The sequence below is a fragment of the Bos indicus x Bos taurus genome, chromosome 29 (assembly GCF_003369695.1).
Source record: "Bos indicus x Bos taurus breed Angus x Brahman F1 hybrid chromosome 29, Bos_hybrid_MaternalHap_v2.0, whole genome shotgun sequence".
Lineage (NCBI taxonomy): Eukaryota > Metazoa > Chordata > Mammalia > Artiodactyla > Bovidae > Bos > Bos indicus x Bos taurus.
In genome coordinates, this window is record NC_040104.1 from 6,586,030 (window position 1) to 6,639,212 (window position 53,183).

Sequence of the window (53,183 nt, forward strand, 5' to 3'; positions counted from 1 at the left end):
TCAGAGGATTCAGTTCTATTCTCTCTGGAATTATCATTTATCAGATGCTGGGTTTCATCAGGATTCCAGAGAGAACAGAGAAAATGGGAAGAAATCACTCAAGAAACAATTTTCTGGAATTGAAGGACGCAAGCCTCCACCCCGCAGCGTTAACAACTAAAGACACACGGTAACGTGTCAGATGTTTCAGAACCTCAGAGCAAAGTCGAAGCAAAAGTGCCATGGAACCTCTCAATGGCATTACCAAAAATCAGAATACAAGGGCGCACTACCTTAAAAATTACTTCCTTACATAAAAATGACTTTCACCTTCAAATTTTCGACCCAAACTATCACATACATGTATGAACTAAATAAAATCTTCAGACGAATGGTGTCTTAAAATTTTTAACTCTAGTGAGTTTTTTAAAAAAGATTCTTTTAAAAGAAATTATTTTTTGGCTGTGCTGGGTCTCTATTGCTGCGTGGCATTTCCCTAGTTGGAGCGAGCGGGGCTACTCTCGAGTTGCAGCGTGCAGGCTTCTCTCTGCGGTGGCTTCTCTTGTGGAACACAGGCTCTGGGGCATGCGGGATTCAGCACTTGCGGTTCAGGCTCTAGAGCACAGGCTCAGTAGTTGTGGTGCGTGGGCTTAGTTGCTCTGTGGCATGTGGGATTCTCCCGGATCAGCGGTCAGACCCAGGTCTCCTGCATTTGCAGGCTGATTCTTTATCACTGAGCCACCAGGAAAGCCCAACTTTAGTGACTTTTTAGAGAAGGTACCCCTGGATGTGCTTCACCAGGTGAGGGGTAAAAGAACTACGAAAAAGGACAAAAGAACTACGAAAAAGGACACAGGGTCCAGGAATTAAGGAATCTGGCCCAGAACTTGGCAAACAGAATTCCCAGAAGTGCTTGCTGCAGTTCTAGTGAACAAATGGCACTCCCTTAAGCAGGGGATGAAGGGACGCACCCAGAGGACCTGTCAGACCCGGTCGGAGAAGAACCAGCAGTTGGTACACATAGAAAACTAAGCAAAGGAGAAAAAAACAGGGCAACTATTAACTCCATGAATAATAATACACTAAAAGGTAATTTAATTACAGCCCCATTCTTGGCTCTGCGGACAGTCACGTAGTAATCTAAATAGTGAATATGGATTTACCTAACTGGGGAGAAAAGGAGAGGGCAGGGTGCTGCCACAAGAGAGCTAAAGCCCCATCTATTATGACAGGGAGCCAACAAAGATTGTATAAGCATATTTACAGAATAGCTAACAGAGCGGGAAATGATTGTAGCAGGGGCACAGTACTGAGGAATGGGAAGAGGCTGTTTCCTTGTTATAAATTGCCTGATTCCATAGTACCCAGTGGGGCTTCTCTGATTGCTCAGACAGTAAAGAATCTGCCCACAGTGTGTGAGACCCAGGTTCGATCCCTGCATCGGGAAGGTTCTCTGGAGAAGGAAATGGCAACCCACTCCAGTATTCTTGCCTGGAGAATTCCATGGACAGAGGAACCTGGCAGACGACAGTCATGGGGTTGCGAAGAGTCAGATGTGACTGAGCGACTCAGTACAAATAGAGTACTAAGTAGGTACATGTTTTTTGACATTAAAAAAAGGCACCACTCTCCTCATCCTTAATGTCGTTTCTCAGAGCTCTAGCGAGGGCACGGGGATCATGCACTCTTCCTACTGCTTTATTTACACTGTCCACATCACGTGGTTCATGTGTTTTTAAGTAATAGGTCCGTCTAGTCAAAGCTATGGTTTTTCCAGTAGTCATGTATGGATGTGAGAGCTGGACCATAAAGAAGGCTGAGCGGCAAAGAATTGATGCTTTTGAACTGTGGTGCTGGAGAAGACTCTTGAGAGTCCCTTGGACAGCAAAGAGATCAAACCAGTCAATCCTAAAGGAAATCAGTCGTGACTATTCACTGGAAGGACTGATGCTGAAGCTGAAGCTCCAATACCTTGACCACCTGGTGTGAAGAACTGACTCATTGGAAAAGACCCTGATGCCAGGAAAGACTGAAGGCAGGAGGAGAAGGGGATGACAGAGGACGAGATGGTTGGATGGCATCACGACTCAATGGACCTGAGTTTGAGCAAGCTCTGGGAGATGGTGAAGGACAGGGAAGCCTGACGTGTTGCAGTCCATGGGGTTGCAGAGTCGGACACAACTGAGTGACTGAACAACGACACAGTATCACATCATGTAAATTCATATTAGCGGTTGGGCCTCGGGATCGTTTCTCCACTTGCATCATCCTGGATAACTATGAGGAGACCCTGGTTGAGACTTCTTCGTTCCGAGTTCACACAGTTCATCACTTCACAGGGGTGAAAGGGACTGTAAGGTCATCTGGCCTCACCACAGTGACACAGCTCCAGTGACAAGGGGCTTGATACCTTCTGGGGAAGGGCCTTCCATCTCCGATGAGCTCTCTTGGAAAACCCTTCAGGTTTGGTTGAAATCTGACTGACAGTGACGATCCCTCTACCTGTCTTTCCATTTCCATACTGAACTTCCTCCTCATTCCCCTGAGCCTCAGTCAGCTTGATTGAGGAACCCCAGGCCACCCCGACCTAACTGGTCTATGTTTGCGAGTGGCTGGACCATGCAGACAGGAGGGGGATGGGCTCTTGCTTTGGTCCAGACCCCTTAATTCTCTTAACCTCGCCCCAAATGCATTCCCTGCGGAGAGCGTGGCTATGGGCTGTCCCTCACCATTTCCAGCACAGAGGCTGTTGTCCAGCAGAATCCATCAACGTGGGGCCCTTGGTCTCAAGAGCAAAAGTTCTGTGCTTATTCCTGCCAAGTATCCCCTTTCTGGAGCTGACTCCTGGTTTCTTTACAGGGGCTGCCAAACGCTAGGATATTAGAGCAGAATCTAGTCAAACCGCCTCCTTTTACACTTGGGGAAATGGAAACACCAGAAACTTGGTTACTTCCCACAAGCCTGAGCTGTCTGCCACGTGCTAGGCTGTACCTGGTCAGAAGGCAAAGGCCCTTCCTCAGCGAACAGGACTCCTGGCTTACAAATGGCTCAGGGCGGCCGTGGGTAGCACTGACCCGAAAGACAGCTGGCAGGTCAGCCAGGCAGACTAGCTAGGGGACTCCAGGAGGCACCAAGGGCCCAGACTGTGCGTCTCTGACCCCTAAGATCTTAACATGCACTTTCATTCAATCCCTGATTCAACACCTAAGGGCTATGGTTTTCCAGCAAATCTCACACATAATGGCCACTGCCCAGTGAACTTGCCACTCACCTGACTGATCTGGGCTCCAGGGCAAAGAGGAGCATTTTGTTTGGCAGTTCTAGGCTTCTGCCTCCCAAGTCCCATCCCCAGGACCCCAGAGATGCCCCTCCTGTGTGCCCTGACCCCATCTCTGCTCTGTCAAGCTGAGCCTTCCTCTCCTCGGGCCCCTAGCTCCCTGCCCAGGCACTCTCTGCCCTCCTGTGCCAGCCTCTTCCTTGACAATCTTCATGGAGCATCACAGGCCTGAGACCTTGGCTGAGCCCAACACTTCAGAAAGGCCCTCTGTGGGAAGGCAGCTATTCCCGGGGCCCCTGAATAGAAAGAGAGGGAGATCAGAGCATGTGCTTTGCCTGCAAGCTGAGCTGGCAGCAGCCAAGCCTCTGGCACCTCAGGGAGCAACAGGGGGCTCAGTGTCACCGAGAAAAGCCTCTGACTGTCTGGGGCCAGGCCCCTGCCAACTCTGCAGCAGCAGCAAAGAGACATGCCCAAGGACAGTGGCAGAGGAGAAGGCGGGGCCTATGCCCTCATCTCAGCGTAACTGCTGCAGAACTCTTCCTTGGGACCTGGGGGTTCTTTCTGGAGGAAAGTGGGGACAAGACTAGAGTGGCAGGAGCCCACAGGGCCAGCGCCTGGGTTTTCCTGAGGAGGAAGGAGCTCACTGACCTGTGCCGCGGGTCACCCGGTGGTCGGGGTAGTGAGGGAGGGGCGCTAGGAGAGGAGAGGGAGGTGGCGGCCCAGCATGGTGCCACACAGGAGCGAACCTGGGACTATGGACTCTGCCCAGCGCAGTGGAGGCGGCTGGATCCTCCTGGTTCTGGTTCCACTGGGGCTTTAACCCCAGCGTGGGGTCAGTCAGCTGCCAGCCCCTCACTCATGGGCATGTTGATGTGGGCACTCAGCAGGGGTGTGCTCTGGCCTTCTCGAAGCACCAGCACCTACGGAGAAGGTGGCCATGGCAGTAGGGGGCATTCTGCCTCCCCCCCTACTCCCCGAGGCCAGCACAGCCTGGTCTGTACCAGCCCCAGTGCAGGGCTCGGTCCAAGGAGAGGGGAGCCTCTGCTGTGCAGATACCCAGCCCTTCTTGGCAGCCACCTGGGGCCTTGTCCACACTCACTCACACTCTCCCCTGCACTAGTACCAACTGGCAACCTACCTTGATGATGTCTGAGATGCCCTTGTCACTAAGACTCTTCACAAAGGTCTCCAGGGGGTAGTTGAGCCCTGGCACCAGCAATGGGACCTAAGTTTGGGGACAAAGAGGTGAGGAAGTCAGCCCTCACGCCCAGCCAGTGTTGGGTAGATTTCAAAGCTCTGTCACCCTGCTGTCCCAGCTGAACGTCACTGCCTGGCAGGGCGGGCAGGGGTGACAGGCCCGTTCGAGGGGCACACGGCTCAGCGGGGGAGTGAACGCCCCAAGGCTGCATGCGTGTCCATAATTAAAGGTAAACTTTTTTTCTTTTTAGCTGTGAGGCACAGCATGCTGGATTTTAGTTCCCTGGCCAGGGATCAAACCCTGCAGGGGAAGTGTGGAGTCTCAATCACTGGACTGCCAGGCAAGTCCCTAAACCTCTTGACCTCCAACCAAGTCTAGGGCTATTTCTTCCACATACCGAAGTCCTTCTCGGTTTCTGGTCCTTCCAACTAAGGCTCAAATGCGGACCTGGGAAACACCAGGCGCCTCACTCTGGAAGGTTCTCCTTGGGGTCCCCATTCTTGTTGTGGGAGGGCTGGGCAGCAGGGCGGCTCTGGGACCCCCAGCACCAACAGGCTTCTGAGAGAGGCACAGGTGGGGCCTGGATTCTCACTGTTGTCCCAGCACCTTCCGAGTGCTGCCCTCAGACCCGTGCAGGCGGGGAGAAAAGCAGCTGGGGCAGGCAAACTTGGGGGCTCTCCTCAGGGCCCCTGCTGCGCCCTAGTCTGCCCTGTAGCTGCAGCCACTTGCCAGCCCCCTCACCTCTGACCTGTGGGCATCTGATCAGGCCCCACCCCATCCTTTGTCACGCCAGTACCTTGAAGAAGGCCCGGGGAAGAGCATAGAGCACCTCGTTGTACAGGAAGCAGACCACTAGCCCCAGGATGGGGCGGGCTGTTGATGTGTTCTGCAGGTGAAGGGTGAGCTTGAAGGTGGGGCCCAGGCCCTGGACCTGTGGAGAGGGTGGGGAGGGGAGAAAGCACTTAGGACCTTGTGGGCTTGGGTCCTGAGAAGGTCGACCCTGGACCTGCCTGCCTGCTTCCTCATCCGCATCAAGTCACCCTCCTCCAACTGCTTTAAAGCATTGTCCATCAGAAGGCCCAGAGCTCAGAAGCTTGGCTCCGTGGGTACAGAGTTGAGTGGCAGCCTCAGGAGGAGAAGGCGAGCGGGAGGCAGAGCTGGCCTGGGCAAACAGGCCTGGCCCCTGCCTGTGCCGCCCTGCGGCCCTGCCCGCCTCGACCGCACGTCCTCTGGGGGCTGCGGTGATTTCACTTTCTCCCTCTTCCCCCCTGTGCTCTGTAGCCTCTTCCTCTCTGGAGCTCTCCACTGTCTTCAGACAAAGAGAGACTAGAACCCCAACTGGATCAGACCGCACACCTCAGGGAGCCACTCAGAGCTGGCTGGAGGCCTGAGGACCTTGAGGTCAGCGTGTCTAAGGGCTCCTCGTCCTCCTCGTGCCTGTGGAAGTCCCAGGGCGCCCCATCCCTGCACCAGGCAGTCCGACCTCCTCGGGCTGCCGGCAGTTACTGAAGTGAACAGACTCCTGAAGAGTCCCTCCAGGCTCCTGGGAAGAAACGTCCCAATGTGACCACCTGGGGGCCAGGTCCCACATCTGGGGGCTTGTCTGAGGTCCCACGTGGAATGAGGGGGCTGGAGAGTGTGCCTGCTCTGCGGCCAGCTGAGTGGAAGAGGCGGCACAGGTGAGAGAAGGCGAGAGTGCCCACAGAGGAGGTCTTGGTCCCTGAGTCTGTGGGCAGGTGACAAGGGGCATGGGGCCTAGTTGCCTTGGAACCGGCTCTGGCCTGAGGGGTTCCCGCCCACCCCTGACTTCTGCCCCTCTGGCCCTGAGGTGGCCCACCACCCCCAACCCGAAAGCTCACCACAGCGTGCAGCTTGAGCGGCTCCCGGGCCGTCAGAGACACGGGGCTCAGGCTGGACTCAAGGGCCTGCACGTAGGCACGGGCCGCCCGGAGGCGCAGCAGGTAGAGGTCCGCCTGGAAGGTCCGGTGCATGGCTGAGGGGAGGGACACAAGGGGCTGACGGTGAGGCGGGAGGGGGGCAGCGCGGGGAGGAGGCTCCCGCTCGGGCTGCCGTGGGGACAGGGTGAGAGGAAGGCACGGTGAGCAGAGGCTGGGAGCGTGCAACAGGAGGCCGAGGTCCCACAGCCAGCCTCTGGATGCTGCGGACCGCTCCCTGCCCCTCTGCCCGGCTTCTCCCACCACCCGGCCGCCCGCGCAGTCTTGGCCTCCTTTGTTGGCTCCTGGTTGAACCCAGGCAGGGCCCTGTGCCTTTACCCAGGCCTCTGCCAAAATCGCCCTTCCCTGTCCCTGTCTGGCTGGTGGACTTGTAATCATCTTTTAGAGTCAAATCCAATGTCATCTCTCTCTAAAGCCTTTGCTAGGCTCCCAGGCAAACACATTCTCTTGTGCGCCTCAAAAGCACTCCGCAGAGACTTCCGCACCTGTCATGCTATGTGAAGTTAGCAAGGTCTACTGAGCTCTTTAGGTAGGGACTGGCCTAATCCAAGGCACCTGGCACAAGGCCTGGCATAATCATAGGTACTGAACGAACAAAAGAGCATGAAAGATCAAACAGGAAAAGGAAGAACCTTGATCAAATTCTACTGCTCTTACGAGAATTTCTGCACCTAGAAGCGGCTGCTCCCTCCTCTGAACTCGAAGGGCAGCCGCAGCACCCTCTACCTTGAGCTCTAGTTCTTTGTTGGCAGGGTGTACCTCCTAGGCTGTCTCTGGGACGCTATAGGCATGAGACCTGCCTGGTTCGCCCAGGTCTCCTCCTGCTGCTCAGGGCACCCGGGTGGCATTCAGCCAGTTGCTGCCACTTTGGACCAATTGAGGAGGAGGAGGGGAGGGACTCGGCCTGAGCCTCACCGGTACCGGCTTCCCGCTCTCGCAGTGTCTGGTCCACGTACAGCCGGGTCTTCCGGGGCACGTTGAGTTTTATGGCCTGGCTTGGTGGGGGGCCGGCCTCACCGCCCCCCTCGGCAAACACCGCTGTGCGCTTGAGGATCTTGATGATCAGGCCACCACCTAGGCAAGAGGGCAGACGGCATATGTGTCCTCCCCAGGCCCACCCGACAGTCCCGTTCTTTCTCCCCAGTCTGCCTCGTGTTGATCCTCTTCTGTCTTCTCGTTGAGACTGTGGGTCTCTGAAAGGAATGAAGTGTGTCCTGCCAGTAATGCATTCATTCATTTAGCAGTTATTTAGTTGCTTGGGAAAGCCACTTGGCTTGCGGGATCTTAGTTCCCTGACCAGGGATCAAACCTGGGTCGCCCGCAGTGGAAGCATGGAGTTCTAACCACTGGACCGCCAGGAGAGTTCCTAGCAGTTATTTACTGACTATTTTGATGTTCCTGGCATTGTGGCAGATACTGGGGTGAACTGGAGACACAGCCAGGGCCTGGCCCCAGGTAGTGACATCAAACTGCTAATGAGCTGTCCCCAGTGAAGGCCCAGCCCCAGACGGGATGGTGTCTGTAGGCAGGCCTTGCTTCCCAAACCCAGGCCCGCCCGTGTTCACGTGCACCTCTTCCTTCCCAGGGTCTGGCCTGTCCCGCAGACTCCCACCTCTAAAACCCTCACCAGGCCTGACCCCCTTACCTAGTGTAGTCATGATAAGGGTGTTATCCTCCCGCCCATAGCGGCCAAAGCAAAGGCTGGTCACTGCCTCCTATGGTGGAAACACCAGAGTTCAGTTGGGAAAAGATCTCAGTGAAGAGAACAGGACTGGGAGGAGGGGGGACAAAGGTGGGAGACCCCACATATGATGTACGAGGTGAAATGTGAGGTGAGGCCGGGGGCTATGCTGCCTCTGAAATATTTCCTGTATTTCTAATCTCCCACCCTGCCCCCTGCTCAGTCATGGCCATAGTTCCAGACTGAACATCACTGGCCTCTGAGTTCAGCTTTCTAACACATCTCCCAGCCATCTTTCTCCCCAGTCTGTCCTTCAAACAGCTGCTTCCGTTGCCTTTCAAAATACAAATATGACCATGTCTATTCTTGGCTGAAAAACCTCCAATGGTTTTTGCCCTCCTCGTTTACATTCAAGGCCTTCCATATTTGACTCCAACCTGCCTTTTCTCTTTGTCCTTTCCCCAACCTGTACACCACACCGCCTGCGCTCCCGAGAGCCTGTGGTCCAAACCAGCTGCTTTCAAATTTTATATTGCGACATATGACACTTTACACATACACAAAAGTTTCACATGTGATACACTCTGAACTTTTTTCTGGTTCTGATACTGGTTCATTAAATCGATCTGATGACTCAAAACTCTGTTTGAAAAACTCTGGTCCAAATTCATCAAACTACCTGGATTCCTTTATCAAGAACACTCATGCCTCTCAGCCGCTGTTCATGTTATTTCCAGTCTGGAATATTGCACCTTCATTTATCCACTCCATTTCTCAAAGCAAACTGCTTCAAGGACCAGCTGAATTGTCATTTGCTCTGTGAAATGGCTCCTGAGTTCCATCCCTATGTATCTCTCACCACCCCACCCCGCCATCCCCCGTCCCCAGTCACTATAGTCTGTCTCTGTGCCTTTTCTGGGCTTTGGTCTGCTTTAGTCTGTCTTGTATTTGAATCAGCTGTGTTTCTGGCTGGCTCGCACCTTAGACTACAAGTCCCTCGACAATAAGGATTCGGTCATTGTTTTATCCTTTCAATATAGTGAGTTGTGCATAAACGTTTTCAAAATACATCAAAATTTAAGGGTGGCAGGGGAGTGGGATCAGAGAGGCAGTGAGTGAGCCCCAAAGGTGGGAGCGGGGCAGGGAGGAGTCAGCAGCTCACCGGCGTGCGGATGACGTTGAGTAGGACCTTGTCATGGTAAATGCGGACCTCTTCGTTGGCCAGCGCAGCCATGACGGCCTGCAGGCCCCGGGAGTGCTGCTCCAGGAGGTTCATGGCCAGGATGGCTGCAGGCATCTGCACTGTCCACAGCCTCTTACCCTGGGAGGGAACAGCTAAGTGTCTGCTGGGGGCTCAGCGCTGAGAAGGGGAAAGAAGGGGTGGCTGGAGTTGCTGGGAAGGGAATGCCAGAAGGGCTCGCCTGCTGAGGGGGACTGAGGAGACGCAGGTGGAAGGCTTTGGGGGTGCTTGCCGTGCGATCACACCTTGTAGGTGAAGCCGTGCAGGCTGTCTTGGTTGCTGCCCACCACCAGGACTTTGTGTACACCGACAAGCCCCACAGGCTGGGCGCCCAGCTCGATGCAGTACTTGGGACGCTTGGAGTCTCTGTGGAATGAAGACACACACTCCCAGCCCCAGGGCTTCCCTGGTGGCTCATACGGTAAAAAACCTGCTTGCAATGCAGGAGACTCAGGTTCTATCCCTGGGTTGGGAAGATCCCCAGGAGGAGGGCATTGCAACCCACTCCAGTACTCTTGCCTGGAGAATCCCCATGGACAGAGGAGCCTGGAGGGCTACAGTCCATGGGATCGCAGAGTAACTGAGTGACTAACGCTCACTCACTCACTCACTCTCAGCCCAGAAACCTTCTCTCCTGCCCTGGCTGACCCTCCTCTTTCCAGGCCCCACAGATGATCCTGGGAGCAGCCTTGGCCCACAAGCAGAGGACCCAGGAACGAGTTCCACCTCTAGGACTTAGTAGCTGCATGACCTTGGATAACAGAATGTGTATTTTCCCTCCTGGTCTTCCTCCCAACTTCACTATGGTGATCTGTGTGATAACTTGGCATTAACCAGTTTACAGCGAGTGTACCTCAGGTGAGACGAAGTAATGGACTGAGATTCCATTTAATATAATAGTTTAGTAATTTATCAGAAAAGCAGGAGGAGTTTGCTCTGTGTGAATGCAGAGTTTTCAGTTTCCTGGCATCTGAATCTTATTTCTCTTATCCAGAAAGACTCTGGCCCACCTTTCTTAAGTCTAAGCCAGAGACATCGCCCATCTGAAGACTCATCTGAAGAGGTTTCCATTGGTCTCTGGGCCTAATCCCAATCTACCCTCCGAAATGGACGTGGATCATGTCATTCATCGCATCTCCTGAGTCAAACCCCATAATGGTTTTCCATTCCCCTGCAGATGAAACCCAGAATCTTCACCATGTCCTACTAGGTCCTGCGTGAGTCGACCTGATCGCTATGTCATCTCTTGCCACCAAGCTCAAGTGGCACATGCCAATGCCTTTCCCACCGAGTTCGCTTACGTGCTCTCTGCCTGTAACTCTTGCTCCACTTTTTTGAACTGGATCCTTCTTAACCTTCAAGTAATCTCTTCAGACAGGCATTTGCTGATCACCCTGACCCCCTTTTATCCCTCACTGAGCCAGTACTTTTCCTCCATAGCACGTATCCAGTTTGTAATATAATCTTGGTCTTAACATGTCTTCCCACAAGGGTAGGGACTACGTATTTTGTTCATCAATATATCCCCAATACCTCATGCAATGCTTAATTCATAGCAGGTACTCAAAAACATTTCTTGAATTAAAAGAATGACTGTTAAGAAACATCAAACTAATGCATAAGGAAATTTCCCGTAACTATAAAAGCAAGAGAACAAATAGGAAAGACCATTTTTATCTAATATCTGACTGCACTGCTGGTGTCACAGCCACCCAGCCTAGTCTCTCACTTTGCCAGGCCCCACGGGACAAGCCTCCAGACATCCCTTACGCTCAAGGGCTCTGCCTCCTATGAAGTTCTGGGCTCTTTCCAGTCCCACATTCTCACTCCAAAGCCCTGCTCATCTTGCCAGCCCTCGAAACCACTAGGTTTCTGAGATGTTCCTTCTGACCCTAGAGAGCTCGGATGTGGCTACCTTCTCAGTATATAGATGCTCCCGTTGCGGCAGGCAGCGGCAAGACGGAACTCCACATCAAACTGGCCAGAAGCCTCCAGGAAGGCAGGGACGCTGGGGAGGCTCATCTGCAGAGAGACTCAAACACCCCGGTTTCTCTGGAGCCCCGGCCCCCCTCCCTGACCTGACACCACTCCTCTAAGTGCCCCTCTCCTCACTCACACCCTCCTGGGCACAGTTTAAAACAAACAGTTTCTCTGGAGGGGAACAGGTAGCAAACCTTTAAGTCTACTTTAGGAATGCATGTAAGGAGGTATTTAGATAAGCACACAAAGATGTTTGGCAAGGAAGCCTGCTGTGGTGGTGGTTAATGATAGCAAGAAACTGAAAATAACTTAAACATACAATTGGCAACAGGGTAAAGAAATTGCAGAATATTTATATAATCGATGTTAAGCGGCCTCTGCAAAGGCTGACGTGGTTTAATATGGACATGGAAAGATACTGATGAGCTACTGCTGCTTGAAAATAGCAGGTTTCAGGATCCTACAGCATGGGCTGTTTTTGTAAAAAAAAGAAAAAAATATTGAAAGTTATATACCTGTGTCTAAATATGAAAATGTCTACAAGGACTTGTGCCAAAACTTTCACAGAAGACATGCGTGAGTCGTAGGATTTGGGGTTGTCTGTCTTCTTTATGCCCGTCTACATTTTACAACTGTCTACAATGAACAGGTATCACCAAGAACTAACTAACTGGGGCAAGAGATTTGGGGGAGGGGAGGGAATGGAGCCTGGGCCTTGGGTGTGCACAGGGCCAGAACCCCCACACTGACCTTGGCCAGGATGGTGAAGGCCTCCGGGTCTAGCACCAGGAGCTCCTTGTTCTCAGTGCCCAGCACCAGGCAGGACACAGCGTCCTCGTCAGCCAGGTTCTTCTTTAAGGTGGTCATGGTGGTGATGACTGTCTGCAGAAGGACTCCAGGGTCACCCAGGAGATCCCCTCACACCATCTCCCACCCCAGCTCCTCCCAGGACGCCCCAGAAAGAAAGAGGGCAAAGGAGGAAGAAGAGTCTTAGAGCTGTGACAGAAGATTTATCTACAAAAGTGTTGATTGCAGCAAACCTAATTTCCTAACAAAACAGGATTCTCTAAGTCAATTATAAACTGTATGATCAAAAACCACACAGTCATTTACCAAAATCAGATTTTAAAAAAAGATTCAATGACAGAGAGAATGTTTCTAATGTATTAAGAGAAAATACAGATTAAAAGTTACATTAGTATTATCACAGTTTAAAAAACATATGAATAAAAAGAACCGTGGAAAGCTAAACCTTTAAATACAAACACTGGTTATCTCTGGACAATGACATCACAGGCAGGGTTTAATTTCTTCATTGGGCTTTTCTGCAGTTTCTACAGTGGGCATATGTTCTTCTAATTGTGATTGGAGAGAAAACAAGAGAGGAGATGATCCCCTTTTTAGGAATTTCTCCCATGGAAATAATTTAGCAGGACTAAGATGTTTCTCTGGATAAAGCTGTTCACTGAATGACTACCTTTAAGATAAAAAAAAGAAGAATCCTCAAAGCCTAGTGGAAGGAGAAAAGTTACAGAAATGTGGATGCTAGTGGCTCCCAACCAGGTAGCCACGATGCATACCTGGGAAGATGGCCTCCCCCACACTGCATCTTTTAAGCAATACTTAACTCACTTCCTCATTTTAAAAGTACTCAGAGATAGTGACAATTGTGGATCTGAGCTGCTGATCAGCAGGAGAGAACAATGTTTCTCAGGGAATGATCTACAGCTAGCCAAACATGGAGGCATGCGTTGGTCAACGTGTTCAGCTCAAATGTCCTCTATAGCAAGTGGGTGGTTCCTATGTGGCTCTGAAATGCAGGGACAGCTCTGAAAGCCCATCCCTGGACAAGGCTCAGCCCCCAAGGTCAGGAACCACTGGAGCTCATCAATGAGTAGGTCTATCAATAAAGTCATTAAAATCCTAACTAAGAAAAATATGAAGTGAATAAAAAGGAAACACTTCTGACCAATGATCTGTACCGAATAGTTAAATTATGAATGAATAATGAATCATCAATGAAATGATCAAGGGGCCACTAAAAATGGAGTTCTTCAAGACTAATGCTCAAGATACAATGTTATGTGCTCAAGGGAAGCAGGATATAAAGGCCTACTTATGAACGAAATGTATCAAAATGGTAAGAGTACTCTGAGTAGTAAGAGTATAGTCACTTGTATTTCTCCTTTGTATTTCTATTTTCAAAATTTTCCCTAATGAAAATATTTTACCTTTACTACCAAGATGATAAAAGTTATGTAAGTTACATAACTGTATCTATCAACTCAAAGCTGTCACTGCTAACTGAAATGGAGAAGCCCTGCAGACTACATAGGCAGCTCAGGCTGGAAGGAAAACTGCAAAGTAAAACTCGTCAGGTTTGGCTTTATATGGTCTGTTTATAAAACTGTATTTTTTACAGGGAAATGAGAGGGGGCAGTACCTGCCGCCTGATGGACTTGGATTTGTGCTGGTTCACAAACGCCTCCATTTCACTCAGCTCCAGCGGCAGAAACCTGGACACACAGAGTAGGGGCATCTGTGCGCCCGGGGCCTGCCTGCCCTCCAAGGCCACTCCACAGCCTCTCCCCCTGCCCTCCCAGGGAGCTTCTGGAGCCCTGGCCGTCCAGAGGGCCCTTACCTGAGTGACTGTACAGACAAAGGTACCTCTGCCTTCTCCCTGTAAGGAGAGGGACCATCCCAGCAGGTTGAGTTGAGAAACAGGCCCAGTGTTGGGGGAGGGGGGTGTCAGACAGTGGGCTCTGGGATGAAGGAGTAGGAACTGGGGGGTGAGGGAGGCACATAAAGGGGACAGTGGGCTCTCACCTGATGCCCTCCAGCATCTCCTTCAGGGTCAAGGGGTCAATCTGGTCCTGTGCCACCATGGGAAGAAGGTAGAGCCTGTGAGCTCCAGAGCCAGGCAGGGAATGAGGCCCACCTGCAGCAGCCACCTCTGCCTTCTTGCTCTCATCCCCCATGCCACTTACCTCTTTGGCCTGATTCCAAAGGTCTTGTTCCAGGGGGTTTGTAGGCAGCGAGGGCAGGCTGAACTTGAAGTAGGGCTTGAGATTCTTATACACATACACACAAGGGCCTGATGCGATTGCCAGTGCTGGAGTCCGGGGCTCGTGTGACGCCATGAGGAAGGTGACAGCAGCGGCTGGCAGGTCGGGTAGCGGTTTCTGGCTCACCAGTGTGTGTCCTTTAAGCACCTTCAGGCGGGGCTGCCGCCCATCTGGGCCAAGGTCTCCCATGGCCAGCTGCAGAGAGAGGCTGGCTGATTCCAGGCTTAGCGGCTAAAGACACCCCTACTGCCCCTCTTCTTGGGCTTAGCTTTTTGCTGGTGCACATCCATATATACTCAGAGTGTACCACAGGTGGGTGGGAGGAGGGCAAAGGCTTTGCAAGCTGTGTGACCTTGGGAAAAATGACTTCCTGAGCCAGTTTTCCCACCTGCAAAATGGGAATACCTACCACATGACAGGGCTTCCCAAGTCGTGCTAGTGGTTAAAAAATAAATAAATAAACCTGCCCGCTAATGCAGGAGACCAAAAAGACTCAGGCTCAATCCCTGCTGGGTCAGGAAGATCCCCTAGAGGAGGGCATGGCAACCCACTCCAGTATTCATGCCTGGAGAATTCCATGGACAGAGGACCCTGACAGGCTAGTCCATGGGGTCGCACAGAGTTGGACACAACTACAGCAACTTAACACGCACCCGTGCACACTGCAGGACACTTGTAGTGCAAGTCAAAGGAGACAGCGAACCACAGAGCCTAGTGAGGAACAGGGGGCAGCTGATACTTTCAGTATTTGTTCAGTAAGTGTTTCTTCAGGGCTTGCTCCATGCCAGACACTGTTCTACACACTGGGACAATGACTGAGGTCACTGGGGGGCCTGAAACTCACATGTGGGCTCTGAGGCCTGGCTTTCAAACGGCAAAGGAGCAGAACCAAGTGCACAGAGTGGGACGTGCAACCCACAAAGGAGAACCGAGCTCTTGTATATCTACCCGCCAAGCCGCTGCAGCTGCCATGCAAGCCCATTCTCCTGAGTGAAGCCTGCAAGGCCCCTCTGATCTGGATCCCAACAGGTTTTCTATCACTTCCCCATCCATGCTATGCTCCAGCCAGAATGCAGGCTGCCACAGAATGCCTGGATTCTGAGCATGCTCAGTGTGCCAGAAGCCACACCAGTAACTTCATGTACTCTTTTATTTAATCTGTCAACAACCTGTGAGGTAGATAAAATTATTAGCCCCAATTCACAAATGAGGAAACTATAAGGCTTAGAGATGTTAGGTCAAAGTCACACAGCTAGTAGGTGGTACAGTTAGGTCTTGAACCTAGGTCTGTCTGAATCCAAAGCCAGTGGTCTTGGGACTTCCCTGGAAGTCCAGTGTTTAAGACTCTGCCTTCCAATGCAAGGGGCATGAGTTTGATTCCTGGTTGGGGAACTAGGGTCCCACATGCTGCAGGGTACAGCCAAAAATTAAAAAAAACAAAGCCAGTGGTTTTAACTACTATTTTATATTGGCCTCAACTTTCTAATGTTCAATTTGAGTTCAGTTCAGTCGCTCAGTCGTGTCCGACTCTTTGTGACCCCATGAACCGCAGCACGCCAGGCCTCCCTGTCCATCACCAACTCCTGGAGTACACCCAAACCCATGTCCATTGAGTTGGTGATGCCATCTAACCATCTCATCCTCTGCCGTCCCCTTCTCTTCCTGCCCTCAATCTTTCCCAGCATCAGAGTCTTTTCCAATGAGTCAGCTCCTTCGCATGAGGTGGCCAAAGTACTGGAGTCTCAGCTTCAACATCAGTCCTTCTAATGAACACCCAGGACTGATCTCCTTAGGGTGGACTGGTTGGATCTCCTCGCAGTCCAAGGGACTCTCAAGAGTCTTCTCCAACACCACAGTTCGAAAGCAATTTCCTCTCTACAAATACGCTGTGAGTTTGCAAGCGTCTCTGCCTCTGTCTGTGCAGTTCCCTCTGCCTGATGCCCTCCCCTCTTCCGTGCCTTCTTGACACACTTCATTCATCCTTCAGCACAGTTCACGTAGCACTGCCTCCTCCTGCCTCCAGTTTAGGGCAGAGGAGCCTGGCAGGCTGCAGCCCATGGGGCTGCAAAGAGTAGGACACAACTGAGCAACTAAGCACATGCGGTCTGTGATTTCTCTACCCGTCACTGCCGTCAACCCAGCACCAAGGATACACCAGGTGTTCAGTCAACACTGTGGATGAATCAAGGACAGTATCCGTATTTCCTTCTGACTGTGGACTGATTCATTTCTCAGTTTAGTGTCTGCACAACAACTTACACACAGGAGAGGTTCACTGTGTGTGTTAGTAGCTCAGTTGTGTCCGACTCTTTGCAACCCCATGGACTGTACCCCGTCAGGCTTCTCTGTCCATGGGATTCTCCAGGCAAGAATACTGGAGTGGACTGCCATTCCCTTAACCAAGGGGTTCACTGTATGCTTGCTAATTGTTGAATGCTCTATGGACAGAGATTTGGGGGCCAAAGCCACGAATCTTACTGCACTGTCCAAGCAGGATATGACTCCTTTCTAGCTGCCATCATAACATATCCATTGTAGGTTCATTGCCCTTGGTGAGGGCTGAGCTGTAATGGAACATGTGATGGGGAATTTGACAGGCCCAGGTCTGCCACCTTTTACAAACTCGGTAAACTCAGCCTTTTGGAATCTATTTTCCCACTAACAAAATGGAGATAAACAGTATCTATGTATGTGAAAATGCCTCAAAGAGGGTCTAGTCCAGAAATGATTACTCAATATATGTTAACTTCCTTTCTTTTAGATCAATAATTTCTCAACCTTTAAAAAAATCTGTGCCTTTAAAATTTTTTATTTCTTTACTTATCTTTATATTTTTATCTTAATTTTAATCTTTTTATTATGAAAAATTTCAGTCATATACAAAACTAGAGACTCATATAACAAACCCCCAAATAGCCATCATCCAGCTTCAAGATGATCAGCTCACGGCTAACCTTAAAATGCATACCCTTTTGATAAACATAAAACTCTCAGTCTCCTCCCTGTCTAAATTCCCTCCAGATTCTAACGCCCCGCCCCCAACCATGGGATGCACCCTTCCAGCCAAGAATTAACGTCAACAAAATGAAAAGGCTTTGTCTTAGTATAATCTCCAGCAGCATTTTGTTTAGCTGTACTTTCTGCAGTCTGTCATATGAAATCAACAGGTTCTCTCCACTTCCACGTTAAAAATAAAGTGTAACACTAAACGTGCTTTTTCAAAGTGCACATGAATTCCAGATTACGTTGAGCTTCTTTGGAACTATCAGGAAACCTCACTTCTGGGGTGACAGGCTTACCTTGTACTCCCCGTCCCCGTGAAAATCGGCCAGCGCTGGAAAACATAAAAAGGGCCATAAACCAGGGTCTCAGCATCCTAGAAGCTTAACTCTAGGACCATCTGACACCCCGGTCTCCCCAGAACCAGGGTTCCTGGTCCCAGAGACTCACCCAGGCAGGCGGAAAAGGTGTGGATGTTCGCCATGGAATCGCTGAGCGAGTCCAGCCATTTCGAATTGGCCTCACTGCTGGGAGAAGAGGGACAGAGTTGGGGGACAGGGGCGAGGGCGGGGCAGATGATGAATTCCAAGGGAAGGAAGAACATTTTGCGGGAACTTGTTTCTGGGAATGAGGTATGTAGGGAGCTCTGAACTAGGGGTATAGAGTCTGGGTCCAAGTTCCGGCTCCCCCATCGCAGCTCTCGAGTCACCCACACACACCCATTCACTCCCTGGGTGTCAGTTTCCCTATGTGATCTTTAAAGGACTGCCAGCGCTGCTGAGACTCGCAGGAGCCCAGATCCCAGGGACCGGGGCACCTTCTTTACATATGTAGGAAAAGGGGTCTCAAGGATCGCAGCCTTCACCTCTCGCCTTTGCCGCCGTCTGAATCCGACGAAGACGTAGCAGCCATCTTTCCAGGGGTCACCCTGGCAACCGGCTGTGGCCAGCCGCCGCGCAGTGCCCAAAAGCTTCCGGGTTGGGGGGAAGCTCGCGTATCAAGGTTCCGGGCGCTCAACTTTCCGGCCCGGGACAGAGAGGCTCCTGAGCAAGTTGCGCTGGTCCTTGCCGGGGTTTCCACCAGCTGAGATGCAATCCCTCGTTCCGACTTATATAATTTATCTCTGATTCTTCCCATCAGGAGCTTCTAGGCCCTGCACCTCTGGCTCAGCCACGGGCCCCTTGAGCTTTGAGGCCTGGAGAGGTGCCCTTCTCCGGTTTATCAACAGCAAAACTAACTCGTCCGCTCATCCTCACGGTTACCTGGGTGGAAAAGGGGCCGCGTCCTTTCTTCCCTGCTTACTCTCGAGGTCTAGGATAGAGAAACAAAACCCAAAGTTTAAGGGATTAACTCCTGGGCTTCCCTGGTGGCTCAGTGGTAAAGAAGCCATCTGTCTGCCAATGAAGGAAACACCTGTTCCATTTAGAAAAAGATCTGGTCTGGGAAGATCCCACATGCCACAGAGCAACTGTGTCGGCCACAACTTCTGACTCTGCCCCTCTGTGGCAAGTATTGAAGCCCCAGTCCTAGAGCCTGTACTCCAGCAGCCAAAAATAAATTAAAAGGAAAAAAGATTAAATTCTAGGATTGAGGTGTTCCAATTTTTTTTGTTGTTGCTGTTCAGTCACTCAGTTCTGTCCAACTCTTTGCGACCCCACAGACTACAGTAAGCCAGGCTTCCCTGTCCTTCACTATCTGCTGGAGTTTGCTCAAACTCATGTCCATTGAATCAGTGATGCCATCCAACTATCTCATCCTCTGTTGCCCCCTCTTCCTCCTGCTTTCAATCTTTCCCAGCATCAGAGTCTTTTCTAATGAGTTGGCATTTCACATCAGGTGGCCAAAGTAATGGAGCTTCAGCTTCAGCACCAGTCCTTTCAATGAATATTCGGGATTGATTTCCTTACGGAATGACTGGTTTGATCTCCTTGCTGTCCAAGGAATTCTCAAGAGTCTTCTCCAACACCACTATCAGAAAGCATTGGTTTTTCAGCTCTTAGCCTTCTTTATGGTCCAACTCTCACATCCATACATGACTACTGGAAAAACCATAAGTGAAGTCACTTCAGTCATGTCCGACTCTGTGCGACCCCATAGACAGCAGCCCAACAGGCTCCCCCGTCCCTGGGATTCTCCAGGCAAGAACACTGGAGTGGGTTGCCATTTCCTTCTCCAATGCGTGAAAGTGAAAAGTGAAAGTGAAGTTGCTCAACCGTGTCCGACTCTCCGAGACCCCATGGACTTCAGCCTTCCAGGCTCCTCCATCCATGGGATTTTCCAGGCAAGAGTACTGGAGTGGGGTGCCATTGCCTTCTCCAGAAAAACCATAGCTTTGACTATACAGACTTTTGTTGGCAAAGTGATGTCTCTGCTTTTTAATATGCTATCTAAGGTTTGTCATATCTTTTCTTTCAAGGAGCAAACATCTTTTAATTTCATGGCTACAGTCATGATCTTAGTTCCAGTTTTTAGGTTCTTCTTTAAAACAGAAGAAAAGCCATGAGGGAGGATGGCAAAAATCATATTATGTTCACCCATGTGACTCTCTGCATATCCAGATTTAGAGGTGATGGCAAAATCCTGTTGCAGATGGGAGCCTAAAAATGACCCTCCTTCCCCCTCCCTAGGACTTGATCCCACCACCCTGCTGGGAGCAAATGAGACGTGAGGCCAAGGCCAGAAAGAACCACACAAATTGCGAAGATGGTGGTGGTTTCCAATATTTATTTTTCTGGTTATAAAAGTAATACATGAAGAGCACTGGATTGGGAGAGGTTTTGAATCCTGCAGGATTTAGACAGGTCACTTTCTCACAACTTGTATTTCCTCATCTGGGAATCCGGACAAGGAGCCTTGCCCACCCCGCAGAAGGCAGTGTAGATCAAATGAGATAACACAAGGGAACCACTGATAAGCTGGAAAGTGCTGACAAATGGAAGGGCTTAGTGTCACCACCCCTGGCTGAGGTAGCACCAAGGTCCAGGCTCCTGCCCCTCTCCTGGGCCCACAAAAAGGGGGCCACTTACAGCCTTGGTTTGATCGAGTCGGGGAAGGGCCTCACAGGTGCCTTAAGCCTGGCCAGATGGGGCTTCACTGGGGCCCCTTCCAGCACTGGGCATCAGCTGTGGCCAGCTGGGTGAGGATCTTCTCCAACTCGGGCCCATCCTCTAGGAAGCGCTCAGAGAAGGATCGGATGAGGCCTGCAGCCGAGGCCTCATACTCAAGAAGTTGTACTTCTGAGCCTGGGGAGGAGATGGAGAAAAAACAGCAGCAGGAAAAGGTTTTAATAGGGAAACAGAATCATAGTCGTAATCATAGAAGCAGCTAGTTGTCTTCCTGAGTTTTTACCATGTGCCAAAAATTGTGCTCAATATTTCATTATCTAACTGACTCCATAATCCTATGAGATAGGAAACATTAAAGGGGGAGTATTCAATGAATTGCTGCATTCATTCATTCACTTAATAGAGATTTACAACAGTGCCATGTTAGGTGAAACAGACACAGTCCTTGGCTTCCAGGAGGAACTGCTTCATCTCCATCTACTGTGGGGCCCTGGTCAAGTTTCTTAACCTAAGCCCTAGTTTCCTCATCTGGAAAGTGGGGGCAAGCACAGTACATCTCTCAAGAAGCTGCGATGATTAAATATAATATAATGGGTGGAAGGCACACTCACCAAGTGCCAGCTATCATAAGCATCGCGATCTCTGAACCTACTTCCTCATCTGTCAACTGGGGCTGTTCCAAGGGCACCCATCTAACCTATGTGGTGTCCCTGAATACTCATGGGAAGCACTTCCTTCTAACATCCCTCCACTTCTCTACCTGCTCACAGTGCCTCATTGTACTCTGTGGCCTTATGGGATGTATGCAGCTAAGGGCACAGGCTCTGAGCTCGGATGGCCCGAGTTCAAATCCTGATCCTGCCAGCCACTCCCTGTGTGACTTCAAATATACAGCCCCTCTGTGTCTCAGTTTCCAGCTGAAATAGGGGAAACTTCCTCATTTGAGTTGTTGGGAGTTGATCCGTGGAGAGTTTTTACCCAGACTCTGGCCCATGGAAGTCCTCAAAAGTGAGCTATTAATACAATCACCACCACCATCACCACCACCTTTGAAAATTCAACCTGTTCTTTGGGCCTCAAAGTTTACCCCCTACTTCCTCCCCAGACCCACCTTTCCCCAATTCTCTCAAAGGTAGATATGATCTTCCCTTCTCTAAGTGTTCAGACCACTGTTTGTGTCTTTTGGGCACCCATGAACACTTCCCTTGTAAGACCATTTCTCTCTCTGTCTTATTTCTAATGGGCTGAGAACAACTTGAGGTGAGGAGTCCATCCCCAGTGCCTGCCCAGAGCTGGACAGTCAAAGCAATGATGATCTTGTCCATGTAATGAGCACTTGCTGGGAGCCTGGTATAATCCACTCACTCACTCACTGACAGGCACTGAGTGGCTCCCGGCCCTGCGCTAGGTGCTGGGGACATGCTGTTCCTGTTGCCATGGAGAGAAGCAGACAGGAAAACGGCAGAGTGACAGCCGCCATGAAGAAGAGGAAGCTGGGTGATAGCTCAGAGGGTGTGCCTGCAGGGTGGTGAGCCAGGGGAGAGGGCTGGCAAACCATGACACCTCTGGAGCACAGAGTGGAGTTTATATTGTTTTTTAACTAAAGTGTTTTTTATTTTAATTATTCTTATTTTTTTGGCTGCACCATGCAGCCTGCATGGGGGATTGAAACCAAGCCTCGGCAGTGGAAGCGCTAAGTCCCAACCACTGGGCCACCAGGGAATTCCCTAGAATTTGGAATAAACATTTTACATGCTTTTTCCTCACCAGGAGGAGGTAATTATTTCATTTAACCCTCACAGCTTCCCATGACTAGCGTAGTGGAGCAAATGCTCTTGATCTGACTCTTGGTTCCTCCAGTAAAAAGCTGTAAGCCTTGAGTAATTGACTCTCTGTGCCTCAGTTTCCTTACCTGTAATAATACCTATGCCTTACTGGGTATTATTGAGTATTTAAAGGGTTAATCCCTGGAATACACTTAGAACTTGAAGGAAGTACTCAGGTTCACTAGAGTCAGCGCACAATCCACACGGGCTTTATGAATGAAGACACCCAAGCTCAGAAAGGTTAAGTGAATAGGCCAAGGATGCAGCGCAGTTCTGAAGCTCATGTTTTAACCACAGCCTGGCACCACCTCGTCTCAACTGCCTCACATGCCAGTGTTGGGAAACGTGAGGCAAGGGATGAGAAGAGAGTGAATGCAGCAGGGTGCTGGCACCCCCAGGATTGAACACAGGCCCCGGGAATGAAAGGGCTGTCTTAACCGCTGGGATGCCAGGGAATTCCCCAGAGTAGAGTTTAGACTAAACCTCTGAAATGCTCTCTCCTCACTAGGAGGAGGTAATTATTGCATTTAACTCTCACTCTTACCCATGGAGGCGCAAACGCTCTTAGTACAAAAGGTACAAGTGCGTGGCTTTTGGAAACGGCAGCATCACTTGAGGAGGGGAGAGGGACCGTGGGGCTGCTGACCTCTGCTCTGACTTGACTGCTCTCAGCCTGCTGGGTGCCTCCTCTCTGCCTCACCTGACCTCACTCCTGGGCCCCACCAGGCCTGACTCTCCAGCATGATGCCCGGCCTCCTCCGAGGCCCGGGGTGTGTCTGTTTCACTAGCCCCTGCTCTGCTGGCCGCCCTCAACCTTCTGTTGCCATCTCACAAGCATCCTGACCCTGTGTGTATGTGTGTGTGTGTGTGTGTGTTGGGGTTGGCCTGTGGTGGTGGTGGATGCGAAGGTGTGGGCCTGAGGTTTGGCATGGGGAGGACTGGGCCGGGAGGGAGCGGGGAGACAGGAGCCACCTCGAGTAACCTTTCCCGAGCTCCGGGGTCAGTTCCAGGCCTCCTCTGTGCTCCCCGAGGGCCCTCTATCACAGGGGGCCCAGGAGTCCATTACCTTCGAGGCGAGTGTTGGGCTGAACAATGAGCTTCCGGGCTTCCTTGCGGAGCAGCACCGTATCCCTGAGGGAGAGGAAGCACTCAGGGGGCGCATCGGTGACCGCTGCATACCCCTCATACAGGGCCCGGCCTCCGGCCACGTCCCCCGTGGACTTCAGCACCTGTGGGAATGCAGGAGTTAGTGCCTTTGGATGGACGCCCTCCGTGCATTCACGGGGCTTTGCCAAGAGCCATGGCCAGCAGCACCCTGCCCCGGACCACGTCTGCTGTCTCGCGGGCATGCAGATCACGTGTTAGCACTGAGTAGGGTCCATATTAAAGTGAAGCTAATGGTTCCCTTTGATTATCTCACTTGAACTGTACACAAGGAGGATAGTAACATTATCTTCTTTTTAAAAACATTTTTTTTTTAATTTTTACCATGACAAATGTTCAGACAATATATTCTTGAGTGAAATTCGCTCAGTTGTGTCCAACTCTTTGCAACTCTGTGGACTATGGCCCACCAGACTCCTTTGTCCATGGAATTTTCCAGGTAAGAATACTGGAGTGGGTAGCCAGTCCTTTCTCCAGGGGATCTTCCCGACCCAGGGATCGAACCCAGGTCTCCTGCGCTGCCAGCAGATTCTTTACCACCTGAGCCACCAGGGAAGCCCAATATATTCTTAGTGTTCAATAAATACTTTTTCTTGGTTGCATGGTATGTGGGATTTTATTTCCCCGACCAGAAATTGAACTCTCACTCCGTGCAGTAGGAGCTCAGAGTCAACCACGAAGTCCCCACCCTCTTTTTAAAATAAAACATTTCATATAAAAAACATTTCATTTCAAATAAAAAACGTACAGTACCTACCTTATAAAGAATGACACCCACACCACCACCACCCAGCTTAACAGTTATTCACATCATCCCTCCCTGACTGCACCTCGTAGCCTCCCCCGCCTGAGGAATCAGCACTTGACTTTGTGCTTATTAGCCTCTTGTTTTCCCTGAGTTTTACTCTCAATTCATGTTACATTTTTGCCCACATCCTGTGATTTGCTTTTTCTGCTCGAACTACGTCTGAGATCCACGTGTTTGTGAGTGCAGTATATAGTCCCGTGGCTATACTTACAAACTTACACTTACAAACATGCCACAGTCCTGTCTCTTCCACTGTTGCTGTATAACCTGTGATTTTTGCCCTCCGAGGCTGTTCTGGACATACTGTACGTCTCCTGGTGATCAGGGGCAGGTTTTCCCAGGAGAATCGAGGTCTGGATAATAATCCTTAAAGGATGATGCCCCCATTGTTTTCCAGATTCGCTGCACCTGTTTTCACTCCCAGAGGCAGGGGGGTGGCGGTCCATCAGGCTCGGCTCACCAGGGTGATATTGACAGTTTTTCACGTTGCCGAGCTGGTGGGTGGAAATCTCATGTGGGTTGTGTTTTCCTGATGACTAATGAGATGGAACAACATCCCACAAGTTGGTGGGTTATTTATTTTCTTCCTCGGTTCATGAGTTTTGCCTATTTTTCTGTTAGGCTGTTTTTTCTTCACTTTTTTTGGAAAGTTCTTTATATATTTAGCTGCTAACCTTTTGTTAACTCATATGTGATAAATACCCTATCCCAGTTTAAGATGCATCTTCTTACCTTCTTTATGGTAAGTTTTGATGAAGTTATCATTATCAGTATTACTTATCCACATGGTGCAGCTTGTGAAATCTTAGTTCCCTGACCAGGGATTGAAACCGTGCCCCTGAGGTGGAAGTGCAGAGTCCTATCCACTGGGCCACCAGGGAATTTCTATTCTATGATATTTCTAGACACATGTTTTGCTTGTCATTCTTGGAATTTCTTGAGCTTCTTTGGATTTCTGAGTTGGGTCTTTCATCAGTTCTATGAAGTGCTCAGTCATTATCTCTTCTAAAATTCCTTCTTTTCTCTCTCCTTTCTTCTTGGAACTTCAGTTCATGTACAGTAGATCTTTTCACACTGTCCTCCGTGTCTTTTTTTTTTTTTAATGTTTATTTATTTCATGCACTGGGTCTTAGTTGTGATCTTTTATCTTTCTTGTGGCATTTGGGATCTTTATTTGTGGCATGTGAGATCTAGTTCCCCAACCAGGGATTAAACCCAGGCCCCCAGTATTAGGAGTGCAGAGTCTTAGCCACTGGACCACCAGGGAAGTCTCCCTCCTCCGTGTCTCTTAATTTCTTCTAAATTTTCTATCTTTGTGTCTCTGTACTACATACTCTGGGCATCCCTGGTGGCTCAGATGGTAAAGAATCCACCTGCAATGCAGGAGACCTACGTTCAATTCCTGGGTCGGGAAGATCCCCTGGAGAAGGGCATGTCTACCTACTCCAGTATTCTTGCCTGGAGAATCCCATGGACAGAGGAGCCTGGCGGGCTCCAGTCCATGGGGTCGCACAGAGCTGGACACGACTGAAGTGCCTTAGCACACACGATGCACTCTCTGTAACTTCTCTTATCTTCAGCTGGATCTAAAATCTGTTTAAGCTGCCTATTTTTAGTTTCAGTGATTATAAAGATTAGGACTAAGAGATCTAGTTGGCTCTCTTCCAAATAACTGACATCTGTGGCTCTGATCCTTATTTATTCTGCCAATTTGCCACTGGCAAAGTAGGACTCCGACTAGGGCACCCTCTGGGTAAGCCTCTTCCTCTTAGGCCCAGAGGTAGAATGATTTTCCCTAGCTCTGCAGGAATTAAAACTGACTGGGAACTCCTGGGGGAAGGTTAGAGAGATTGTCTCACCTTTCTCTCTTTTGCATAATGCTTAACACCCAGCATGGGAACATAGATTCATGAAGTGGACATGTTAGCTACCAGGAGCTTCAACCAGAGAGCTGGCGACAGGGGTATCCACGGGAGCCAGGTGGTATCATGAGTGAGTGACTAAGGCAGGTACAGGAAACAGGAAGTGGACCTGGCGGACTGGAGAGTGGAGCACGTGTAGATAGCCAAACGCAGTGGCCACGGCTCGGTTCCAGGGAATTAAGTCTATTGATGGCAGGCCCTCCAAGAAGCCAGAAATACAGATTTATATCTCACCTCATCAGTTTTTACAATATGGGTGAGCCAAAGCTATGACTGTTTGTAATCCCGTGGCTGAAGGCTTTCCCTGTGGAAAAGACTCCATCTTCCCTGCTGGCTAGGTCTTTGCTGTGCTCTTGGGTTTTCCTAGGGGGATAATGAAAGAAACAGCCGCACCAAAAAATGCCTCCATGTTCTGTATCTCCTGTTCCATGTTCCATATGTTCTGTAAAGCCACCACTGTGGCACTGTCCATTCTGCTGAATGAATGATCCTGGACAAAGATCCACCTGCTTCAGTCTCTAAGACGGAACGCCCTGTATTCAGTCACCACTAAGTCACAGTTCAATACTGGCCAAGGGTTTGGTGGATTTGATTCCTTTATCTAGTGACTTATTATTATTATTAATTAACTGTTTTGGAATAATTTTAGATTTACAGAAAAGCCACAAAGATAGCCCAGAGAGTTCCCATGGGCTCCTGGCCCAGTTTCATCTGTTGTCAACATTGGGCAAAATGTGTACGTTACTCTTAACCAAACTCTAGACTTTATTGAGAGTTCACTCATTTTCCCATGAATGTCTGTTTTCTATTCCAGAATCTAATCTGGGACATGGCACTGCCTTGGGCATCTAATATTTTTTCATTTCTAATTTTATTTTACTTTCATGGTCAAACACATATCTTTTAAGGAAAAATGCCTTAAATCCCTTCTGGAAATAGGTGGGAGTATAATAGTAGAGAGATATTTGCTGAATTGAAGGCTGGGCCTTTTTCAGGTTGGCAAAGCCAGCAGGACCCTGTTCTGATGGAAGGCACTACCCAGTAAGGAGTGGGTCACCATCAGGGGTTCTCCAGCCTTGCTGAGTGTCAGGATCACCTGGAAGGTTAGTAAGCATGCAGGTTTTGGGGCCTCGCGCTCAGAGTTTCTGAATCAGGGGGTCTGGGGTGGGGCCTGAGAATCTGCATGTTCTGGGTGCTGCTGCTGCTGCTAGTCCCTGGACCACACTTGGTGTCACACTGGGTTGGATAACATGATTTTTATTGCTTTGCTGGTGCTGCTGCTAAGTCGCTTCAGTCGTGTCCAACTCTGTGTGACCCCATAGACGGCAGCACACCAGGCTCCCCCGTCCCTGGGATTCTCCAGGCAAGAACAATGGAGTGGGTTGCCATTTCCTTCTCCAATTCATGAAAATGAAAAGTGAAAGTGAAGTTGCTCAGTCGTGTCAGACTCTTAGTGACCCCATGGACTGCAGCCTACCAGGCTCCTCCATCCATGGGATTTTCCAGGCAAGAGTACTGGAGTGGGGTGCCATCGCCTTCTCCATTTTATTGCTCAGTTCCGTATATATGTTGCTTCATTGAATTCCTGCCAGTGAGGCAGGTGATGTATTTAACAGATGAGAAAAGTGGAGGCCAGCAAGGCAATTACACAGCTGGTTAGTCCTAGCACCAGAATCCCAAAAGGTCTCCTGACTCTAAACATCCCAACATGGGAGAGAAACCAGGACTGCAGTGAACACCGTCCTTCCCTCCTTCACTCACCAAGCTCCAGGCTTCCTCCTTCTTGTCCCTCAACCCACTAAGCTCCTTCCAGTCCCAAGACCAGCCTTTATGCTCTGTTTCTTCTGCACTCAGATCTTTTCACAGTTGCTTCCTCCTTGGCACTCCCATTTCTGGCTTAAACACAACCTACTCCAAGAAGCCTTCCCTGTTACAGAGTGTGCAGACAGGCTGAGTTGGAGGGGGCCTCCAAGGCAAGAGGCCCCTGCTTACCTGGAGTCTCCGCAGGAACCTCTCCAGCGCGGGTTTGCCCACTGTCCGGATCTTGTCTCGGTCAAGGCGGACCCGGGCATCGGGGCGCCCATCGGAGCCTGTGGTAGGAGTGACGGTAACCAGTCCCTCGCCAGCCTCCAGCAAGACCCTCAGGATCACAAACCGGGCCTGCATGTGGGCCTGCCAGGGCCGAAGAGAAAGGAATCATTTGTAGGCCCAAGGTAAGAAGTATTGAGTTGGCCAAAAAGCTTGTTGAGGTTTCTCCTTAAGATGTTACAGGAATGATCTTTTTAGCCAACCCAGTATCAAGAGTTCATTCCAAGGCCTGATGTATCATATGTGCTTGCTAACTGTCAATTTTTATTGTTGTTTTATTCTCCCTCACCCTGTGGGTCCTTTGGTGTTTAATTCCTCCCCCCTCAAATGCTTCCCTTCTCCTCTCACAAGGAAGGGCAGGCTGCCCTGGGGCACGAGGAGGCCATTTCCAGGCAGGACCCAGAGCCTTGCGCCCCCTCGTCACCCACCCTGCCCTCTTCTGCTCCACACCCCGCCCTGATGACAGCAGTTACCCCAGAGGGTCCCTTGCCACCCTGAGCCACTTTCTCCTCCACAATCCTGTTTGCACTCAGTTCTGTGGGATCAAGAGGGCATCATAATCCCCAGTTTACAGATGACAAGACAGAGGCCCAGAGAGGTGAAGTGCTCAGGGTCACACAGCTGGTAAGAGAGAACAAGGACTAACCCAAGTTTCCTGATTCTAAAACGTGTGTTCTTTCGATGACCCAATATCACCTCCTCAAAACAGACTTAGGTGACTTTTTAAAAGATTTCTATTGCTTACCCTGTTTCTTTTTTTTTTTTTAATTTTTGCTTTGAATTTCTTTTTAAAAAAAATTAATTAATCAATTACTTTGGCTGCACCAGGTCTTCATTGCGGCATGCAGAATCTTTAGTCGTGGCATGTGGGATCTAGTGCCCCAACCAGGTATTGAACCCAGGCCCTCTGAAGTGGAAGTGCAGAGTCTTAGCCACTGGAACACCAGGGAAGTCCCTGCCTACCCTGTTTCCAAAGTACATCTCATAGCCAAACAGCGTAGCCTAATGGCTCTGGAGCCAGTTTGCTTGGATTCAAATTCTGACTCTGTTACTTGCCAGCAAGTTACTTAATCTCTTTGTGCCTCCATTTCCTCATCTCTAAAACGAAGGTGATAACATACCTACCACCTAGGTTGACACTGGGGACAAAGGGGTCAGTTCATATAAACTGGTTAGAACCAAGCGGCACAGACGGAGTCCTGTGTATCACCTGTTAGTGGTCACAGTAACATCATCTCATCTGATTCTCCCTTAAAGGTGGGCAAAAAGACGATTACTCCCATTCTACAGGCAGGAACACTGAGGCTTACAACAGTGATGTGACTTGCCCTCACATGTGGTAGAGTTTGGGATCAACCCGGTTCATGTGCCTCGTAGGTACAGTTGTCCCATCCCTACACCCAGAATCCTGGTCTTGGTCCCCAGGAGAGACCCTTCCCTCTGAGGGGTCCCCCAGCCCCTACCTGTCTCCAGCTGGAGGCCTCAGGGGTGTAGAACTCCAGAGCAAGCAGCCCAGCCCGAACCATGTTGAGCCAGTTTACGTAGACGACATCTTCCGCATCAGCCCCCTCAAAGCCAAAGATCCTGCGGGAGGGAGGGAAGAGGTGGGGGAGCAGGGTCAGAGGCTGCCTGGGCCCTGCCCTCCCTGCCAGCACCCCCCCATCCACAGAGGAGCACCCCCCACCCCCCACCCCAGGTCTGCGGCTCGTACTCCAGCACTCGGGGGTGGAGGCAGAGATAGAGGCCCACGCTCTCCGCTCGGCACTCTTCGTAGCTGGAGGCGATGGTGCTGAACTTGCTGTCCCAGGTCTCCCCGCTCCGGTACCAGCTCTGGATCTGGGAGGGGGAGCCCAGGAAGCAGGCTTTAGGGGAGGCTGCCACTTTACCTAGGCCCCCCTCCCTGTACCCTGGAGCTCCACCCAGGCCACCCTCACCTGCTCCCCCGTCTCCGGGTTGATCACGGTCTCCTGGTCGAAATTGAATGCTCCTTTCTCGTCCTGCAGGAGAAGGGTCACGAACATGGGGCAGGTGAGGGTGGGGTACCCGGGGCCCAGGTTAGGCCTTCAGCCCGGGATCCAAGGGGCTCAGAAAGGCAGCCAGGGAGCAGCGAGCAGATGGCAGGGGCAGCAGGTGCCTGACACGTGGTGGCTTCACACCTGCTTTGTGACACCTCTCAGAGCCCCCAGAGGTGGAAGAACCTGAGACACCTACCCCGCTGCACAGAGAGCGACACTGTGGGCCAGGGATCAGGGAGAGGGACGTGCAGAAAGTCACGTGAAGACCCAGACCCAGTATCTCCAGACCCAGCTGGAGATGTCCCAGTGTGTGGGCCATGAGGCCTGGTGGCTCCTCACCTTTGTGGCCCCTCTGCTGCAGAGAAGCCACAGCACGTGATTCTCACCCTCACCATCCTCTCCAGGTGCCAGCCTTTTAACCCTTTAAGTCATCTTCCTAGGAAGGTTCTATTATTATCCCGCTTCACAAAGGAGGAACCTAAGGCTTGGAGACTAAGAACCCCAGAGCAGAATTAGAGCACACAATATCTGTGCACAATGTCTCTTAACAACAATACCAATTTCCAGAGGGCCTTATGGATGCCAGGAAAATCCCAGGGCTTCACCTTTATTTCTCACAAGAGCCATACGGTAGGGGTCAGGAAACCCATTTACAGATGGGCCAACTGAGGCTCAGGGAGGGGACCTGACTGAAGAAGACCACAGAGGGGCTATGTTTGTTGCTGCTTCCCTGGGACTTCAAAGTTAAGACAAAGCCTGATGCTCCCCCCATCAGCTGCCCTCTGGATCTTTCTGACTTCCAAGCCCAACTGATCCCCATTCAGGGAGGCAGCCATGGCCCCAAGAGGAGCAGACCCCACCCCACCTGCCTCCAGTCCTCTCATCTGCACAGTCCACAGTGGGCTCCGCCTGGCCTGCTAACATGTTTCTCATATTCCCTGAGTAGGTGTTGAGGGGGCTCCAGCCACTTTGGCTGGCCCACAGGAAGGGGTAGCTCCCTACAATACCTAGAAAAGTACAGGGTCCAGGGAACAGCAATGCAAAGACAGTGCTGCAGCCTCAGGACTGGGGTCGTCCAGACACCGCCCCTGCCCCGCTTTTCTGCCCCTGGAGCTGCCTGGGTCATACCCTCAGGGCAGGCTTCCTGGGCCTGAGCCAAGCAAGTCCTTCTGTGTGGGAGACTCTGTGTGGGGGCCTCCGCTGGCCTGTCCTACGGATCTCACTCAATCCTGGGACATCTTAGGGGAGGGTGAGACACTGAGAGCCAAGACTGGACCAGCTTCCCCGCCCCGGGGGGCTGATTATGGGGAAGGGGAGCCATAGGCCTAGAACTGAGGAGGGTCCCACTGGTATCAGCACTAGCCCTTTATTCTTTTTTTTTTAATTTATTTATTTGGCTGTGCTGGGTCTTAGTTTTGGCATGCAGGATCTTTTAGTCGTGGGATCCTTAGCAGTAAGAAGGATCTTTAGTTGTGGCATGTAAACTCAGTTTTGGCACGTGGATCTAGTTCCCTGACCAGAGATTGAACCCAGGCCCCTGCACTGGGAGCGTGGAGTCTTAGCCACTGGACCGCTGGGGAAGCCCCTGGTCTCGAGTTCTTACCTGCATGAACAGCTTGCCACTGCCATGGCCCAGCAGCTCGTGCAGCCCCACCTGCACGTCAAAGGAGGGTCCCTTCCAGCGGATGTACAGGTCCTGCCAAGACAAGCAGAGACCCACGCTGCCCACTGCCCCACCACGGTCACACAGCCTGCCCACAGCCCCCGTGCCAGCCCGAGGGCCCATTGTGAGGCACACATCTGCTAAAGGTCTACCACCTGCCAGTCCTACTCTGGGCACTGCAGAGCCCATCTCATCCTGGCAACAACCCACGAGGAAGGGGCTTCCTCCACCACCGGCTGGGGAAACAGGCTCCAAGGACCCGAGGTCACACCGCGGGGAAGCAGCAGAGCCGGGCCTGAAGCCCCGTCCTTTTCCCTGTTCTGGCCTGTTCTGCCCTCCTGCGTCAGCTGAGGTCAGGCCAGGCCCCACGCCAGTGCGCACCTTGTCCTCCTCCTCCAGGAAGGTGAGTTTCTCCCGCTGCGTGGCGTAGGCCACGGCCAGCACATTCCCCAGGGACACGTTCTTAAAGCCTTCTGTCTGCCTCAGGTCATCATCTGGAGAAGGTGGGAAGGAGACCAGGGAGAAAAGGGCAAGGGCAAAGGTCAAGGGTCACAGGCAAGGAGTCTAACCAGAGGGACAGGCTGGGAATGTAAGTGGAGCAGGGTGCTATGTGGCCAGGGCGAGTGTGTGGAGGGGGAGGGGGTGACTCTCAGTGGCGTCTCCTAGGGGGTTTGGGGAGCCCCTGTCTTGTTCAGGTGGGGATAGGGGGCGGGCAGGACCCTCCGGGGAAGCTCACAGTTGGGGATGTTGATGCCGGCGGGAATGCCGGAGCCAGCGAAGGTGAGAACATCCAGGGAGGTGAAGTCGGGGGTGAGGAACTTGTCCTTCTCGAAGGCTGGGGGCCAGGGCAGCTCCTTCAGCAGCTGCTCCGCACTTGCCACCAGCCACTCAAACTTGGCACTCATGGCCTTGTTCACCATGGCCACGAAGCCTGTGGGGGAAAGAGTGGGCTGTGAGTGGGCAGGGTTGGGGGATCCCACACCCTCCTCCTCTCCTGTAATAGCCCTCCAGCCATTATGCAGGCATTGACTGCCTGCTGGGCGCAGTGAGCCTGTGCTGGCCACTCGGGAGAACCTGGGCCTGTGCTTTGCCTTCATGGAGGCCCCTGTTTTGGGGAGAGTAGGGTACAGAGAAAAGGCTTCACTGAGTAACACCTGAGATGGATCTTTTTAAACTTCTTAAAAATTTTTTTGGCAATGCCAGGTGGCTTGTAGGATCTTAGTTCCCTGATCAGGGGCCACAGCAGGGAAAGCATGGAGTCCTAACCCACTGGATTGCCAGGGAGTGCCCTGAGATGGATCTTAAAGGTGTATATTGGGAGTACCTAGTGGGTGATGGGGAACGGATCAAGGATCAGATGCCCAGTGGAAGGGACTATGTGAGCGAAAAAAGATGCTCTTCTTTTTGGGGGAACTGTGAGCTGTCCTGCATGGCTAGAGCACCTGGCTTACATGGTGGTGAGTGAGGCTGCTGCACTGGAGGGCTGGGGCTGATCCTTTCAGATTTAATACAGTTAAGAGTTCCTGGCTCAAAGCAGTATTTTCAAAATTGCACTCTACAGAACACATTTTCTATGAGAGCCTTCAAAAAGAAAGACCTCCCTGGTCAAAGAAGTTTGGGCAACACTATATACTCTATCTCCAACTTCTTAAAGGCTCTCAATGCACATTCGCATATTAAAGGTACTGAGGAGTCCTGCAAGCAGACTCTCTGCTGCTCCATGCTGAATCTTTCTTCTTTTTTGGCTGTAGCATGCAGGATCTTAGTTCCCTGACTAGGGATCAAACCCATGTCCCCTGCAGTGGAAGCATAGAGTCTGAACTACCGGACCACCAGGGAAGTCCCTGAATAATTCCTCCTAACTCTGCATAGACTACACCCTGGAAAAGCCTGACCTAGACTAAGGAAGGGGACAACCTTGGCTAAGGGATGGGCTTGGCAAAGGCTCCCTATCTGGATTCACTCTGTCTGATGAAACCACCACACCAGGGCAAGAAGAAAGGATGATTAAAATAGCAAAGCACAAAAAGCAACCTAAATGCCCAACAACTGGGGATTATTAAAAAATCAGGGGACAGCTATGTGATGGCACACCCTGCAGTTGGCAGACATGGAGTACAATATCAAATGTTATGGGAAATTATTTATGATATATTATGAACACTGTACACCTATTTAAAAGAATGTGGTAGGTCTATATATACTGAAAGGAAAAGATATCCGAGATACATGACTAAGTGAAAAAAGCAAGTGACAGAATATACAGAATATAATCTCATTTACCTAGATGACTTAAAAGGAACATGTATGTGTATGTGTGTGTGTGTGTGAATGCTTAGATAAAGGTCTAGAAGGACCTGTACTCAACTGTGAACTCTGGTCACCTCTGGAGGGGAGCGATATAGGAGAGGTAGTGAAAGAAGGATTTCACATTTTACCCTACACACGACTGTACTTTTCCAATTACTTACAAGTGTGGATTTTTAAATTATACACATACATTTCTAAGCATTGCTCTCTATAAAAACAAAAGACAAAAAGTACATTCCAAACTTTAATCTTGGGGTGGGTGCAGTCACAATTGATTGTTTTTGGTGTGTGTTTTCATAATTTTTGACCATGAACATGGCTTACTTTTCTAATAATCATGATGAGTTATGTACAAAGGGGGAACCTCTGAGACTGAGGCTGCTGCGACTTGGGCTTGGGCACAGGGGCCGAGGCAGCCTGCAACCTGCCCTGGGATGACAGCAGCCAAGTTCACAGTCACAGCGTTAATTCTGCTCTCATAGACCCAGCACCACTGACATGCCTGGCACTGTGCTGAGCTGTCTGCATGTAATACCTCACTTTCCATGACACCTGAAAAGGAGTGATGGAGGCTCAGAGGTGGGCTTAAGTGACAACGCTGGAGCCTGGGCCTGGACCAGACACAGGGGACAGCACGGCAAAGTGACTCAGAGCCGAGGTGCCTGGGGTGGGTCACCCCCCCAACTCTGCCTCAGTTCCCACCTCTGTGAAGTGAGGAGGGAAATCCTCATAGGACGATGGTTATCAAAATGAGTGAAGATAGCTAGGTGTCCAGTCCACGGCAAATCACTGATGGCTGTTGCTATGACTCTCTACTACGGGAGAGTCATCAGGCGGAAGGGGGAAGGGTTTCATCTTGACCTCCCACCTCCCAGAAGTTACCTTCAAACTCTCCACGGGAACCAAAGGGGTCTCGGTAGCTCTCGATGAACCCGATGTAACTGGGGGAGAGAAGGGCTGAGATGGAGGAGGGGCGGGCAGGGAGGCAGGGCGGGGCGGAATGGAGGCTGGCGCCTCACCTCTCCACGATGGGGCCTTTGTCCTGGATCCAGAAGCGAGAGCCCTTCTTGTGGGCCTCGATGGAGCCCTGGGTGAAGCTTTCTATGTACTGGGCCAGCATCTGTTCCTGGTGGCTGTTGGCTGCATACGCCTGGGGGTGAGCAGGGGCTGGTCAGCCTCAGGCCGCCCCCCTATCCTGGTACCCGCCTTTGCTGCCCAGAGGGGCAGGGAGTGGCACACCTCAGCCCTGAGCGCCCCCTACCTTGGCTTTCTCCAGCTGCTCCACCACCTTCTGGAGGATGGGGGCATAGTCCCCGCGGGTCACCCGAAAATGGCTTCCCTGGAATTCGTAGCTCTTCAGCTTGGAAGTCATTTCGGAGTCCAGGTTAGGCTCTGAGGGAAGAAGGATCATCGCTCAGGGGAAAGGCGAGTGTGAGACATCCCAGCAGGCTTCTCACTGTGACATTCGTTTACTCTAACATCCTCGATGGCTCCCCATTGCTCACAGAAAATATAAACTTTTATCTTCAAAAATATATATATTTGGGGGACTTCCCTGATGGTCCAGTGGCTAACACTTTGCACTCCCAACACGGGGGGCCAGGGTTTGATTCCTGGTCAGGGAACTAGACCCCATGTGCCGCAACTAAGGGTTCGCATGCTACAACTAAAGATCTTACATGCTCAACGAAGATGAAAGATCCTCAGTGCCACAAATAAGACCTCGCACAATCAAATAAATATTAATATATATATGTTCTGTAACATGATATGTTTTAAGTGATTTATATGTGTTAACTCAATGAAACCTCATATCAACTCTGTGGGGAGAGGGAAATTATCATCTCTTTTCTACAGATGGGGAAACTAAGGCACCAAGAAGTTAAGTTAGGTTTTGAAGGTCACACAGCAGCAAGTAGCAGAGTTGGATTCAAACCCAGGGTGGCAAATTGTATTTAAAAAGTTAGCCCCACCCTAGATATAATCACAAGGGTCCTTCTAAGAAGGAGACAAGAGGGTGAAGGGAAGTAGGAGATGTGATGAGAGAAGAAAGGAGGGGGCAAGACGTGAGGAAGAGGCCATGGGCCGAGGGATGCAGGCAGCTTCTAGAAGCTGAAAGAGGCAGGGAAGAAGATTTCCCCAGAAGAGACTCCAGTTTGGACCTCCAGAACTATAAGAGAATAAATCTGCGGGGTTTTTTAATTTTTCACTTTATTTTTATTTTGGCTGCACTCCGTCTTCATTGCAGAACGCAGTCTTAGTAGCCCTGCAGCATGTGGGATCTTAGTTCCCCGAGCAGGAATCAAACCCATGTCCCCTGCATTGGAAGGCGGATTCTTCACCACTGGACCACCAAGGAAGTCCCTAAATTTGAGTTTTTCATGCTGCTACCTTTGTGGCTATTTGTTAGAGAAGCAATGGCATATTAATACTGTTGTATCTTGCCTGTTATCTTTGATCCATATAACACGCTTCTACATTATATTTTAAAATATATATATTTATTTATATATATATGGTCATGGTATTTCCTATCTCCTGATGTGAGATATGCTTCCAGATTGTATTTTTAAATATATGTATATATGGCCATATATGGCCACAGTATTTCCTATCTCCCAATGTGACTTCTCTCGTGAGAATGTGGGGGCTTTATTCCCTCTTCTTGAAGAGGGGCAGGCAGGCTTGTGACTACAGCAGAAGTGACACTGGCTGCCAAGGGCCAGGTCATAGAAGGCAACAGAGCTTCCACCTGGCTCTCTCGGGATGTTCACTCTGGAGCACAGCTGCCATGAACAGTATGAAGATGCCGCGTGAGGCATTTCGGTTGACAGCCCTGGTCAAGTCAATCTACATACATGCTGAACCCTAAACTTCCCCACCACCTCGCTTTGGCTCTTGCTGTTCCCTCCACCAGGAGTGCAGTCCCCGACCCGGCCTCATTTGCCTGGCATCTGAGGATCTACCAAGGCCGGGCCGCTGGGGAGACACCGGTGAATGAAACACAAAGGTCCTCCTCTCAAGGAGCTTGCAGTCAACAGAAAATAACCGGGAAATTACTGGGTATGCTGATGGGCAAAGAGGCTATGAGAAGACAGGGAAGGGTCCTGGGAAGGTGAGGTCCAAGCCTGGCCTCCAGGACGAGTGGGTGCTCGTCAGGTGAACACCTGGAGGGGAAGGAGACATTCTGGGGGGAACAGGGAACAGACTGTGCAAAGGCCTGGAGTGGGTAGGTAAGACATGGAGTTTTCAGGAAATTGGAAGTTGCTGAGCATGGCTGTGGCCCAGAGTCTAAGTGGGAGGCTGGGGGCTAGGAGGTGGGAGGTTGTTGGGGAAGGGAGGGCCAGATTACATAGGTCCTCATAGAGGCCTGGATTCTTGTCTCAATACTGCATCTATATCCCCCTCACCTGGTAACAGACTCCAGTTTTCCTCTGGGACCTACCCGCCCACAACCACCCCAAGTCCAGGCAGTGGGAGGAGCTGATCTTATCACCTGACTGTGAGGTAGGCTTGGAACCAGGTCTAGACAATCAGAGACCAGTCCTTTAACCACAAGGATTGGTTCATATAAATGGGAGACCCAAAACAGAGAAACTTGAGCCACTTCCAGACCTTCAGACACTACTTCTGGGAGAAAAGGGCCCTCTTTTTACTGAAACGGCCAGGCTAGTGGTTATCAGGCTCTGTGGGAGCAGCCTGCTGTGGATAAAGTCGAAGGGAGTTGAGCCAAGAGACAGAAAAATTTCTGAGAATGCTATCTGAGCAACTGGATCCAGCTGTGCCTGAAGCCCTTCTATTCTGGGCTTCTTAATTACTCAAGCCTATAAAGTCCCCTTTTGCTTGAGGCAAATAGGTTTCTTCACTTATAACCAAGAAATTCTGAATGATGGAGCCCTTAGAAGTGAATCTCGGCTTTACCCTGAAGGTACTACTTTGAGAGATATTTAGGAAGCAGGGTTTAGCAATGAGAGGGTAACAGGCAGGAAGGCCAGGGGTCTCCAAATGGAGGAAATAAGCTGCAAGTGTCAGACGTTTTTTCTCTCTCTCTTAAGCTGCAGGAGGAAACAAACCATGAGGGTTAGATTTTTTTCCCCTTCTCTGTACAGATTTAAAAAGAGGTTTCTCTTAAAATTCTGTGTTACCATAAGGACACCTGGTTCCACCTGAACTTAACTTTTCTCAAACCTAGAGCTAACCAATGCATTTTTCTTATGGAAATGTTCGTCTTAAGCTATGTTAATGTGCTATATATTTACCCTAGACTCTGTCTTCAAGTCGGTTCCACCTAAAGGCTCAGAACTGACTTGACAAACCAGTATGTTATACTCACACATTGTTCTCCTAATCTATGTTAATGAAACTATGTATTTGCTTGGAAATCTGCCTTTCTTCAAGATTCACGTCAATCATGTTATGGCCCAGGACAACTCACCTTGAGCCAATGTTATCTCAAAATGCATGTTGTAGGTAAGGGGCCTGGTGCCAGTCTCTGAGTTTTGAGACATTTCCTTTCTCTAATTAGCAGACTGCTATTAGCTATATAACATCCGGCTAAAGATTAGCAGGGGGGCACTCTTTCTGCCCGCTTCTAATGTCTATGTAGAGGCTTTCTCTATCTCTCTTATACTTTAATAAAACTTGATTACACAAAAGCTCTGAGTGATCAAGCCTTGTGTCTGGCCCCAGATTGAATTCCTCTCCTCTGGAGGCCAAGAATCCCGGCATCTTTCACGGCTCAGCAAAAACCTTTCAGCAAGTTCACCGCCCCACCTTTCTATATTCTCCCCAACCTCCAGGACACTTTTTCCATTAAGCCTTCACTGACGTGCAGTTTGGATTTCCTCTCTAGGCCATCATGAGACATATGGTCCAGCCTCTATTTCCATTGTTTACATGAATTGTTATCTTCTGCACCACTGCCTGGAGGATGGGGACCACAGCCAACACTCGGCTCCTATCAGAGGCTTGCTGCAGTGATGTTCACCAGTGAAATAGGGCCCTTCCTCTGCCCTCGGGTCTCCCCTAGCTTTACATCACCACCAGCTCCAGGGCTAGGGGTGCTCACCATATGCTGAGCATGGCACAGGGCTCGGCACCCAGTAAGCCTCCATCAACATCCACCATAGCTAGAATGACTGTTGTTACTCCCTGTGGCTATTCAGGCAGCTAACCCCTGTCCTGGGTTCCTGCCCCATCCACGCTGGTCCAGGAACACTAAAGAGGGAAAAGAAGGGGGTTGTGAGCTCACCTGTGCCCAGCACGGAAGCCAACCGCACCTCGTAGCTCGGCTTCCCGTCCTGGCCAACCTCCTTGAAGAGCCGTGTGTTGTAGGCACTGAGGTTCTGGAAGAGAAAGGGCAGGGTTTAGGGGAGAGTAAATCCAGAGTGGGCGGTGGGGTGGGAGGGAGGGAGAGTGGGCACACCCGGGGGAGAAGACACAGAGGCAAAGCGGGCTGGGCCTCAGGGGGACCAGCCGGAGTCTTCTGGGAGGGAAGGGAGCAGGGTGGGCGGGCCAGGGCAGACTTCTGCTCGGCTCAGTACACTGAGTACTCAGTACACAGCACTTTTACTAAGTGCTGCGCCAGACAGTGAGCTTCCCAGGTGGCTTGGGGGTAAAGAATCTACCTGCCAACGCAAGAGACACAGGAGACACAGGTTTGACCTCTAGGTTGGGAAGATCCCCTGGAGGAGGAAATGGCAACCCACTCCAGTATTCTTGCCTGGAAAATTCCATGGACAGAGGAGCCTGGCGGGCTATAGTCCATGAGGTCACAAAGAGTTGGACCTGTCTGAGCACGCACATATGCACATACGATCACACCTGCCAGACACTTCATGACCTCAGCTAACTTGGGCTATAGGAGGCAGACCTCAAGCCACAGATAAGGGATATCACTGAGTGGCTGAGCTGGGAGGTGAAACTGACACATGGATACCAGAGCTCTGTTGAAGCAGGTCTGATATTCTGTGTCCTCCTTCCCTGAGGCTGTCACAAGGCCCTTCAGCCTGGGGTGGGGTGGGGGTGGCTCCATCAGGGCACTCATGCTGACCCTTAGGTAAGGGTTCCTCAGTCTTCTCCACCTCAAGGACCCCCAATGCCTGTGCCTCTGGGCTCAAGCTGAGACCAGGGAGTGGCCGCCAGTGCCTAGGGGACCCCAACAAGCCACTACCCCGAGCTGCCCATCCCCCAAACCTGTGAGTCCAGAAAATCTTGGGCTAGTTTGGCATCTTCCATGGTACAGTTCCCAGAGAAATAGGTGGTGATGCCCTGTCGGGGAAGGGGCAGAATGGAAATAGGAGTTGTTGCTGAGGTTGGAGCTGCAGGGTCAGCTGGTAAATTCCTTTCTGGCCACCCTCTCCAGCCTCAGACTTCCTGCACCTCCGAGGTCCCTCTCCATCTCTTTCCAGGGGAAGAATATTGGAACACAAACAACACACAGGGCCATCCCCAGCCTTCCTACAGCTCTGCGCCAGCCTCTCACAGATCCACCCTAAGGTTCACTGCATCCCTCACCCCAAGCGACTCCTAAGCAGCATCCAGATGTGGGAAGCTTGGATCCCCTCCTTTCCACCGCCGCCCCCCCCCACCCCCAGCTCCCTTCAGCTCTCAGCTCATCTCTCCTTCCCTCCTCCTGGCACACAACATCCCAGGATGTCAGAACTGGGAGGGCATTCAGAAAGCATTCCATCCAACCCACTTACTGAGGACAACGCTGAGACCCGCCGTGGACAGAAGCTTGGCCTCAGGCATGATGGACAGCCCGCTGTCTCCCCATCGGTTGCCCCTTCCTCCAGGCCAGGTGCCCCTCAACGATGCCCCCCACCCCCTAGCGTGGCTGGGGCCTCACCTCTTTCCCCAGCCCGAGGTGTCGAAGCCTCGATTCCAGTGAGAACATGAGCTCCCCGCAGATCTGCCAGAGGCCCCTAACTTCTTCCGGGTGCTGCTGAGCGGCCTCACTCCCCAGGATCACACGTTCCAGCTTCTCCTGCAGGGGAAGGGAGGTCCTTGGCCTGGCCAAGGCCGCACCACCCAACCTGCCTCCTGGAGCCCCCCAGCCACCCCCAAGCTCTTCTCCCATAGTCTAAGACCTTCTGGCTCAGAGGGTGGTCAACAGACTGGCAGCATCGACCTTGCCGGAGAAAAGCAGAACCTCACACCTGCCTGCTCAAGCTGGCTGGGTCAGAGGCTGTTTTTCAATAAGATCGTCAGGCCAGTCATGTGCAGAGTAGGGACTGAAAGCCCTGGTGTAAGATCTGGGTCTGCCCCAGAAGGGCCTGAGCCCTGTGGTCCAGAGAAGGACTCCTTGCGTCCACTCTCCTCCACTGTCTCCGGGGTGACCGACAGCCCCATCTCTGCAGCACTGAACGGTGCTCAGAACTCTTCCACAGCCTCCCTTCATTTGTCCCATGGTCAGCATGGTCGGGAGGTCGCTGCAGCACCCGGGAGGGTGGCTGACCCAAGGCTGTGCGGCATGGTGGTGACAAGGTCAAAGCCTGACTCCTGCGGGGGCTCCATCTGCTGCTTTCCCCACTCCACCCCACCAGCCCCAAACTGCCCACCTTCCCCAGCCCTCCTCAGCTCACCTTGGGCAGGTTGGGAACAAACTTGGTGTCGCCAAAGGACTTGTAGTTGCCCATGTTGGAGTAGACGCCCGCGGCGTAGACCAGGAACGCCTGGAGGAAGGCAGTGTCAGAGGAAACGCAGCCTCCCCACCCCATGGAGGGGCCCTCCTGGGATGTTAACACCCCAGAGGAAGCTGTATGGGTGAGGTGGGGAGATCTAGGGGGCAGGACCCACATCCCAGGAGGTGCCAGTCTGGGCTGCTTTCACGGCCCAATCTTCATACACCCATGGTCCAGCCAAATGGGTCTCCTCAACAGCTTCCAAATATTGATACACCCAAGCCCTCATCCACCTTGTTCCCTTCATATCAGCACCCTCTCAGCCACCTGCATCTCATCTGACTTTGAAGGCCCAGCGCAGACACCACCTCCTGTAGGAAGCCTGTCCTTAGCCCCCATCTGATAGGCAGCTGGCGCTAGAGGCATCAAAATGTTAGGGATGGAGGGGCCTTGGTTGACGACTCTATGGCTTTTGCAGGCTCCAAATCTACTCTCCCTTCCTCTGATAATATGGCCTCAGCTTCCTTTTGGGATGGGGCAAAATCTCCCTTCCCCAACTCCAGGTAGGCACAGGCCCAAGCTGGCCAGCCAGAGCCTGACCAAGAAGTTTCCCAGCGGTTGAAGAGCTACTGTTTCATACCAGGAATCATCAAGTCCAAAGCCCCTAGAGCTCCCCTACTAAGGTCACAAAAGAAAGCAAAGCTGAGCGATGAAGACTGCATCGCAATGGTATCCCTGAGTCTCTGAATCCAGCCATGACTGAAGCCTCTCTAGCCCTGGACTTTTCAATTATGTGAGCCCATAATTCTCTTTTTTAAAAATAGACTTTATTCTATAGAGTAGTTTTAGGTTCACAGCAAAACTGAGTGGAAAGTAGAGATTACCCCAAAGCGCTCCCCCCCACACCCCGCCACCCCACTGCCAGGCACAGCCTCCACCTCATTAATATTCTTCATGAGTCTGGTACATTTCTTACAATTGACGAATGTACCTTGGCAGCTCATCACCCAAAGATCATAGTTTACATTAGGGACCACTCTCGGCATTGTATATTCTATGGGTTTGGATAGATGTATAAAGACACATATCTGCCATTACACATGATACACTACTCTGTAGTATACAGGGCAGTTTCAGTGTCTGAAAAATCCTCTGTGCTCTATATCCCCTCCCAGTGCCTGCCAACTACCCATCTTCTTACTAGCTGCATAGTTTTGCCTTTTCCACATAGCTGGAATCATACAGTATGTACCCTTTTTGTGATGGTTTCTTTCACCCAGTAATATCCATTTAACTTTCTCCGTGTCTTTTCATGGCTTAATTGCTCACTTCTTTTTAGCACTAATGTTCCATTGTCTGATATACCACGGTTTGTTTATTGACTCAGCTACCGAAGGGCATCTTTATCAGATATATCTTTTGCAAACATTTTCTCCCATTCATGACTTATCTTTTCATTCTCTTGACCGTGTCTTACACGGAGCAGAAAACTTTAATTTTAGGGACATCTTTGGAGGTCCAGTGGTTAAAACTCTGTGCTTCCAATGCAGAGGGCATGGGTTCGATCCCTGGTCGAGGAACTAAGATCCCACATGCCACATAACATGGCCAAGAAAAAGAAAAATTAAATTTTAATAAGTTCAGCTTATCAATTATTTCTATCATGGATCATGCTCGGTGTTATAACTAAAAAGTCAACTGCATACCCAAGGTCATCTAAATTTTCTCCTATGTTATTTTCTGGGAGTTTTAGTTTTGTATTTAAGACTGTGATTCATTTTGAGTTAATTTTTGTGAAGGATATAAGATCTGAGTCTAGATTTTTTTTTTTTTTTTACCATGTGGATGTCTAGTTATTCTAGCACCATCTATTGGAAAGACTATATTTGTTTCATTACATTACCTTTGTTCTTTGTCAAAGATTTGTACTAAATTTGTGGGGGTCTGTTTCTAGACTCTCTATTCTATTGCACTGATCTATTGTCTATTATTTTGCCAACAGAAGACTGTCCTGATTACTGTAGCTTAATAGTAAGTCTTTTTTTTTTTAATAGTAAGTCTTGAACTAGAGTAGCATTAGTCCTTCAACTTTGTTCTTCTCCTTCATTATTGTATTGACTATTCTGAGTCTTTTGCCTCTCCGTATTAAGTTTAGAATAAGTTTGTTGGTATCCACAAAACAACTTGCTGGGATTTCGACTGGGATTGCACTGAATTTATAGATACAGTTGGGAAGAAGTGATATCTTGACAATATTGAATCTTTCTATCCATGAACATGGAGTCTCTCTCCATTTATTTAGTTCTTCTTTGATATTTTTCATCAGAGTTTTATAGTTTTCTGCATATACGTCTTCTACACATTGTTAGATTTATCACTATTTCAACTTTTTTGGGTGCTATTGTAAATGGAATTGTGTCTTAATTTCAAATTCTATGTTCTCATTGCTGGAATACAGGAAAGCAATTGACTTTCATGTACTAACTTTGCATCCTGCAACCTTGCTATAATCACTTATGTGTTCTAGGAGTTTTTGTTGATTCTTTCAGATTTTCCACTTAAACAATCATGTCATCTGTGAACAAAGACAGTATTATGTCTTCCTTTACAATATGTACACCTGTAATTTCTTTTTCTTGTCTTATTGCATTAGGTAGAATTTCCAGTACAACATTGAAAAGTAGTGGTGAGAAGGAAGATCCTTGCTTTATTCCTGATGTTAGTGGGGAAGTTTTTCACCATTAAATATGATATTAACTCTAAGTTTTCTAGTTACAATTTGTTTTTTTTAATCATGAATGGGTGTTCAGATCAGATCAGATCAGTCGCTCAGTCGTGTCCGACTCTTTGCGACCCCATGAATCGCAGCACGCCAGGCCTCCCTGTCCATCACCAACTCCCAGAGTTCACTCAGACTCACGTCCATCGAGTCAGTGATGCCATCCAGCTATCTCATCCTCTGTCGTCCCCTTCTCCTTCTGCCCCCAATCCCTCCCAGCATCAGAGTCTTTTCCAATGAGTCAACTCTTCGCATGAGGTGGCCAAAGTACTGGAGTTTCAGCTTTAGCATCATTCCCTCCAAAGAAATCCCAGGGCTGATCTCCTTCAGAATGGACTGGTTGGATCTCCTTGCAGTCCAAGGGACTCTCAAGAGTCTTCTCCAACACCACAGTTCAAAAGCATCAATTCTTCGGCGCTCAGCCTTCTTCACAGTCCAACTCTCACATCCGTACATGACCACAGGAAAAACCATAGCCTTGACTAGACGAACCTTTGTTGGCAAAGTAATGTCTCTGCTTTTCAATATGCTATCTAGGTTGGTCATAACTTTCCTTCCAAGGAGTAAGCGTCTTTTAATTTCATGGCTGCAGTCACCATCTGTAGTGATTTTGGAGCCCAGAAAAATAAAGTCTGACACTGTTTCCACTGTTTCCCCATCTATTTCCCATGAAGTGGTGGGACCGGGTGCCATGATCTTTGTTTCCTGAATGTTGAGCTTTAAGCCAACTTTTTCACTCTCCACTTTCACTTTCATCAAGAGGCTTTTGAGTTCCTCTTCACTTTCTGCCATAAGGGTGGTATCATCTGCATATCTGAGGTTATTGATATTTCTCCCGGCAATCTTAGAATTTGTCAAATGCCAAATGCTTCTTCTTCTGCATCTATTGATATGATTGTGTGATTTTTCTTCTTTAGTCTATTGATGTGATGATTTACATTTATTGATTTTTGAATGCTGAACCAGATTGGCACAGCTGGGATAAATCCCACTTGGTCATGGTGCATAATTCTTTTTATACATTGTTGGATTCAATTTACTATTTTGTTGAGGACTTTTGCATCTATGGTCTTGAGGCATATTAATCTGTAGTTTTCTTTCATTGTAATCTTTGTCTGATTTTGGTGTTAGGGTAATACTGGCCTCATAGATGAGTTAGAAAGTATTCCCTCTGCTTTTCTCTTCTGAAAGATTGTAGAGAGTTGGTATAATGTCACCCTTAAATGTCTAGTAGTGAACTTATCTTGGCTTGATGTTTTCTGTTTTGGAAGGTTGTTTATTAATTATTGATTCTATTTCTTTGATACAGGCTTTGCAGATTATCTATTTCTTCTTGTGTATTTTAGCAGATTGTCTTTCAAGGAATTGGTCCATTTCATATAGGTTATCAAATTTGTGCATATGAGCTTTTTTAGAGTATTTTTTGATTATCATTGGAAGGATATTGCCCATGAATATTCACTGCCCATGAATTTGTAGTGATAGCCCTTCTTTAATTTCTTTTTCTTTTTCCTTCTTTCATTCCTGATACTAGTAGTTTGTGACCTCTCATCTTTTATCTTAGTCTAGCTAGAGGTTTCGGAGAAGGCAATGGCAACCCACTCCAGTACTCTTGCCTGGAAAATCCCATGGATGGAGGAGCCTGGTGGGCTGCAGTCCATGGGGTCGCTAGGAGTCCAACAGGACTGAGCGACTTCACTTTCACTTTTCACTTTCATGCATTGGAGAAGAAAATGGCAACCCATTCCAGTGTTCTTGCCTGGAGAATCCCAGGGACGGGGGAGCCCGGTGGGCTGCCGTCTATGGGGTCGCACAGAGTCGGATACGACTGAAGCGACTTAGCAGCAGCAGCAGCAGCAGCTAGAGGTTTGTTGATTGCTATGATCTGAATGTTTGTGTCCCTCCAAAACCAGTATGCTGAAACCTAACCTCCAAGGTGATGGCTATTAAGAGAGGGAGCCTTTGGGAGGAAATTAGATCATGCTCCTCATTGAGATTTATGCGTTTACTAAGTAGACCCCAGATAGCTAGCTCATATGATCCACCATGTGAAAACACAGCGAGAAGGTAGCAATCTGCAGCCCGGAAGAGGAGTGTCACCAGAGCCCGACCATGCTGGCACCTGTCGTCCATTCTTATTCTACCTTGGTGGTTGTAACTTAGCCTTGTATACAATTTCATTTTCTCTTCTTTCTTAGCATATCAATTGCACTTCTTTTTTTACTTTTTTTAGTGGTTGACTTTGCAATAGACATTTTAGTGGTTGACTTTGCAATATACATTTATAACTAATCCAAGTCCATTTCATGGTCCATTTATAATAAAATAATCCTAATTCTTGCCTTCCCTCCCTCATATCACTGCTGTCATTCATTTCACTTGTACATAAGCATACATAGTTGGATATATTGCTGGTATTATTATTTTGGATAAATGTGTCTCTTAGATCTGGTATTATTATTTTGGATAAATGTGTCTCTTAGATCAGTTAAGAATAAGAAATATAAAAGTTTTTATTTTACCTTCACTTATTCCTTCACCACAGCTTTTCCTTTCTTTTTTAATGTACATCTGAGTTTCTGACCTATATCATTTCCCTTCTCTCTAGAGAACTTCTTTTAACATTTCCTGCAAAACAGGTCTATTGGCAACACATTCCCTCAATTTTTGTTTGTCTGAGAAAGTCTTTATTTCCACTACACTTTAAAGGATAATTTCACAGGGCATACAATTCTAGATTGGTGGCTTTTTATCTCGACACTATAAATATTTCAGTCTACTCTTCTTGCTTGCAAGATTTCTGAAAGATTAGATGTAATTATTATCTTTGTTCCTCTGTAGATATTTTTTTCCATCTAGGTTCTTTCTTTCTCTTTGATTTTTTTCTTTCTCTTTGATTTTCTGTAGTTTAAACATGATATGCCTCTATGGAGGTTTGTTTCTTTTTTGTTTTGCATTTAGTATCCTATTCAGTGTTCTCTGAACTTCCTGGATCTGTGGTTTGGTATCTGACATTACTTTGGGGAAATTCTCGGTCATTACTATTTCAGATATTTCTTCTGTTTTTTTTTCTTCTTCTGGTTTTATCACTGTATATATGTTATATTCCTTATAGTTGTCCCATGGTTCTTGGATATCCTATTCTGTTTTCTTCAGTCTTTTTTCATTTTGCTTTTCAATTTTGGAGGTTTCTATTGAGATACTCTTAAGCTCAGAGATTCTTTCCTCTGCTGTGTCGTCTACTAATAAGCCCATCAAAAGTGCCCTTCCTTTCTGGTAATATTTTCTGACCTCTAGCATTCTTTTAGACTCCTTCTCAGACTCTTTTCCATTATAGGATATTATAAGATACTGAGTCTCATTTCCTGTGCTATATACTATGCCCTTGTTATTTACCTATTTTATATATAGTACTGTATATATGTTAATCCCAAACTGCCCATCTGTTCTTACATGCTGTCTACTTTATCCATTAGAGCCCTTAGAATATTAGTCATAGTTGTTTTAACTCCTGGTCTGATGAGTCCAACATCCCTGCCGTATCTGAGTCTGGTTCTGATACTTGCTCTGTCTCTTCAAGCTGTGTTTTCTGCCTTTAAGAATGTTTTGTAATTTTTTTCTTGATAGCCAGACATGATGTGCTGAGTAAAAGGAACTGTCTTAAATAGGCCTTTAGTAGTGGGATGGTAAGGAATGGTGGCAGGGGAAGTGTTCTAGAGTCCCATGATTTTAGTGAGCCTTTGCTGCTGGACTTTGAACTTGACATGTTCTTCTCAGCCCCATATTCCCACTCCTTTTAGATGGGACCGGATGGTCAGAGCTGTCTAGAGTTGTGTGTTTCCCTTCTTCCAGATTAGTTAGGCTCCAATAAATCCCTAACAGGTTTGGTTCTGGTTAAATAGTTTCTCCTGAGGGCAGATCATGTTAAGAAGAACAGAATGCTCTAGCATATTTTGAAAATGGCTCCTTCTCACCTCCCTCTGCCCGAAGCAAGAGGGATTTTTTTCCTCTGAAATTCACTGTGAGAACCAGGTGAAGCTCCTGAAGGTAAAACCCCCCAAAGTGTGGGGACCCCTTATGTCCAGTTCCCCCTGGAGTTTTCAACTCTCAGAATTGTCCACACTGAGCCTTTAGCAATTCACCAATTACAGTTCCAATTTTCCTACCCCAGCACTGTTCCATGGAGGTTTCTGTTCATGAGTTTTTGCTCTGGTAAGTTGTGACTCTCTGTACCTGCCTGTCTGTTTCTCCAATTTTGGGGGCTGCAGTTTGCTCTGGAACCTCACTTCTCTTAAGGATCTAAGAAGAGTTGTTGGTTTTTCAATTTCTTCAGCTTTTTACTTGTTAGAAGAGATGGGCAACATCTAAGCTCCCAACATGCCAGACCAGAAACTGGGAGTCATGATTTTTTTCCCTCCCATTTAAGCCAATTTGAGGTGGGTTTCTGCTACTTCCAAACAAAACAATCCCACTGTAAACAGTGAATACTTGGGTAGCACTTTTCCATTAACTTTCCCAGCTATTCTCTCTTTTAATGAGGAAATCAAGGCCTAGAGATGGGATGTGATTACTCAAAGTTCAAACAAAAAATAGAAGAAACAGCCTGGGCCTCAGCACAGAGATAAGCAATCTAATCCCTTTATTTTACATATAGAGAAACTGTATCCTTATACATTCTTGGAGAAGCTTTTTCAGAAAATGATTTAACAACACTAGTCAACTGTCAATGCACAGAGCCTTTGACCCAGCAATTCTGCTTCTAAAAATAGATCCTAGTCACACACATGCTTAAGGATGCTTATTTGTCTTGTTTGTAAGAATGACAAACAACCTAAATGTCCATCAATATACAAAGGACTAAACTGATTACATCGTACAAAGCTATGGAATGCTTCACAGTCAATAAAAGAAAACGAGGTGGATTTCTATGTACCCCATGGAAGTTCTCCAAGATATAGTGTTCAGTGAAAAAAAGCAGAACTCATAAGAATCTATAGAATGTGATCTCATATGTGAAAGAGAAAATAAGCAACTAACACATGTGTATTTCTACTTGTACAGGTATGCAGTGTAGACAGAGGACTGAAAAGGCTATATACCCACCATCTTTGGTGGTTACCTCTGGGCTGGGCATTGAGAAAAAATGATCTTCGTGTTTTATTTTGTGCCTTTCTGCAATGCTGTAAAGCATTAAGAATGCATTCATGTATTCCTTGGCCAACAGACCCACAGATGAGATAAAAACAAGATGACAGGCAGAACATTCTGCCCAGGGACATGCAACATGGTAGAGGAAGATCTGGTCCAGATCTCAGACCTCCAGATTCCTACACTGGACTCATTCCTCTACCGTCTCCGAACCTCCACAGCTGTTTCCTCTACTCCACAGCTCTCGTGATCATCATAACAGCCATCATTTATCTCATCAGGGGGCCACAACCCTAAGAGGTACAGACGACCCTCAGGCATACTTTGTAGATGAGAAGACTGAGACTCCAGGAGGGGATGTCCCTGTGTTTAAAACCTTTGATCTAATTCAGAGAGAGACAGAGAGTCCATTGGACCCCTGCTTCCCGGCCCCTCACACCCAGAATGCAAGTTGGCCTGGGAGAACTAACCTGATATTCCTCCTCAGTAAGGCCTTCGGCCAGGGCATGCTGGCGCAGCTGGTCGGGATCCTGGGCACGGAAGAGGCGGCTGAGCAGGGCATAGATGTAGGGGGCCTCAGGGGAGGTCTGCAGCAGCACTGCCAGGCCTCCGTACCAGGCGGCCCGTGACAGGTAGTGGGCATAGAGACGCTCTGTGGACGACAGCAGGCGGAAGGCCTCGCGGCAGTCCAGGCTTGACACGCCGATGTCATTGGGGAGAATGTACTGGGTGTCCGCCATGGGCCCTGCTGAGAACCATCACCGTGATCACAGGCATCATTTATCCCACACCAACGGCATGTACATCTGAGTCTGCATGCTCACAGTCTGAATGAGGAAGGGAATACCATTGCATCCATGCACCAGATATGCCAAGTGAGACTCAGAGATGGTTAGGTGACTCACCCCAGAAGATTACACAATATTCTGGCAGGCAATATTCAGCCTGTGGCCTCCCAAACTTAAAGACTGAATCCAACTACCTAGTATTACAGATTGGAGAAGGCAATGGCACCCCACTCCAGTACTCTTGCCAGGAGAATCCCATGGATGGAGGAGCCTGGTGGGCTGCAGTCCATGGGGTCACTACGAGTCGGACACGACTAAGCGACTTCACTTTCACTTTTCACTTTCACTTTTCACTTTCATGCATTGGAGAAGGACATGGCAACCCACTCCAGTATTCTTGCCTGGAGAATCCCAGGGACAGGGGAGCCCGGTGGGCTGCTGTCTATGGGGTCACAGAGAGTCGGACACGACTGAAGCGACTTGGCGGCAGCAGCAATATTACAGATGGAGAGACCAGGGCCAGGGAGGCGGGGTGCTTTGCCTAATAACACAAGGGAGGGGTCAAAAGCGAGCTTCCACATCTCTGGGCTCCCAGGCCCCTCTCCGTGGTCACCCCTCTTCCCTCCCTGATCTCCTAGCCTTCCCTTCAGAATTATCCTGCATGTTCTTCGATTCTGCCCACCACTGTGTTCACAAGGACCGAGTCCCAGCTGGAAGACCCCGGTTCCAAGACTGGCTCACCCCAGACTCCAAATGTCAAGTCAGCTGTACTTTTCTACCTCTAGAAGACAGCCTCTGATAATAACCCCAACCTCACTGGGTGGCTATGCAAATTAGATGAGGTCACAAGGTCAGCCTGATCGACAGAAGGTACCTACAGCAGTACAAGATTTTCCCTGTACTCTTCAGTTCTCACTGCTGGCAGGATCAGTCCCACTCTTATCCCCCTGACCTCTCCCTGTGCTCAGCCAGGGGACCCTCCCTAGCTGCAGAAGCTCAGAGCGGAGAGAAAACTCATTTTACAGATAGGGAGACTGAGGCTTAGAGACGCCAAGCAGCTTATCGATAGTCTTGCTGCCTAGTTAGGACCTGGGTGTCTCCCAACCCAGAGTATTCACAACGCCCTCTCTTACTCTGAAAGAGTTTCCTACCACCCCCACCACTCCCGAAGCTGCTCCCAAATGGCACAAGCCCCTGGGTTCCGAAAGGGACGTTAACCCTTTGCTGTCCGGAGCGATCCTTGGCTTCGGGGCCGCGATTAATTTGGAATGGGGGGGCAGAAAAGGAATGATCTTGAGCTCGGCCCAGACGCGCCCTGTCCCCTGAGGATAACACATGGTGACCCCAAAACCCGGTCGCCGCGCCTCACCTGCAGCAGCTGCTCCGATCGCACACTCACTTCCTGCTTCCGGCTCCCCCATTCATTGGGGCTCCGCCAACTCCGCCTCCACCAGCCAATTGCCGAGCCTCGGGGCCCGGACGGGCATCGCCTCCAGCCAATAGAAGCTCTGAGCCGGCCAGCCGGCTCCCCGCCCCCCAGGCGCTACGAGGTGGAGAGCGGAATGGCCCCTGCGGCCTTGGCCTTTTGTCCGCAGGCGGTACACGCGCTGGGGTCAGAAACCTCCGTGTTCAGCCTGGCCCAGGCCTAGTCCGAACAGACGGCGCAGAGAAGGTACCCCGAAACCAGGCGGGGCAGCGTGGCTGTTACGAACGGAGCACCGGCGACAACCCCCGCACAGTCCTGACCCCGGCTCTCCTTTGGAGTTAGATTTCTGAGTCCCCCGACTTCAGTTTTGGGTATAGGAACCCAGGACCATGGGTAGTGACGAGACTCCCGTTTAGGGAGTCGAGTCCACAGTCCAGCGGGCTCCAGCCGGGGCTGAGATGGTCCCACCGTGCGGGTCGGGGGTGGGGGGGAGGGGAGGCGGGGGGACGTGGAGAAACGCCCGCAGGTGCTGCCTTGTACCCTGTCGGATTTGCCATGGACCTGGCTAGGGCAGCAGTTAAATATCTTCGCGTCTCAGTTTCTTCTGAACAAGGGGCGAGGGGCCTGGCAGTTTCGGGGTGCTTGCCAGGTGCCGGATGGATGAGAAGGCCGACCACAACCTCAAAAGGCTGCCCAGGGCAGAGCCGAGGCTGCATGTCTGGAGAAACTCACAAGAGGATGGGATGGGTGGGGGAATGGCATGTGAAAGTGCCTAGCACCTGGCCTGGGCCAAGTGGGGAACATTTTGAGGGTCCCATATCAGAAATGGAGCAGAGCCAGGCCATCTAAGGTTGAGGGGGGCCTCCACTGCCTGGTAGCTGTGTGTCCTTCGATGAGTCTCTTTACCTCTGTGAGTCTTGACTTCCTCAGTCAGAAAACCGGGCTAAAAATCCGTCTTTCCTGGAGGGAAGTTGTAAGCTTGAGGGAAGTGTTGACAGTGTTGACGCCCCCGAGTGCAGTGCAGAGAAGTGTGGAGGAGAGGGTCTACCCTGAAATCCATACACCCTCCTTGCCAGTTTTTGCCACGCCTGTGTCTAGGCCCAGAGCAGCTGTGTCCACCACCCACACCAGTTTCTCATTCGCAAAAGGTGCCCAAGGCCCTGTTTGGCACAACAGTGCTG

General features: G+C 49.8%; 2 protein-coding genes across 4 annotated transcripts; both read right to left on the reverse strand.

Annotated features, from left to right (window-relative positions):
• Nucleotides 1–1,656: 1,656 nt before the first annotated feature.
• Nucleotides 1,657–19,039, reverse strand: BBS1 (Bardet-Biedl syndrome 1). Of its 2 annotated transcripts, none has more exons than XM_027532810.1 (17): nucleotides 18,241–19,039; nucleotides 17,826–17,899; nucleotides 17,675–17,709; nucleotides 14,298–14,570; nucleotides 14,137–14,183; nucleotides 13,952–13,990; nucleotides 13,754–13,826; nucleotides 12,061–12,192; nucleotides 11,246–11,352; nucleotides 9,576–9,696; nucleotides 9,253–9,411; nucleotides 8,055–8,124; nucleotides 7,325–7,483; nucleotides 6,314–6,447; nucleotides 5,251–5,385; nucleotides 4,395–4,481; nucleotides 1,657–4,176 (listed from the first exon to the last, which is right to left on the reverse strand). In XM_027532810.1, exons 1-17 carry the CDS (start codon nucleotides 18,510–18,512, stop codon nucleotides 4,090–4,092), a joined length of 2,004 nt encoding a protein of 667 aa, XP_027388611.1. In that variant the 5' UTR covers nucleotides 18,513–19,039; the 3' UTR covers nucleotides 1,657–4,089. The 2 variants fall into 2 exon arrangements, with proteins under 2 accessions (XP_027388611.1, XP_027388610.1); XM_027532809.1 differs by having other exon boundaries at nucleotides 2,187–4,176; nucleotides 17,826–17,902.
• A 1,040-nt stretch (nucleotides 19,040–20,079) lies between these two features.
• Nucleotides 20,080–52,044, reverse strand: DPP3 (dipeptidyl peptidase 3). 2 transcript variants are annotated; one of them, XM_027531469.1, is made up of 18 exons: nucleotides 51,946–52,044; nucleotides 50,259–50,533; nucleotides 41,823–41,912; nucleotides 41,087–41,224; nucleotides 40,432–40,506; nucleotides 39,488–39,581; nucleotides 35,498–35,628; nucleotides 35,256–35,386; nucleotides 35,119–35,177; nucleotides 32,663–32,857; nucleotides 32,308–32,420; nucleotides 31,867–31,959; nucleotides 30,183–30,245; nucleotides 29,960–30,084; nucleotides 29,712–29,832; nucleotides 28,153–28,332; nucleotides 23,333–23,495; nucleotides 20,080–20,617 (listed from the first exon to the last, which is right to left on the reverse strand). In XM_027531469.1, exons 1-18 carry the CDS (start codon nucleotides 51,995–51,997, stop codon nucleotides 20,466–20,468), a joined length of 2,250 nt encoding a protein of 749 aa, XP_027387270.1. In that variant the 5' UTR covers nucleotides 51,998–52,044; the 3' UTR covers nucleotides 20,080–20,465. The 2 variants fall into 2 exon arrangements, with proteins under 2 accessions (XP_027387270.1, XP_027387269.1); XM_027531468.1 differs by having other exon boundaries at nucleotides 50,259–50,536; nucleotides 51,946–52,005.
• Nucleotides 52,045–53,183: the final 1,139 nt, after the last annotated feature.

What these genes read in the sequence shown, in the direction of transcription:
- BBS1 (XM_027532809.1), bottom strand. Translation starts at nt 18,512, where the DNA reads ATGGGAAGAATCAGAGATAAATTATATAAGTCGGAACGAGGGATTGCA. An exon ending in ACGGGGACGGGGAGTACAAG is followed by an intron (nt 14,571 to 17,674) that starts GTAAGCCTGTCA and finishes CTCTCTCTGCAG; the next exon opens with CTGGCCATGGGAGACCTTGG. An exon ending in GAGATGCTGGAGGGCATCAG is followed by an intron (nt 13,991 to 14,136) that starts GTGAGAGCCCAC and finishes CTCTCCTTACAG; the next exon opens with GGAGAAGGCAGAGGTACCTT.
- DPP3 (XM_027531468.1), bottom strand. Translation starts at nt 51,997, where the DNA reads ATGGGGGAGCCGGAAGCAGGAAGTGAGTGTGCGATCGGAGCAGCTGCT. An exon ending in GTGGCAAGCTGTTCATGCAG is followed by an intron (nt 30,246 to 31,866) that starts GTAAGAACTCGA and finishes CTTCTCCTGCAG; the next exon opens with GACGAGAAAGGAGCATTCAA. An exon ending in CTCCACCCCCGAGTGCTGGA is followed by an intron (nt 29,833 to 29,959) that starts GTACGAGCCGCA and finishes TCCCTCCCGCAG; the next exon opens with GATCTTTGGCTTTGAGGGGG.